This window comes from Saccopteryx bilineata, chromosome 7 (genome assembly GCF_036850765.1).
Source record: "Saccopteryx bilineata isolate mSacBil1 chromosome 7, mSacBil1_pri_phased_curated, whole genome shotgun sequence".
NCBI classification, from domain to species: domain Eukaryota; kingdom Metazoa; phylum Chordata; class Mammalia; order Chiroptera; family Emballonuridae; genus Saccopteryx; species Saccopteryx bilineata.
Genome location: NC_089496.1, coordinates 25,228,603 through 25,300,691, shown reverse-complemented (window position 1 = coordinate 25,300,691; position 72,089 = coordinate 25,228,603). Strand labels below are relative to the sequence as shown.

Below are 72,089 nucleotides of genomic sequence, written 5' to 3'. Positions count from 1 at the left end.
AAAACATTGTCAACTAATTTAGGGGAGAGGCTTTTTTCTTTTGGTGTATTTTCTCTTGGTGTTATGTGGTACTTTCCACATTTACCTCTCTCACTGTAGCTTCATGTGCTTAGAATGAAAAACACGGCACAATGGAAAATCTTAAGAAGCATATCTAAAAATCCATAAAACAGCTCCCAAAGCCCTGCAGCAAATACCCACAAGTATCTATTGCAGAACCTTGCACACAGTATATGTTCTGTCTTGCTTGTTATTTAACTGAATAAAATGTAAATAGTTCTGAATTATCTGTGTTACTATCCCCGAATCAGAAAAGGATCATAATGTCAACTTTTTCCCTACGTCTCCTGTTATGAGTTATTTTTACGTTTATGCTGCTCATTTTCATGGAGCCCTAACTTGCCAACGTGGGGAGGATCCTGATAAATGCAGTGGACTTAGATGTGACAAAGCTTCAGATTGTTTCATTATGGTCAGTTTGCCCGGTTTCACATAAAAAGGGGAGCCTAGAAATGTCAGTCCCTGAAGATTAGCAAGCAGCCACCATGAACAAAGCCAAATGAGACACCTCTGATTTTTCAGGCATGACTGAGAAACCGATGCTGCCATATCTACGTAGGGAGAACGCATAGAGGAATGGAGTCAGCCTGTCTAGATTCAAGAACCAGAGCTCTCCAGTTACGAATGTGTATGCTTTGGATAAGTTATTTAATATTTCTAAGCCTCAGTTTCCTCACTTGTAAAACGGAGATAATAATAGTATCTAACTCACAGGGTTGATGTGAGGATTAAATGAGATCATGCTACTACGGGAACATAAGACAGAGCCTGGCACCAAAGAAACTCTCAGTGAATGTTAGCTGTTAAGTCCTGTCTGCCATGACTACTCCTTGACTCTGAACTATTAAAGCTCTTGGAATCTGTAGTGCTCATTTTGGCACTTGGTCATGCACCAGTTCATCCATCACCATGTTTTGAGGTGATTTTAATCCCCTTCAGATTCCTGAATAGAGCTCCTCTAGTGTTTAAGATAGCAGATTGCTTATTTCAGTGCTGTTTACGTTAAACTGACCTCTGATAAATATTTATTCAAAGTGCTAGTTCAATACTAAAAAAGCTAAAGGACTATTGTATTCTGTTAATGGAGAAAAAGTGTCCAGTTTATAGAAACTGCTTATTCCTTACTGTTAGAATATTAGGCTTAACTATGTGAATCTCCACCCTGACAACGATACTGATAAGAAACAGGTGGAGGAAGGTCCAGAAACCTTGTATTATATGAGAAACGGTAGAAAGGTCTGAATGGTGCAGTCAATGTCTCTTCCTTTGGTGTTAGGTGCTGTTGGGGGGGGTTTGCAGTTTGTAGGTTTCTATTTAGAGCCCAGCTTTAACAGCAGTCCCTAAGGCTGGACTGGGGGTAGTTCCTGCCAAGAGTTACCACACTTTTGGGAGCCCTTACTCGTGGGGCTACTATGGCTTTGTTTCTAAGTAAACTTTATCATCTTTGCCCCACCACCAGTAATTCTCTTTATAGCCTCTTCAATCTTTATGAGCTTCTAGTGCTCTCCAGTTTCCCAGAGGCCCTCAGTATTGCTGAATCCTGAGTCAAACTCCCATTAAGCCCTGCTCCTGCAGGCTCCGTGGGTTCTAGATTAGCGGAATTGGAACAGGTCAGAAATTGGAACTGACAAACTGTGGAGAACCGAGGGTCTGGGACTCATGGTCAGTAAAAGAGAACGGGGCTGGAGAGAGTGCGTTCATAGCTCTCCGTCTCAGAATACGCACTGGGTTTGCAGATAAACTCAGCAACTTTGTTCTATATCCCCGTCCTCAGTTTTTGATGCCCTGTGCTCTGAGGCTTCTCTCTCTCTCTCTCTTTCAGGGACTTTGTTATTTAGTTTATTTTAAATTATCAGGGCAAAAAATGAGCATGATTTTTCTACAAAATAAAGAATATAGCCATAGTTACACTATTTTTGGTTTGGAAACCGAGTATATACATTTGTGGGTCCAAACTCTCCACGAAAGCGCCAAGAATCGCCATCTTTCATAATTTGAAGTTTGGCACGATTGACGTTTGGCACTTACAAAGCCAATTGCTTTGATTGTATATTCATTTTTGTTTCCAACATCGGAAGTAAGTGCGATTTCAGTCTGTTGTTTGCAAGTTCTCCACGTGGATTGCCCTGCCCTGCAAGGTTTCTACTACACTGACTGCCTTTGACTGTAATGGTGGCTCAGCTACGTGTTCTGGATGTTTTGCTAACCATTCAAATTCGCCATTCTCCCAGCACAATGATATTCTCCATTACTTTTTGTTTTGTCTTGTTTAGCAATAATTGTAATTCATGTAATTTTCAGACATTTGTTTGAGGTAAACTCCTAGTCCGATCTGGAAATATTCATAACACTGTGTTGTTCTTCAGGAGCACATGAGGAATGCTATTCTACCGCCCAGCTCTTATTTTCACCGAGGTCACGTTAAGCCAAGGTAATTTTGTTCCGCGTTATGAAATGCTCTCACTTGTGATTATTCCTGCAGGTTTAACATTTGCTTTTTTAAATCATAGCAACTAAAGAGCCACAAACAGCTGCTGGAGTTACTGTCATCGGACATTTTAGGGAGTTTTCCTCTTTGCATGAACCGGGTCTGGTGAAAATACCAGACTGTGTATATGTTGAGATTGCCACCCGCTGGTAAAATAGAGAATTTCCATTTTAATTAGTACTAGAAGAAAACATGCTTGTTTTCTGTTTCCAGAATGTGAATTAATACATTTAGTTTTCAAATATATATATTTTGAATTTCCTTAGACGAGTAAAGAATTTCATTAACATGAAAAATAAAAGCTATACTAAAAAAATTTTAAATCGTTGTTATGAAACCATTGAAAAAGCTTTATTTACATCTCTTGTTGCTTCTACAAAGGGAAGATGTGATAAAAAGGACTCTTGGAATTAAATATACCAAAGTGACTGCTACTGAGTACTGAGAGTAAGAGGGATTAAAATAATTTTTGTTGCTTTTTTACACTTTTTTATTTAGTTACATTTTTTTCTACAGGGAGAAAAAGAATTGTATTGCTTTAAAAGAAAATATAAGTCTGAAGAAAAAAATTAACTGTATGTGTATATATAAATTGAAATGTAAGTCTTCAATAACGGCATTTTATGGAGTGTTAAAAAGAAAGGCACCATCCCAAATCAATGCCATATTTAACTAAACAGATACAAAAGGAACAAAAGCCCGGAGATTGAACTGCCGCTTTCATCACTCCACTGGCACAAATTTTAAATTCAAATGCATACATAAGAATTTATTATGTGATAAAGATGCCATTTCAAATGCATGTGCAAAGATGCTTGGTTACCTCACATCATTTACCAAATAAATTCCAGATGTGAAAAATTAAAAATACAAAATAAAATAAATTGAAAATATATACACAAATATTTAGGCAAGGCAAAAATGCAAAGGAAAAAAATTATAAAAGGGCATATTGAAAACTTCTGTGTATAAATATTACCATAAAAGCAAGTGATAAAACTGGGGAAAAATATTTATAGCATGTAGAACTGACAAAATAAATAGGAGACTTCTTAAGAAGCCCATGAACAGTTAAAAAAAAAGATTTAACCTCAGTACTTATCAAAGGATTACACATTTTTAAAAAATAAAAAATTCAGCTATAAAATTGGCCAAGGTTTATAAAAATTTTATTATACTCTGTGTTGTCAAAAGTACTCCATATTATAGAACTGTTCTGTTATTTTAAGTTATTCCTTTAAAAGATAGTTAATATAATGGGAAAGTGCTCATATCAAAATTAGATAACAGATAGGGGATAAAAAATATTATTGTCTGTATGTCTCTCTCCAGAAGGCTATTTTCCCAAAGTTTTTAATAGTAATTATCTGTGTAATTACAATTACTGATGATAAATTTTCCTCCGTATTTATTTCTGTATTTTTTGGTTTTTGAAAGCAAAAACTTGCAAATATATAAAATGAACTAGGACATATAATAAAACATACAGATTTAAAGATTATTTTAATAAAAATAAAAGCACATGTGTGTATTTACTTATCTATATCTGTAATTCATATATGTAGATTAAAATCATTTTAGAATTTAAATAATGATTTTGCATGGTTATTTCTATGGTTACAGGTATTTATGTCCTTCAATACTCATTTAAAAATAATTTTACTACTGATAAGGAAAACTGTAAGTTATATATTAAAATAATCTTTACAAAGATATTTAATGGTGTGAAAAAATATTTATGAAACCCCATTAAAAAGAGGGAAAAGCACGTGCAGTACTATGCAGCGTGTTCACAATCTGATGAGTGAATGCATGGATCTATTTTATTCATACATTATTTTTAAAAACTTGGAAGGGCATATTCTAAAGTTTTCATTGTGACTATAGCACTATGGATATAGTTGATATTTTTCTTTTTTATTCATTTCTAACTTTAAAATTTTTAAAGAAACAGTGAAGTTCACACATGCCTGTCAGATATATACATCAATATGCTCTAAATACATGCAGCTTACTGTGTGTTGAATATTACCTCAATAAAGATGTTAAAATATATAGTATAAAAGTATGTTATCTAGTAAAATAAAAACAACTCTCATCTTTTCTTTCTAAAAAGAAAAATAAATATTTAAAAATGCAGTGTTAACTTTTTACTAGCTTATTGTTATTTCATTTCATTTGTAGGTATGTAGAATACCCAAAACATTTAAAAATGAAAATGGTGAAGGGATTAAGAAGTACAAATTGGTTGTTACAGAATTGTCATGGGGATGTAAAGTACAGCCTAGGAAATATAGTCAGTAACATTCAAATAGTATGATGTCCAGTGGGTAGGAGACTTATCAGGATATTATTTAGTAAGTTACATGATATCTAATCACTGGGTTTGACACCTGAAAGTAATATAATATTCTAGTCAACTGTAATTGAAAACTAAAAATATTTCTTCACTGGCATTTGGCACAATAATGAGTCAGCACTTTAAACCAGTTTACATGAGTTTGGATCTATGTGTTCTTTTCTGGAACAGGAGGGTGAAGGCAGTGGTGTAGACTATTTACACTTATCAAGATATATTAGTCCCTAAAAGGAAATTAACATCATGTGCAAGGAATCAACTACTTTGTGGAAACATTCAGCTATTTCTTCATCAAAAGAACGTGATTTCTTATGATAACAAACTTAAGCAAGCAAACATGGTCCAGCTTCTCAGAAGGAAACCACTTACTCAGATAGTAGAGTCCCTCAGTAACACATCGTTGGCTGCAGCTGTAATTTTTTGATTATGTGAACTGTTAAATAGTCCATCTGCAATGCAAATGCAACTTTTCAATGAAAAACCTGACATCAATTTATTTTTCCAAGCAACTTCAAAACTAAATGAAATAAAACCCTTGATTTGAGGCAGCCAGCCTTTTCTGATAAAGCTCTCAAATATCCAGCATGTTAAAAGTGTGTTGTTGGCTGTGTGTAAGGTGATAGTAGATAAAGAATGACATCGTCTTAATTATTTTTTAATCAAGAAAAATATATGGCTTTCCCATGTAGCTGCATATTGCCTGACTGGTGGGCAATACTAATATGTATCCAGAGATACGATGATGTCTCTGCTAGTGTCGCTGAGCTAGTTGTGTGGAGATTTTTTTGTACAGATGTTCCTGTGTGACAGCTGACTGTGTAGTCCATTCTGCCTCACTGACAAGAATCACACGCCAAAACCAGAGCAGCTAATTTAAAAGTAGTAATGCATGGCACAGGCCAAAAGAATGAATGGAAATACTCATCCCCAAGGCATGTCTTGAGTTGATTATGATAGAAATTGCTTAATTATTTATTAATAGTTGCTTTATAAATTACACTGGTTTCGCTGAAGGATATAAACTGTGAGATGGGAGTGCAGCGATAGGTGAAATTGTTAGGGAATATTGTGGTTAACAGTTTCATATACCACACAGATGCCATTCGACTTTATCCTGTAAGAGCAGGGGAAACAGAAATCTTTTCACAGGAGATTGAAATGTCAGATTTGTATTTTCTCTGTGTGATGGAAGATGGAGTTGAGGGGGATGGGAACGAGGCAGGTAGAAAAGGTGAAAGACTGAAAGCCTGAAGTGAGAAGTTGCTGTTCAGGTGAGAAAGAGAAGAGGAGGCACAAAAGTCTTTAAAAGTTAAAGCACGTAAGGAGTTGGTAGCTGAATGAATATGGGTGACAGAGGTAAAGCAGAGGAAAGAATTGAATTTTCTTCTTTATGTAACTGGGTAGATAGTAGCACTCAACTGATTCTGAAATTGCAGATGCTGATGGCCATTAGAAAGGAAACATAAAGAGGCTGGCTGACCTGCTTTCCTAATGGATACATACAGTCACTCGGAAAATTCTTTACAATTTTTACTGAATTTTTTGAGATGACATTGGTTAGTAAGAATATATATGTTTCAGGCGTACAGTTCTATAATACATTATCTGTCTATTGTGTTGTGTTCACCACCCAAGTCATTTATTCCCCCTTAACCCTCACCCTCTGGTAATCACCATACTGTTGTCTGTGTCTGTGAGTTCTGTTTTGTTTGTTTAATTCCTTCACCTTTTCCACCCAGTTCCCCAACCCCCCTCCTCTCTGACAGCTGTCAGTTCTGTTCTCGGTATCTATGAGCCTCTTTCGATTTTGTCACTCAGAAATTTTACAAGAGCAAATTGTATGGACAGTCATACAAGAAACAATGATGAAAATTACAAAGCCCTGCAACTGAATCACAGAAGGCCAGAAAAATATAAGAACCTTTTTACAATTAAAAGATGGGATAATTAGATTGCATTAATTGTATTTGTTAAGTTGCAATGGGAATGATTTTACTTCCTATAATAATGAGCTCTGTTATAATGGGCATTCACCTTGAAACACACCTATTCATTCATTAGAATGAGGGGTTTTTGGTGGTTTTTTTTCCTTCTTTTACAAAGTAAATACACAATAAGATCAAATAAATTTTGATGATTGCCAACAGATGGTGAGGGGCTCAACCTCAGACCATCTGATCTTTTGCTTTTTGGTTCTTTCCGGCTGTTCTTTCTACTTAATTACCTTCCCTTCACTTCCTAATCCCTTCCAAGTAATTCTACACCCAAGATTGGGTCTAGCACTCTTTATTAATTTTCCACAGCCTACACTGCTTTCTGATAAGATAGTCTTTCTTTGTAGCTGTGTTGTTAATGGATCTAAACAGTCTGGTTTTAGCAAAAACTTTCAATGTTACTTGAACCATATCTTTGCTCAATTTATTAATTCAGTTTAATGCTGAGAATTTAAAACCTACTCTGACAGTTTGATCTCATTTCACATCTGACATGATAGATCATATACAGTACTAGTAATTTTACATAATCAAAGAACTATTTTAACTGACCTGTCTTTTAAATTCTTCTCATACGAGACATTTATTTTTTTTCAGTCCCTAAAACAGACTTACTAGAGTGATATATGTGTTTCAGTAAGAAATTGCCTTTATTACATGAATTCATGTATGCATCTTTTATGAATGAAGCAAAGAAAGTATTGCTGTAGTAGGTATTTTAATGATATTAAAATATTTTAGGGAAGTACTTAAAGGGAAAGAATTCATGGAAGCTCAGAAGGTACCTTCTAAGGTAATTTGCTAGACTTTGCATGTATCTGTAATACACATCTAGATAGAATTTTTTTCTTTTGACAAGTACATTTTAAATGTTCATTTCAGTAGAATGAGACTGTGTCCATGTCCTGTTCAGTAGTTCCTAATAGCACTGCTTTAGCAAGATAGAACAATAGATTTCTGTTGATTGAAACTTTCTGCATTAGAGATGTATTCTCAAATGTCTGTCTTGTTTTCCAGTAGTTTAACCAAATGCTTCTTCTTTTGATACAGAAATTGTACACTAAGAACTGTATATTGTTAAGCATTTTTAATCAAATACGGCTTTGTTTCAAAGACATCTATGTTTTGTGAATGCCATTTTAAAATAATCACTATTTTTTTCTGACAATGAAGGTAATAAAAATCCATTTTAAAGTTTTGGAAAGTACAGAAAGATAAAATAAAAACTCGACGATACTCATACTCTCATCAGAAATGTGAAAATTTTCACATATATTCTTTCTGGAATTTTCATTTGTATAAAATGAAAAATTTTAAATGAACTTTGATTTACATGGCATATAATGATTTATACAGATAGTCACTACACACATTTAACCTATATGAATTTACTCTCTGTGTGTGAGAGAGACAACAATTTAAACAGATTTTAAAAATTTCCCCTTTGATTTGTTCATGATGGTATGCTCTGTAATAAGCACGAGATGGGGGATAAGAATTTTCTGTTTCCTCTATTAGTCTCAATTTTGCATGTCTCATAGAATATACATCTTGTTGCAGTGACTATGATTCTAATGATAAAAATGCATATTTTTCCTACAACATTATCAAAACTCAAACCAATGGCTTTCATACTTAATCACTGAAATAATTCTCTAGTCTAATACTAAAAGAAAACCTGTGTTGAAGTTATGGTATTTGGTGTCCAAACTGGAGATTTTCAAGGGTAATAATGTTAATTATATTTTTTCATTATGTACTGATTTTAAAACCTATCTCCTGCATGAGGTGCAACTTCACTGTCATTTACTTGTTTTGGTATATAGTTATTAATTTTTCCCATTTCAAATATTCTTTGAGAACATTTTAATCTTTTTTTTTCTCTATTTCTTTCTAGCTTTCTCACCAGGTGTTTTTTTTTTTGTTGTTTGTTTGTTTGGTTTTTTTTTTTTTACAGAGACAGAGAGAGAGTCAGAGAGAGGGATAGATAGGGACAGACAGGAACAGAGAGAGATGAGAAGCATCAATCATCAGTTTTTCATTGCAACACCTTAGTTGTTCATTGATTGATTTCTTATATGTGCCTTAACTGTGGGGCTACAGCAGACCAAGTAACCCCTTGCTCAAGCCAGTGACCTTGGGCCCAAGCTGGTGAGCTTTGCTCAAACCGGATGAGCCCACGCTCAAGCTGGTGACCTCGGGGTCTTGCACCTGGGTCCTCCATGTCCCAGTTCGATGCTGTATCCACTGCGCCACCGCCTGGTTAGGCTCTTTGAGAACATTTTTAATAAATTTATTGTAATTTATCACATGGATGTGTCATAGCTACTTTAACCATTCTACTATTTTTAGACACTTGGTCAATTTCCAATCCAATATTTTGCTATAAATACGGCTATGAACAACTGTTGCGCCCATGATATGATGTGATGGTCAGCCATTATTCTTGTGCGTGTACTTACTGCTGTCATAGTGTCTTTACAGCAGATGTTTTCTATTTTTGTTGTTTTTGTGTTTTAAACCTTTTTAAGGCTTTTGATACCTACTGATAAATTACTCTCCAGAAATTTTGTACCAATTTATACTCAATCCAAATGTACATGAGACCAATCGTCTGACTAACACACTATTCTTTTTAAAAGAAGCATAGCCATAGACCAGGTGAGGTTTTACTTTGTATTTCTTTAATTACTAGAGGAATTGAATAATTTTTGCAGGTTTAATTACTTTTTAAAAAATATTTTTATTCATGTTTTTTGTTCCCACCTCCCCCAAGTTTTGATGTAAGCATTTTTTGCTTTAATTAATGCCAAAAACTCTTTGTATTTTATGTTCTTCTCTAAAGACAAAATAATCAAACCATGTATAATAAGATACATATTTTTCAGGAGAAGATAGGAATAGGAAGAGTTTGAGGACAGATAGGCAGCAGACATAAAGAAGAGATATTACTCATGGCCTTTCACAACCTCTTCCCCTTTAAAAATTGCCCCACCCATGGCCTGTGGTGCCTAGGCGGCCACGTGTTAGACCACATGACTTTAATGATCATAGTTGATGGGATGTCTACTCAAAGGTCACCAGTTAATAGGCTGCCAAGGGATTTATGAACTACACCGGAATCTCTCCCTAAGGAATTAGAATAGCAAGTAGAAGAAAAAGATTGCCAATTAATAGCAGATCTGAAAGGACAAACATGCAGAATATGAATGAATCCGGTTTGTGATGGAGCTGTAGAGAAAAGAGTCACAAATCCCTGTTCCTCAAAACTCTAAAACCATCTTCAATAGAGAGCCACATTACAGCTCCATTTCAGCAAGTCTGTTTACCTTTCCTGTTCTCTATCTCAATGTATGTCCTGTTTCTTGAGTTTCCTTAAGTAGATCTCTATTATTTACATTTAAATGAACTTAAAGATTCAATACAATTTTGAGAAAAAGTACCTATGATACACATTTAAAACTATCTTAGGTATTATGACTCTATACACATCCCAACAGTCATTTTTATAGTTAATTCTTTCTTTTAGTAATTTCTTCAACACAAAATTATTGAGTGTACAATCTATATTATGTGGTAAAGGAAATACAGCGACAAATCAGACAATCTCTGTCATCTGGAAGCATATAGTTCAATCACACTTTTCTACATAGCATGGATTTTCATTATTGCAGATTGTCAGATCAACGGTGACCAACTAGTTGCTAGGCAACTTGAAAGACAGGAATACAGAACGGATGCAGCTTCATCTTGATATGAATTCTTTGAAATGTTTGTTAAGAACTAGGAAGGGTCTCTAGTTTTTCTAATTTTCTCTCTTTAAAGCTGTTAGCCTGTCATAACCTACAGATGCTGGCAGAAGACATGTGACTTCTGAATCAGAGACAAAGGACTTTATTACTCACAGCAAGGCAAACAACATAGGTTTTCTGTTTGCTCCTGGTCCTCTTGCTCATAGGGGCAGTGCAGAGCAACCCAGGTGGGTGTGTCACAGCTGGGGCACACCAAGCTAAAGGGGACCCAGGTCTTTTACAATGGGCCGCAGGAAAACCTGCTTGACATTTGCCCTGTAGGGAAACATCTTTTTATTATTATTATTTTATTGATTGATTTTAGAGAGAGAAGAGAAAGAGAGCGAGAAAGGCAAGGTAAGAGTGGGAAGCACGAACTCAAATTGCTTCTCGTATCTGCTTTGGCCAGGCAAGCCTGGGACCCCGAACCAGCATCTTTAGCATTCCAGGTCAACGCTCCATCCACTGTGCCACCATAGGTCAGGCAGGAAACACTATCTTGATTATACTGGGCAGTGACCTGCCCTCCACTCTGCAGGAAGATACACTCTCTCTTCCTCCCAAGGCTGTCGTTCACTATCCTCAAAAAGATAGTCCAAAATAAAGGTCTTTGTTGCCTTTGCTTGCAGGATATTTTGCAGAAATGCCAAAGACCCACAGACAATTGTATCCCAACAATGTACTTTCTATGGATACTTTTAAAAACCATTTCAACTTTTGGTTCTTATTTCTACTAACCCCAAGTATCTACTTACTCTAAGATTGTCCTATATTCCTTCGTTTTTGTCATCTCTTGTTTATGGATGTATTGTTAAAACCCTTTTTTTGTTTTATGTAACAGAAACCAACTTACTCTAACTTAAACAAACAAGAAAGTTAATGGAAGGATACTGGGTTATTTCATAAATTCAAAGAAAATCAAGAACACAGTACTGTTCTGAGACCATGTCGGAAGTTGAGAGCTGTCCCTGGAATGGCACAGTTAGCATACCTCAACTTCAGTGGCTCCTAATCTCCTAATTCTCAAAAGAAAGGAGTCCAGTGGCCCAGCTTGGCTGAGAATCTGCCTCTGTCTTTGTGATTTGCCCAACAAAGATGGGTCTTAAATATACAGACCTCATACATCTTGGCTGTTCCTAAATTAGCAGATTCTTGGGAGCTTTGGAAGTCTTCCCAATTGCTTTCTACTGTACAGAGAAAGGCAAAAGTAGGTTTACATACAGTTCATATGGAAAATAATACAATAATTAACAATACAAAAATAAATTCTGGGTTTTGTGTACTCACAACTGTAAACCTACTTTTGCCCAACCCTGTATCTGGATTTGTTTGATTGATATTCCATTAGTCATTAGAGACATTGTTATTTCTTTTTTTGAGCACAATTCCATTTCTTTTAAAGAATAAATTAAATTTGTTTTTGCTTTTGTATCATTTTCTTGGCCATTTTCTGCCATTTCCCTTTTATTTTTTTAAAGTCATTTTTGGTGAACTGATGTAAGACAATTTAGTGAGTCAAGCATTTTAGGTGAATATAACTAACTTCTGGCCGTTGAAAATAAATTGAACTATATATTTTTATTGTCAATTTTGCTATTAAGTGGGATGCTATGAGTAGAGCAAGATAGCCCAAATTTTGTTAATATTAAATATTTATTAGCTAGTCATATGTCTTCAAGATTATGATTTCAATAAGAAAACTTATTTTTTTAACATTTTTATGCCAATTAATATATCCTCTGGTATAGTTTCAATAAGGTTATTTGGAATACTAGAATAGCCACCTCTAAGGTGAAGATGTTCCTAATTAGGGTATTTTTAAAGTTACTTAATCAGTCCAAAAGTGTGAACTAATGTTTCCTTATTACCCACACAGACATACATACATGAGACTTCCTGTGGAAGTATTTTAAAGTAAATTACCAGAAAGATGATATAATAGGTCAGAATTTAGGCACTTAGTCATGTACTCATGTTAATTTTCATATTCCTTTGTAATTAACATTTCTCCTGTCTGGATTAATTAGGTTTGCAATAAGTAATCACATTTATAATACTGCAACTGTTCCCAAATTAATTGCTTATGTGTTCAATGAGCCATTACATGTTTTCATTTAAGCAGCTTAGAAAGCTCATGATTTTAGAGCTGTGGTCCTAAAGATTTTGGAGAGAAGGGCACAGAATCAATCATTCAAGAATATGTGAATAAGATGATTACAGCAATCAATTTATGAGTGGTTCCCAAACTTTGCGGGTACCTGAGAATCACCCAAGTGTATTATTCATTGGCTCCACCCCCAGCGATTTTGCCGAGGCAGATATTGTGCAGCATCCTGGAATACTTTGAGAAGTATGGCACTGTCTTCCTAGATAAAGGCACCTAAGCAAATGCATTCAGCTTTACCAGTGACTTTAAGGGAGGGTTTCAGAATCCTATGGCTCTAGCTCAGTAGAATTTTTCTCAAAATTTACTGCAGATTACAATCACCAAGGGAGTTTTAAAACAATATCTCAGACCAATTAAATCATAATATGAGTAGTAGAAGGTGATTAATCTGTCTGCATACTATTTTCCCCAACCCAGGATGGAGACTAGAGAATTTTCCCAATGTATCAATCCATTTTACTGAATTACACGGACTTGACAGAAACCTAGCAAAAGTGATAATAAAAAAGAAGCCCAGTTACCCTATAAATCTTATAAAATACACAGTTTAATTTGTGTATGGGTGAGAAGGCACATCATTTTTGGCATTGATTTGTCTTTCTTCAAAAGTTCAAAGGATTTAGTGGACTTTGTACTCTGTTTGATAGATAGCTCTCCCAAGCCTGAAAGAAGAAAAGCAACACTCATTTTTATAATTTAGTGTGGCAAGGTGATTGTTTATTGTAACACTTTAGTTGAAGAAAATCTAAAAAAAAAAAATCCATCTGGAACTTTAAATTGACTGTATTTTAATAGTATGCCTGACAATAACTAAAAGTAAATATTCATCATGAATAACCGAGAAAAATGGGCAATTTTATAGATGTTATCAGAGGAAGGTTTTTTTTTTTAAATTCTTTTGATTAGAAACATATCATGATGAGCAAACTAAAAGATGGAAATTTTAATTTAGTTATATCAATAAAAGTTTTTGAAATTACTTTAGACTTCTGTATTATAAGGAGAAGAAAGCCTGTAATTAGTGACAAAAAACCGTGTTGGAAATAACTATAATCAAAGCTTCTTCCATGTTTCTTTGAAGTGGATCCACTTATAATATTACTCATATAGACATTCAGAGCACTGGTAATAATAGGTGATTTAATGATATTTAAAGCCCTTGAGTAAATGTAATAGGCCAAGAAATTTCCCCGAGGACATGAATTTAATAATTATGATCATTTCTTGTGCTGATAACTCTCGAATTAGGATTTCCACTGCCAGAGACAAAGTTTTAAAAAATCAAACTGTGAAAATTAAGTTTCAGAAGTTTGGCTAATTTCACATTTATGGGTTGTGGTCGGTGTGTGTAGGACTGGCTTCCGAATAAGCACAGGACCGTTTCTAAGCTCAGAAAGCTTTCTCTAAAATTGGCTGTACCTGATGGCACGGGGCAGCAACCGGTTGAATGCAGATGTGTTCCTTCTGTAGAAACTTCTCTTTTTTTTTTTGTTTAGAACTGTTAAGGTGAAATTGTTTGGGGGTGTTTTTGTAAAAAAAAAAAAAAAAAAGAAGAAAGAAAAGGTTTTCAAGATTTTAATAAAATCTCAGTGCCTTTTTATTGGATTGTGGAGGACTCACCAAAATTGTGAGGGTTTGAAACTTTGCTGGAATCTATTTGTGGTAGGAGAAATTGAAGTGTAATTGAATTGTAGATGTGCTATCATCTCACACCACTGCTGCCACAGAAGACAGTACTTGTGGAAAGGTGATTACTTTTCTTAGCTGTGGAGTTCATGGCTTTTAGGGAAGAGCCAACCTAATAAGGATATTGAGAGCAATGGAACCGTGTACCTCCTAGCCACCAAATTTACAAGCTGTTATGCATTTCTGTTTCTAATCCTAAGACTCCTGTGGGTCATGTCATCATTGTCCCCATTTTATAGATGAGGAAATGGTGGAGACAGGATTCAAATCCAGATGGCTCTGCTTCCATAAACCTCTGTTCTTTTCTTCACCATCCTTTTGTCTCTGTTTCATATAATCCCTAAAACCCCTTGCTTAAATCCTGAAGGGTTCCTCACTGCACGCTGGGGCAGAATTTATAGCATTGGACAGTTCCGCTCACCCGAAGTCCATTCTCCTTTTGAACTTGTGTTTGCCTCCTTGTGACTTCTACTGACTGGAGGGATATTAAGGATAGATTAGAAAGGGTGAGGGAGAAAAAGGGAGCATTGACAACCTGAAGGTAGAGCACTATGAGAGCTGAAGGAAAGGCAGACAGGAAATAAGCACAGGAGGCTGTTCTTCTATTTTATCTTTCTAAAACTGAATTTTCATTCTCTGATGGTGGGAATGTGGCAGTGTTAAAAGACGGGGGTGTTCTATTATCCAGTCAGCAGGGGGAGCAGTGAATTTGAAGTGCCATCCAGTAGAGAGGGAAAGGCCAGCAGTCAGCACAGTGGCTGTGGAGTAGTAGCTGTGCTTATCCTGCCTGGCATTAAGAGAGTCTATTAAAAAATGTTTATGAGTTTCTTTCTTCCATACTCTCTATGGTTAATTAAGACATTGGACACCAAGAACAATGCCGCCCTAGGAAAAAATACTCACTTTAGTAGTGAAGTGTATTTTGTGTTTATGAATTTCTTTAAATATGTAGTGAATGGCAGTATTAAAGAATGCCTTTGTAGAATCCACTAGGACTGTTAATTCCGGCCATAATGACTCTTATTCCTTGAGCTCAGAATAATAGCTCTGTTTGGAAGCAGTCAGATGAGAAGGAGACATTTGGTTCAATGAGGTGACTTGAGGTTCCCTGAAAAGTATGTTCTGATTTTTGTCCTTAGAACTTTGTGTGGTACCAGGAATTGTGACCCTTTTAGTCTAAAGATTCTTTAAAAAAAAATGTGTGTGTATATATATAATATATAGATATCTATCTATATCTATCTATCTATCTATCTATCTATCTATCTATCTATCTATCTATCTATCTATCCATCCATCCATCCTGGTGGCACAATGGATAGAGCGTCGGACTGGGACACAGAGGACCCAGGTTCGAAACCCCGAGGTCGCTGACTCGAGCCTGGGCTCATCTGGTTTGAGCACAGCTCACCAGCTTGAACCCAAGGTTGCTGGCTTAAGCAAGGGGTCACATCACTGGCTCCACTAGAGCCCCCAGTCAAGGCATATATGAGAAAGCAATCAATGAACAACTAAGGTGCTGCAATGAAGAATTGATGCTTCTCATCTCTCTCCCTTCCTGTCTGTCTCTCTCTCAGTCTCTGTCACAAATATATATATATATATATATAAAATACCTTGGGGTTATATATATATATATATATATATATATATGTATGTATGTATGTATAACTGAAATATGCATATTTTACCTAAAGAGAGCAACTCATTAGTTGACCATCATTGCTAAGTTTTTTCTTATTTGGAAAGGTTTCGTTGACAGGTGCATTTTGAATCTTCATAGTACAAGGCTGGTTCATAAAGCATCTGCCGACCCTGTTAAAGGATAGGACAGAGGACCCACAGCAGGAAAGTGAAAGGATGAAAGACAGACCTCTGTTTGAAGCTGAGTCAGTGCTGGTTGGTTCTCTCCGGTCTTAGAATAGGAGAAACAGCATGTTTGGATGAAATATGAAAGTCATAGTTCAGAAAAGTCCAGAGTTTAATGAAGTTAGTAGTTCATACCATATTTTTTGGTTATGGATTCCTTGGAGTATCTGAAAAAAGTTGTGGGTATTTTTCCAAGAAAAATGCATGCATACACAAAATTTAGCACTCTATTGCAGAGCTTCGTTGATGTTCTGCCTTCCCCAGCAGTCCCTCCTGAATCCTTGTTTAAAACAATAGTCTCTAAGGTAAGGGTGGGAAGGTGCATGAACCCTGGGGTGTATGCAGAAATGATCCACTGGAATATGGAATTTTCTATTTGACACTACGTTCTGCCTTATAAAATTTTTATTCCATGTAGGTTTTATATCATACATAGTATATTAGTACCATAGTACACATATAACATTTATATATAAATAGATCAACAAAATTGGTTGGAAGAGCTCACATTTTTACTGATATGGTGATCCAACTCAAAGTTGATGGACTAACATTTTAGAGAGTGATACTAATTAAATTTAAATTACAGTATCTTCTTTTCCTAAATTGGAAGGCCAGGGATAGGAAAGTTATCAACAGGTGACTGCCAGTGACTGGGAATTTTTGACCTAATGATGACAGGTAACATTTGTCCACCCTTCACTAAGCACCATCACAGCTGCTCCACTTGCCCCTCCCACTGTGAGGTAGGTAGAGTAGGTATGCTAATGGAATCTCTGAGAGTAGGTATGCTAACCAAATTCTCAGAGAACTTAAGGCACTTTCCCAAGGGCCTTTGGCTAGCCAATGGTAGAGCTGGTGCTCATGACCTTGGCTACTGACCACCAATTATGTGCTTGTTTTACTGATGCACAGAGATAAGTGGATCATTATGGGCTGTCTATGGCTCCTTTGCTGCAGTTATGGGTGTTTCCTGAGGACAGTGAGTTGTTGAGTCCCTGGCTGATCCAGGCACAAGGATAGAAAACATGTTTTAGCTACTTGATCAGAAGGCCAGGAAGCAATGAGAACAACAATTTAGCATTAGCTCCCTCCTGTTGGTTTTTTAATACCAACATATTTCAAAACAGACAGAGCGCTCTGGAAGGCTTTAGATACATCTTATGTGCAGAAAAGATTTATAATGGGTTATTAAATGAGAGTTTTGAGGCTGGCTTCATTGGAAGTGCCAACCACTCTTTCTCCCAAATTTCCCCTGGTGCCACTGTCAAAAGCGAAGTACTCATCTAGGATGAATTGTTGTTCTGACCCAAAATGACATTTTCAACTTTTCTTATATAATCCAATTTCTGAACTTCCTTTTCAGTGATAAGTGGAATAGCATAAAAAGGACTTTTAGCATTAAAGATAATAAATGTGTTCAGCATTGCTCAGGTGTCTTTGCTCTTTGCCTGTGCACTAACTAGCTATATTGATTTAGAAATTTAAATGATCAGTGGTAGAGCGTCGGCCTGGCGTGCAGAAGTCCCGGGTTCGATTCCCGGCCAGGGCACATAGGAGAAGCGCCCATCTGCTTCTCCACCCCTCCCCCTCTCCTTCCTCTCTGTCTCTCTCTTCCCCTCCCGCAGCCAAGGCTCTATTGGAGCAAAGATGACCCGGGCGCTGGGGATGGCTCCTTGGCCTCTGCCCCAGGCGCTAGAGTGGCTCTGGTAGCAACAGAGCGACGCCCCGGAGGGGCAGAGCATCGCCCCCTGGTGGGCAGAGCGTCATCCCCTGGTGGGCGTGCTGGGTGGATCCTGGTTGGGTGCATGTGGGAGTCTCTGACTGTCTCTCTCCATCAGAAAAATACAAAAAAAAAAAAAACATTTTTCTAGCTTCAGAAAAATACAAAAAAAAAAAAAAAAGAAAGAAAGAAAGAAATTTAAATGACTCTTTTACCAGACCTGATTAATATCTTTTCCTTTCATTTTGTCTACCTTGAGCCTTCCTTCCCTCATGTGTGATCTTCTTCTATCTCCCACTGACACAAGTTGGGGAAGGCTGACCTTCACATGACCAAGGGTCAGGAGAAGTTGTGTGGAAGGTTTCTTGGGCCTGGTGATTAGTAGCTAAAGAGAGGGCTGGCCATGCTGGGGTCAAGCTATTAGTACATTGTCCAGGCCCTGGGAACACTCCCAGACTTGGTAAGCTAGACTTCTAATATGTGACTTTCAGAGAAAAAGCATTTAGCCAGACAGGGGGTTGGAAGTTGAAATGAGATCTCTGGCAAGAGCTGGCCAGCTCAATCCAAAGATCACTGTTTCCGCGTGAGGCTCAGGTTCGTTTCCTGAGATTCCTTCTCTTTAATTAACAGTGTCCTCTGCTATCCTCAGAGAACACTTTGCCTAAAATTGTGTTCACTCGTTATTTTATTCTGTCTCTGCAAAGGAACTGCGAGATCCCTGGGGATGCTGCTGCCCCTGAGGAGGCATGGCTTTGTGCTTCCCTCCCCAGGGTCCCCGGAGAGGTGGGACACGGTGAATGATGACTCTTAGGCTAGGGTTTTTCTTTTCTTTTAGAAAATAGGTGGGCGGGAGGTTGATGAGCCATTCCCTAGAGCTGCCACTCCTCAACTGGGACTGTTTTCACTTGTGTTTTTTTTAAGAGTAAACATGTTGTAAATGATAAAAGTAATATAACTACATTATAGCATATTTGGAAATTTTAGGCATAAAATTATTTTTATCATTATTAGATGAATGTACCTACTCTTTAGCATCTTTCTATGTATTTTAATATTTTTCAGAAAGTGTACTTGAATAATATATCTTAAAGATTGTAACATCCTATTAGAGGCATTTTTCTTTTTGTTTAATCATCCTCTTAAATGTTACTAGGATACCAAAATATATTTCATTATTTTCTCATTATTGTTTATTAAATTTATTATTATTTATTTCTTATTAGTACGTTTATTGGATATACTGTACCGTCACTTGTTTCCTCTTTGTTATCTATCAGATATACCATTTTTTATATAACTGTTTTCTTATGGTCTCACACTTATGATTAAATAAATTTTTAAAAATTTATTTTAGAGAGGAGAGTGAGAGAGAGAGAGAGAGAGAGAGAGAGAGAGAGAGAGAGAGAAAGGGGAGAGGAGCAGGAAGCATCAACTCCCATATGTGCCTTCGGCAATGTCAGCATTCCAGGTCCACGCTTAATCCGCTGTGCCACCACAGGTCAGGCGATTAAATAATTACTAAGTGGCTGTTGCCTTAAGAAATCTGTCTATTTGAATTCAGTTTGACAAATGTCATTATTATTATCATCTAGCATAGTGTTTGGCTCATAGTTGGCATTCAATAAATGTTGGTTTTCTTCCTTCTTTTTCTCTTTCTCCCACCTTTTTACTAACCTCATGGTTGTGTCTTTTACTGTGAGTCTGGGGGCACAGTATATATTTAATTCAGAGATTTCTAACTGGTTTTCATGTAAGTTTGCCTTGGCTATTTTCAATTACTAATTTGTGAAGTGTTATTAGTATTCTGATCCCAGAGATTTAGTTTTCTTTATATTATTTGGTCAGCTGTACTGATACATTGTAGCCGACTATTATAGCCCAATTAGTGCACATCAGAATTTTGCAAGGTGTTTTTAGAATACTGATTCCTGATAGGTCTGAGTTTGGTAGATGAGCACTGAAGATCTGTATTGTACTAAACATCCAGTATTTGATTTAGGTAGCAGAAGGACCATAATTTGAAGTTTTCAATTTGATTAACAGACCTTGCTAACTTTTTAGAATTAATGTTAGATTTTCATCAAATTCAGTCTTTAACTTTTAAAACTAATTGAATCTTGAGATGACTTATAACAGGCGGCAAATATTATAATCAGAATTATGTTCTGTAACAGGAAATAAGCTCTAAATGAATCTTAACATTTTACTCGACACATGACTGTGTTTAAGTGTATTAAAGATGTCATTGAAAGGTGCAGTGAAGGCAAGTGAACTTGATTTGGCAGGTAGGTGTTCATGGTATGATTATCTACAACTGTCTGTGCTGATTGACAGCATACACATTACCTCTAAACAGGCATTTGTACTCAGTTGCATCAGATTTAACTGTATGGCATTTTTTTACTGAATATTTGAAACTGTTTTAGTTAATAGTACTAACTGTGCATAGACCAACTCTCAGCCACTGTTTCAAAGTGCTTAATGGATAATAAAACAAAAGCTTCTAGGGTGCTCTGCTTAGGATAAACTTAGGTCAACAATGCCATGTTGCTTAGGTGTTACATATTTTGAGTAGGGCAAATGTTTAATAGTTCAGAGAAAGAATCTTCCTCATATTGCAGATATAGAAACTGAAACTCAAAAAGGTGACATGCTCAAGGTCAATCAGACAAAAGGGGCAGAGCCAGAATTGGTGCTCAGATCTCCTGGGTCCTTGTTCCCTGCTCTTTCTACCAGTCCAAACGGCCCTTTTTGCTTAGCTTCTATCTAATGAGAAACCCTCGGTCTAGTGGTTGGTAGAGATGCCACAAACCATCTTTATACTGCAAGGAGCATGGAAGCAAGGAATTTTACTCACTATTTTCTTTTGGAAAACCAAACATGCTTTATTTCATTTTTTTCACAATTTATTTAAACATCTCACATATACAAAATAGGTACAATTTAATTCTTCTGCTTGTCTGAGAAACAAGGCTTCTTTGGAACCATGGGAGCGAATGAAAGTGAGACTGGCAAAGAACAAATGCTGAGTTTAAAGAGGGGACGATGTTGGGCAAATGATCGGCATACTTTTATTCAGGGAGAAGATGTAAAATACTGATGCAAAATCAAATGAAAACAAAAAGCAATACAACTCAGTACAGAGGGATATCTCTTCTCAAATTCTTCTAGCACCATCAACATTCTTCAAGTATCTGAAATACTGTTAATTAGCACCTTTGTATTTTGAACAACACAAAACAAGTACCTCAGCTCATCTCTGTCTGGGTCAGCACCGAACGGTATGGATCACTCTCACAGCAAAATGTTTTTTGAGGTAGTTTAAACCATTGGAAGTTTGGGTTTTAAACTTCCCTCTGTGGAAGATATTCAAAAGCCACAAGTGGTGCAAATGTTCATGGTTTTTATTTTTCAATTTTTATTTTGGTTTTCTTACAAAGGTTGACATTTTCCATAACAGGTGTAAGAGTGTTGAAAAAAAAATTCCAAATCTTTTGGGGAAGGGGAGAGGGAGAGGGAATTAATTAAACCATATTGCACAATGCTCTGATCAATCCTTCTCCTCTTTTGCCCACAATTTAAGCAAAGGAGATGTGCGGAAGAAATGGAAGGATTCAGCTTTGAGTTAAAAAGAAGAAGAAGAAATGGCAAAGGGAGAGAGAAAGTGTGTTTCAGATATTCTTTCTTTTAATTTAGGTGGAGTTCATCTATTTGAAACAGACGGGGCCAATGTCCAAACTGAATTCTTGGTCAGCATCACCTATGTCCAAAAGGGCGATATCAAGGAAGGGCAGGCGAGACGGCTTGTTTGTTTTGTATTCAATGATTGTCTTTCCCCATTCATTTGTCTTTTTCTGTTTAAAAAAAAGAGAAGAAAAATATACATTAAGCCGCAATACTTTGGAATCTAGTATCATCTGAACCTTAGATATTATATGAACCACTTTTTGGCTTGTGTCATTCTGAAGACATGTGTCCCTTTGCCAACAAGTTCATCATTGAAACCGCAGCATCAGAAGTGTTTATAGGAGGGAGAAGAAGCTTTCTACCATTCTAGTTTTTTTTAAAAAAGAACAACATTGCAATATATATTCCAAGTGATTTATAGCTACATTATCATTTTCAAGAAGTGTGTGTGTCTGAGAGAGAGGAGGAGAGTTGGGGGATATGTAGTATTGCTATTACTGCATTTAAATTTTTCTTCCATGTATAGCATATTGTAGAGAAAGCATGAAGAAAAATTAAATGTAGGTCATACTATTAAGTCAAATAAAATACATGTTACTATAAATTATAGCTTGGGTCATTTTAACCTCAAGTAATTTTAAGTTATGGATATACATTATCATTTAAGCAAAGAAAAGAAGCTAATTCAAAAGAACAATTGTTAAGAAAAATAACTGTGTGGACATAGTATATATATATATATATATATTACAGTATTTCAGAGAATTTCGGAAGGCAAGATCTGATAAGAATACTCTCGGGATTTACCATCTGAATTTAAATAAATACATTCATGAAAAAAGATTGCATATGTTAAGTCACTCATTTATCTGTTCATTTACTGGTCTAAACTAGGACTCCGTACTGTCCCCACCACCCCCAAGTAAGTGATACTTGCTATATCCAAATTTCGTGATTACTTACAGAGCAGCCGTCTACAAGAACAGTGTAAGTGAACCTGCTGTTGCCCTCAGAAACAAGTTCAACGTCATTGGAACCTTGCAGAATGACAGACTTTTTCAGGTTGCCGGTTTCGTCCTCCATGTATGCAATGCTGTTCTTGCAGTGGTAGGTGATGTTTTGAGAGGCGTGGTTGGCCAGCAGGCGCATAAACGCGAGTTGGGTAGCCATTTCTTTGGTAGTTACTCCTTCAACATTATATTCAAACTATAGAGAATGCGATGGAAATACCAGTTAAGTGGAGAAGGACTGAAACACTAAGAATTAAATTTGAAAAGAATAGTCTAGTATAGGGAAAAATAATGGAGTCAGGTCAGGACCTTAAGAAGAAGGTACTTTTAAAGGAAACAAAATCCACTTGTCTTTGAAGAATTAGTTACCCAGAAGGGATATAGAAACAACCTAGCCGAGTCAAGGTCATCCCCAAAAAGATACTTCTTTTAGACAAGCTTTTTATGTCTGTTTCTTATTTAGAATAAAAAAGCAAGGAGATAGAAATTGGGACCATTTTCTTTTTCTGTAATTCCCACCAGTAGGCATTCAATAAAGTTGATAAAAAGGTTGATTAAAAATTTAGAAAAGCTCATGTTCTGAAAATACATTTGCATGGCCAATACTCCTTCATACTAAGTGATATTAGTTTCTCCAGTGATTATCAGTTAAGTCAAATTTTAATAATAACTTTGAACTGTATGGATAGGTCCAATCAATCCATCTTTAATGTGTAATAGAAGATAGGACTGGAGCCCCCCCCCCAAAAAAAGAGCAGGTTCTTTTAATAAGCCCATTTTGGTAAAGGATTAAAAAACAAACAAACCTAACAAAATATTGTTTAGTAAGGGAAAGAACATTTGTAGGATTCCTCACCTGGGTACCGCCATTGATAGTTTCTCCTAACCAGACATGCTTCTTGGCTTTGGAGTTTCTGTGCCAGTTCTTGGCAGGAATGTTTTCAGGTTGAGCCCGAATGCAAGTTTCACCAGTAGAGAAATCACAGTATACTTTGATAGCATCCATAGTGCATCCTTGGTTAGGGTCAATCCAATAGTGACCTTTCAAGAAAACAAGACCCAGACCATAAAATCTCTCATTGATTGCAGCATAAATTCTAATAATCACTAGTCAAAGATTCTGATTCTCATGAGTAACATTTTAAATTGTGTTGTTATATTATCTACTGCACATTTAACAGAAAGAAAGAAGCTCTTTTGAAGATTAGGTAGTTCCTCTTTCCCTCTCCTCCATGAAAAATCAAATTAGGGTACATATTAACATGAAAAAGGAAAAATATTTATGTATTAAGAGAAGCTTGAAAATGGGAGATGGCTGGGAGATGCGAACGCTTCATTAGCTGAATATGGCTTCCCATAATGCAATTGTTACCCAAATAGTTTTCATTCTAAGTGTCAGTGGGAAATGATTTTGAAAAGCCCAGCTTGTGGGAAGAGTCAGTCTGGCTTGGCCATCTCGACTTACCGCTGCTCCACTCTGGGTGGCTGAGTCTCAAGTCACGGCATGTGCGAGCTGGGTTCTTCCTAGAGCCTTCGGGAGTCAGAAGGGTCTCAATCTGGTTGTTGAGAGATTTCAGAGTAGCATCAACCTCATAATCCTTGGGTCTGAGAGAAGGTGGTGAGCGAGGCTGGTCAGCCCTGTAGAAGTCTCCATCAAAGCCGAAGTCATAACCACCACCACCTGCGCCAGGAGGTCCAGGAGGGCCAGGGGGACCAGGAGGGCCCTGCAAAGGGGAAAGTGAAAAAGAAGAGGCTTTGTATTTGGCTACACTGAGAGACATTAACGACAGCAGATTTTTCAGATGGGCATCACACAAAAGCATGTTTTAATAAGAAGAAAATAATTAAGTCTCTATAAATAGACAATTTGCTCCCAGGCATACTTGCAGGGATGGACCCATCATTACATACAGACTACCTCTGCATACTTTAGAAAACATATGGAAGAAGGGGGCTGCTTTCATGCATGGACATAATTGTCTTGGTTTAGTCTGAAGGAAACATTCCTTAGGTCAGTGATGCTCTTTCCTCTTACCCCAAATAATACTTACAGCAGGGCCTTGGCTACCCTGAGAGCCGCGAATGCCTGCAGGTCCGACTGTACCAGGATGTCCACTGCGACCATCTTTGCCAACAGGGCCAGAAGGACCAGCAGGGCCCTAGGGGAGGAGGAGCTGTGTGAGCCAGTGAAAACCCCATATGACAGCAGAGGCCTGGGGCTCACTGCCTGCCATAAGCTCTATTTTCGAAATACATGTCTCTTAGGTTGACTTACCCTAGGACCAGCGGGACCCACAGGACCAGCAGCACCTTGATCACCATGATGACCCTTTAAAGAGAGAATTGGAAAAAATCACATTTTCAGAACACGTGTCAATAAATGGATTTTTAAAACACTGAATGGAAAACTTTAGTTTCGATGAACTCTGGATTGAGAAAATTGAAAATGTAAAATGGGGCTCTTTTCTCCCATTATGTCTATTATAGTCAATTACTTTTTCCCTGTAAGCTATTTCAGCAGTGCAGTATTAGTCATTCCTCTAATTATATTTGTTTTAAGTGGGGTTGAAGGACCTTGTTGCCAGGAGATTTTAATATATGTATATTTTTATTTCTCTTAACCCTCACCTTTTCGTGTTGGAAAGAAACTGCATTATCTCCAAGAGATGAAGTTAGCCAGAGAATGGGAAATGCATTTGATGTAGGACATTTTAGAATAATAGCAATGAAAATCTGAGCATTAGTTTGAGTTGAAGGCCTTTAAGATCTGCATATATGCTAGATGTCCGCACTTTACTTACAGCAAGACCAGGAAGACCTTGCAGTCCATTGTGTCCCTTTAAGCCAGGAAGACCTCTGGGCCCCTTGTCACCAGGTTCTCCCTTGTCACCCCGAATACCTTGTGGGCCCTGTAAGAAAAAAGATGGATGGACATATAGGATGTTTACCTTTTTAGAAACATGACACTCACTTCTCAACAAATATTGTTTAATCTGTTCATAAATGTAATTCAAGACATGCAAAGGTCTAAAAGCCATGTGGAGGCTACTCCCATTTTAATCTGCTTCAGTTGAGTTGTCTGTAGTGTTGGCTAGATCTTTGTGACTACTTAATATAATCAAGCAGAAGAGATTCAACATAGAAGAGATTTAAAAGCTAGTTTTAGCAATTCTTAACATGGATTAAATAAAAAAAGATTGAAGTGTAGCCTATATATTATTTATTTTTCTAAGTGGACAATCTAAACTGCCTCTAAGTGTTAATTTGTAAAGAAATCTTCACCATGTACATACACTAGGACCTCTAGGACCCATGGAACCGGCAGGACCAACAGAACCAGCAGGACCCTGTGAATTAAAAAAGAAAAACATAAGTCATCAGCAAGCCCAAGATCTTCCTCCCAGCCCCTCACAAGTTCTCAAGTGTGGGGAGGTCAGGAGTGAAGCCTATGAGGAGGTCAGCATTAAGGGACTGGTATTTACAACTTACAGGTTCACCACGGTTTCCATGTTTGCCAGCAGGACCCACAGGGCCGTGAGCACCAGGTGCACCCAAAGCACCAGCTGGACCAGCGTTACCAGGGTAACCACGTTCTCCCTATGAAAGGCAAAGCGAAGCTTAGCATCAATCTGGCCTGTGGTTAGTCACTTTTAAATCAGAGGAAGATGAAGAGGTATACCAACCTTGTGTCCAGGCTGACCATCACGGCCTGGGGGACCATCATTGCCAGGGTTGCCCTGTGAAGACACCACACCAATAAAGGCACTTAGTGAGGCTGTCATCCACCAGCCCCTAAAATTCTGCCTTCACCACTCCCAGGGCTCAATAGTGAACTCCCTTTCAGACTTTTTAAACTAGGAACAAGAACTAGCCAACTTAGACTTGTTTAAGAGGTGTTTTTAATATTTTGGCCAACTTTAAAATATGCTAAAGACCTATCCCAAAGCCCAAGTAATTTTTCTTATTTTCAATACTGGGTTTGGTCAGTATACATAGATATTATGGAGAAACAGACACCATGTTTAGAAACTTGGAACACATAAACCTCAACTCAGGATATAAAGTTGCACATGATGAAATATTGCTGGGTTTTATTTTATAAACCAAGCATTGGACTCACATCACGACCAGCTTCACCAGGAGCACCGTTGACTCCAGGATTACCCACACCACCAGGGGGACCACGGGCCCCAGGGGGGCCTGAGATTCCAAGAGGACCAGGTTCACCCTAAAAAGGTAAAGAAGACAAAACAGCATTTCTCTCATTGAACTAAGCACCAATCTCCCCTTCCCAGAACAACCCTAACTGGGAGTTTTCTGTTTGAAAAAAGAATGAAAATGAATAGGCCACCAAATGGTAAGAACTATCATTAGTTGTCACCCTTTCCCTCCTCCTATACACCCAGGACGGTCAGCTTTATGTAGTTTTGAAATGTTCTCTGTATAAGGTGAGCCTAGTTACATCCGACAGCCCAACTGAAATGAATTCCTAAAGCTGAGCGAGTTGATGGAGACGAGATGGTTCCTAGTTGCTGTCACGTAAAAGGTTTAATGGGATGACTCAGAACTTCCAGAGTTTCATTCTTCCTACAGGATAAATGATGCCAGCACTTCATATTGCAGAGGAGTCAATGCAATTAGAGCTTATATCATTCTTGAGCATGTAAAAAGAACAAAAAATCATTCTGCATAATGTTAACTGGTGTCTTTATTGCGTGTGTCTAAGTAAGGTGGTATTACAGCTTCTTAGGTAAGTGACATGTGATCTGTATAAAGAAAATGCCATGAATAAAAAAAATCTTAAGTGGAGTTATTCAGTGATCAATCTGTCACATTTGAAGTGGCAGCTTTTAAAATCTTTTATTATGTTAAAGAGAATAAGAATGGCGTCAGACACTCACCAGAGCTCCAGCCACACCTGGTAGGCCACGTTCACCTCTAGAGCCAGGGAGACCCAGAATACCAGGAGCACCAAGAAGACCCTGAGGACCTGGAGTGCCAGGAGGTCCCTGAACAAGATGAAAAAACACCGAGTGTAGTATACTGGTTAACGTCATAGGTGATAACACAAGTTGGCTTGAAGATTGTGAGAATGAGGTATCCTCAGTTTAGATAAAGTCCTTCTATTAGCAGGACATATCCTTGGATGCCTTTTCTTCTGTGATGACTATGAGTTTCCATCTTGGTGTGTATATTTTCTTTTTATTTTTTTTACAGGGACAGAGAGAGAGAGTCAGAGAGAGGGATAGACAAGGACAGAAAGACAGGAATGGAGAGAGATGAGAAGCATCAATCATCAGTTTTTCGTTGTGAGACCTTAGTTGTTCATTGATTGCTTTCTCATATGTGCCTTGACCGTGGGCCTTCAGCAGACTGAGTAACCCCTTGCTTGAGCCAGCGACCTTGGGTCCAAGCTGGTGAGCTTTTGCTCAAACCAGATGAGCCCGCGCTCAAGCTGGCGACCTCGGGGTCTTGAACCTGGGTCCTCTTAATCCCAGCTTGACGCTCTATCCACTGTGCCACCGCCTGGTTAGGCTTGGCATGTATATTTTCATACATCATTCCTTCTGGAGACCAGTGGGAAAACATTAAAAAAAATATGTGGTTGAAATTAATGAAGCCATCTGGAGTTATGGAATAGAGTTTTTATAGAATCTATGCCAGGAAGCAAATTTGGACCTTGACTTCTAACTGAACCAGGTCCAATAAAGGCACATTTCAGAGGGCAATAATACTGGACAATGCAAGTTTAAAGAACTGGTAGCTTACTGAGATGGATTCATGTACAGTAGGTGGCCATGTACCACCAGTGGTCATTCTACTGTACATGAATCCATCTCAGTAAGCTATCAGTAATATCCCCAGGATCAGTAAGGTGCTCTCAACAGCCTAAAGGGCTGTTTTGGTAAGACAGTTTTCTCACTTATTGTTATCTCCACCGAGTGCCTTCTGAGCATCTGCGGAAGCTATGACACCTCAATTTCGGTTGGACAGATTTCCTGGCTCACTCGAGCTTTACTTGAAAGCCTGCAATACTCATCAACAAATATACCCCATTTGAAGATTTGTGTAAGGGCTTGACTTTAATTCAACACAAGGTCTTAAGAAAGAGGAGTTAAAAGTCACTTACAGCAGTACCAGCCTCTCCGGAAGGACCCTTCTCTCCAGTGAAGCCAGGTGGGCCAACTGCACCTGTTTCTCCAGTTCGGCCAACTGGACCTTGGTCACCACGAGGCCCACGAAGTCCTTCTTTACCCGCAGAACCAGGGGGACCAGGAGGCCCAGTGATTCCCTGTGGGCAAATGTACAAGGTCATGTACTTTCTGTTAATCACCACGGACCTGGAAGAGAGCTGCTGAGGTTCTCATCTTGATATTAAGATGCAAGGTGAAGCAACAAAATAATATCCTGGCCATTTGGGGCACATGTTTAGACTTTTAAACATTCTTTCTTGTCCAAAGAAGCAACTCCTATCTCTTTTTTCCTGAGGCTGAAATAAAGAGACTGAGGCAGAAGCTATAGCAAATGTCTGTGAAGGAAAGCAATGCTGTGGCCCGATTAACCTGCATATTGGAATGATGTAAAGTTATAGAAGGTAGTTGTAAATAAATGGGGCTCTGGGTTTTGGAGGATTCTAGTCTTTTTTTTTTTTCGGAGAAAGCCAATACTGGCGCTTTGTTCATAAATGAGGAATCACATATGCTCCCAACTAGCTTTAATTAAATGCCTACAGGGAATGAAGATTTTTCTGTTATGAACCTGTAAAAGGATTCCAAGAAATCAACATCTTTGCTATTTTTTTCCCCTTGAAATCTTAACTAGAAGACTTAATCCTGGGTAATTAATTAAATTCTCTTGAGTCCTGACAGAAGAGTCTGAATCAGAATTAAATTAGAGGCCAAACCACCTTTAAATTCGGGAACAATTATACCTTAACAACGGAGGCAGAATGTTGGCCATAAAGGCTAATTAGATATAGATATATCTTGATATGTGACTAAAACTATTCTGTTTTTTATTTCTTAAAAAAGACCATGCTCTTAACACGAGGCTTGCGTTGACATGAATAAAATTTTCTTAAACCGGTATTATAAAATATAATTTGTGATTATTTTTGCTTTAATGGTTCAGAAAAACTGATTTTAGGCTAGGAAAGTAATAGCTAAATATTAGCAGCATGTTTTTATACAGCATTTCCCACCCAAGGCCAGGCCTTTTGGCTAGAGTAAATGAAGACCTATTTTGAAGTGATTTACTTACAGAGGGTCCAGGAGGACCAGTGCGTCCAGCAGCACCAGGGAAGCCAGTCATGCCCTAAGAAACAAGCAAATTAAAATTCTACAGTCGACACCAACCTCAAAGATTTGGGTACAATGGAAATTTCTCCTCTGACATATCCTCAACACATGTGACAAGGGATGGACCAAGGAGTAGGTAGTGGCAGCCTCCTATAGGGTCTTATTTAATCAAGACCCCAAGGTCCTCCATCTCTACCATCTTCCTTACCAGCATGGCCCCAGTTACAACACCCATATTTTGCATTAAAGCCCTGATGGTTGTTTTGAAAAGTTAACATATTAGCTGATGGTTGTAAGAGCAAGAAGGCAAGACACTCTGTAGTTATTGCACATTGATGTGTATATATTAATAACTATATCTTAACTACCTGGGTGGGTGCTAAGGGAATGGCCACTGACTAAGTAATTTTGTTTATAGAGGAGGATACAACAAAAGATTGAGTATTAATTGCTGTCCAATAAAAGAAGGAAAAGGTCAATGGAGTTGATTCATGGGGAGCTCTGGGTCTCTAGTCGGCGTGACAGCACTGGCTCCCCAGGTGAAGGCCTTGGTCGGGCGGAAGAGCGGAAGCAACAACAAGAGGACAAACAGGACCAAGAAACGTTTTACTCATTTCATCATTATACTGCTAGGGGACAATTTTGGTTATTACCTCAAATGAAGTAGTAACAATGTATACGACACTGAGTTATACCTGGGATTAAGTTAATATCCTATGAACCTGACCTTAAATTCAATATCAGAATTTCTCTAAATAGAATTAACTTGAATCTCAAGCATCTCCTTATTTTAGTCCAAATTTACCAGAAATTTCCAAACTTTCAAGTTGTCCCTACTATATTATGAAGAAATAAAAGTTATCAGAGTCCATTTTAAATACTCACAGGAGGGCCACCATCACCACGACCTCCAGCAGGACCAGGGGGACCATTTGGACCCTAAATGGAAACAAGAACAACAAAAAAAGATGGGGTCAAATCACAAAACAATTCTTACAAATGTCATTCTTTTCTTCAAAGGAATCATTCCCATTTCTATTAGAAAAAAAATTCCAGAAATTAAAAATAATTATTTGTGTCATGTAAAATAAAATAAATGTTCTTACTTCAATATTATACCCCTATGGGATTATCAAAAAAGGTAATATAAATGAGACTTTTCCAAACTGTAAAGTAGTATGCAAATGTTAATGCCTATTTTAAAAATCATCTTTTATGTGGCATATTCCCTGGTGTGGATAGTAGGCACTTGATTGATGGATGTGAAACTCTAAGAGTTCATGGGCAATTACACAGGCTGTATTGATCACTACTGAATTCAACTTACAGATGGTCCAGCAGCTCCAACGGGGCCAGTGGGACCAACAGGACCATTTTCACCCTTGGGTCCTTTGGATCCTCTCTCTCCTTTAGCACCAGGTTGACCAGCAGCACCCTGTTGGAAAGGAACAGTTTTATAGTTCAGGTACTCCAACTCATTTACTTGCCAACTTTGGATGTTTTTCAGATTAGCCTGCATTATATGATACTCACAGCAGGGCCAGCAAATCCATTGGGACCAGCAGGACCAACTTCACCACGTTCACCCTAAGTAGGAGAAGGGATTTGAAAATGTCTTAGCCATCTTAGGTTCGTCAATGTCTAAAAGTGGTGAGTGTTCAAAATGATCCAGGTTTCTACTTACAGGGCTACCACGAGGACCAGCAGGACCAGCAGGACCAGCAGCACCAGCTTCACCCTGGGATGGGACCAAAGATGCATTTATTAATGTGCCTCACAAATGCTCACACCGGTGGAAGGAGAGGTGACTGCGGTGGACAGCTGTCCCTTGTTAGAATTTGCAGTGCATTGGGAAAGATAACTAACACACAATGAAGTGAATTCTTACTTGGCTTATTGTTTGTATTCATTTTGGGGGTTGAAGTGGGATTGGTCACACACTTGCAAAAACTCTCTAAATTAATGCCTACACTACCAGAAGGAGGACATTTTAATTTTTAGATGAACATAGGGCTGATCTACTTGCTGCAATCTGTGTAATACAATAAATAAGGTCTAGTTTAAGTGTGAAGTGAGCACACTATATATCTTATTGATTTTTTTAAATTACAATTGAAGGTTTTGAGAAGGCTGAGTGCATTAAGATATTTTTGATATCAAAAATGATAGGGATTAAAATGTAGATCAGATAGCTGGCATATTTATAGGAAGAGAAAGAGAACTCCAAACACACAGTGTATGTTTCCTGCTGCCCATTACAACACATAGCTTTTAAAGTGAGTTTAAAAGCAAGCCATAATAATGAATTGCTGGGGCTTTGGGGGAATAAGGCAGGCAGGAAATTTTAGATACTGCTGTTGGCTCAGAGTGGTGCAGCTCAGTGAAAACGCATGCTTACCCGGTCACCTGTGGCTCCGGAAGGACCAGGGGCACCCATGGCACCAGGAGCACCCTAGTACCAAAAATGAAACAAGTCTTACTAATAGCACTCCCATCCCATGCAAAGTGACCCTTGCTAGTCCCCTTTGCTGTGCTTATATGGTGATTGAACACTTTTACTGCACATTCTGGGTGGACATCAAGAAAGCCTTTGATGCATTTCAGTTCTAATTATCAAGACTATTAGAAGCCACTGCCAGGAGGAGAGTACTTCAGGGGTAATGATTATGGAAATGCATAAGGTAAGGGCAGGTTAAGAATTGAGAGCTGAACTCTCTGCTTTTGTCCAGTTCCTTGGAGGGCAACATATGAGTAGCCTTGCCTGGAACGGCAAGGACTGTGATTCAGAGAGAGGACTATTATGAACGTGTCACAGTCAGTTATCATCTCCGAGAGAGAGATAAGAAGGAGCCAAACTAGCCTATGGCCTGGAAGAGTCATTATGCCAACACCCTAGGTGTGGTTATTATACATTTATGGGGTTATCGTTGGCACCTCCACAGCATTGAATGCTAACCTTTGGAGCTGCTCTTTGAGTGATAAAACATATATTTAAGAAACAGGATCTTGTTAGAAGTTCTGGCTTCTTAAAAATGTAAGAGTAATTGTTTTTTTCTAAAGCCTATGATAACTTAATAATCCTTTAAAGTTCCATTAAGCTCAGAGTTTTGAAGGTTGTAGTTTTTACTTTGGTACAGTTAACAACGAGGAAGGTAGAAAATTCAGACTATCACTTTCAAAGGGGAAAGCCCTGTTGACTTTTTCTTTTGGAACATGTCAAGTGATATCATTAGTCATAGATCCAAGAAGGAATGGAATACTCTCTAACTGAACTTGAATCCTTCTTTTGTCAATTCTGTATTGAAAAACTTCTCAACTGAAATTGAGTGAGAGGTAAGGAAAAAAAAAAAAAAAGATAACCTCTAAGTACAAACAGAGCTTGACTCACCCGAGAACCATCTCTGCCTGTGGTACCAACTTCACCTCTGAGGCCAGTTTCACCCTGAAAATATAAAACAGGAGCAACTTTTTGTCTTCTGACCAAATTTTTGAATCAAAATTAATCTGAAGTGTTTTCACAGAAGATGCTCTAAGACCTCAGTCATTCAACACCTTCAGTCATGCCTTGATGCCTTATCATTCTATTGGAAGTTGAATGAGGACAATAGAAAAAAGAAAAAATAATCAAGGTCCTTTCCAGATTATCGTTAAATATCCTTTTCTAATTTTCATAACCCCCCCTGAAGCATAATCGAGCAAAGTACAAACTCATGTGGACAGAATTAAAAGACAACGTCACAATGGGCCCCGGTGCCCGACCACTCCTATGGCATAACTAATGAGGCAGCACGGTTGACAGCTGTTCAATATAGCTTCTTGCCATTAATTAGGGCGGGATGAGGCATTATTGTTAGTGGCATTAAAATGAGCCTCATGTATTACTCAACACCATCTGTTTGTGTGAAATTCCATGGTAGCAAGGAATTGTGCCAGATCAGTGAGTTTAGAAATGTGAAAGGGCTAGTGGCAAAGGGAAACATGCATACACAGATATCAAAACGCCCCCAGACCACCTGCCAAGAATGGTAAAAAACAACTGGGCAACCTGGTGCAGCCCCCTTGCTAGAGTGCATCAGCGATATGTATCAAAGCCCAGCGCTGAAAGAGGGCACTGACAGAGGTTACCTTTTCTCCCTTGCCTCCAGGGATGCCGGCAGCACCTCTCTCTCCTGGGAGTCCACCAGGACCAGAGGCACCAGCAGTGCCCGGAGTACCAACGGCACCAGGTTCACCCTTCAATCAAACACATGAAAATCAATGATTTCCGTGGCAAAGGAAGAAAATGAAAATTCAAACTCTTGAAGGATTCCAATTGAAACATTTAATAGATAGCATTATTGCCTACTTAGAGACACAAAGGAGGGCTAGGAAAGGAGGGAAAATATGACGGAGGAAGATGCTATTATGACACAGTGACCAAAGAGAAGAGAGTAGTAGGAGGGGGTGCTGTGACTTTTCTATAACCGGCTCCTAGTCCTCCCAAGGGAGGCAGGCAGGGAAAAGAAAGATAGGATAATGGGAGGTAGAGAGTGAAAAATACTTGCCCAACAACATTTTTAAAATTAAGTCTCTTAGCCCAGACAGAGATGGAAAGAGACCTTAACAATGGTGGAGATGTTTACATTTTACTCTTCTTAAAAGTGAGGACTACAGCTTCCATTTTTATATAAAGCTCCACAATTCTACTTACTTAAAAACCTGTTGACTAGCTGCTCTCTGAAAGTACCACCTCACAGAATCATATTTACTTTCTGATTTCCACTCTGTCTCTTACCTTGCTTTTTTCCCCTCAATATCCTACCACATACCAAAACAGCATTTTGTAGCTAATCATATATATAATATATATTATTTATATATATAATAATCATATATATATATAAATATATATTCATAAAGGTAAGAATCTAAATATCAGTTGCCTTCTCTTTATTGTGGTTAAAGTGATATGCTTTTCAGATTGTATAATTACACTTATTTTAAAATCTAAACCATAGATTCTGTTTTGAAACACAAAATTTCAAGCTTATGTTTTGGGCATGAATGTACTGTCTATTAAATTCTTCTTATTATAGACTATTTTATTAAAATTTAGACTACTTTTTGAAATTTTACTCTGATATAGGATAATGAGAAGGTAAAAGTTTGTTCCTCTAAAAATAGTGTCCAGATGTATTGGATGTTTCCCAACTAAAACAGAAGTATAAACAGTGTGATGAGAAAAGAGTGAGAAACCTATACTAATTCATTTATGTGTATAGATCAGTGGGAATTCCCTTTTTTGGAATAATTCAGGTCCACTGGAAACAGATTGTTATTTACTGGGATGGATATCAGCATAGAACTGGAAAAATAATCTGAAAAACAATTAATTTACTATTGCAAAGGATCTAGAACATAGTGGGCCAAACCAGCAATATATAATGTGAAAATTTACCTTGTTTCCATCAGGTCCTGGGGGTCCAGAAGGACCTCGGCTTCCAATGGGTCCAGAAGGACCAACAGCACCACTTTCACCTGGGGGACCACGCTCGCCCTGTAAAGAAGAGATTAGAGGAAGTGTTGCACTGTTCACGATTTTCAGAGCTACTGTTTTACATACCAACATTCACACCCGTTTAGCTTTTGAATCCTGGTCTTTCCACTGATTAGCAAGTCATAGTTATTGTTTCTTAATTTCTCTACTACTAAAATAAAGGGATGAGATGAGATGATCTTGAAAGCCTTATTCAGCTCTGATATTCTATGGCTACAACTCCAAAATTTGTTGCTCCTAGAGTATAATATTCAGCCTTTGGAATGACTTTCTTTTTTCTGTTTTTGCTTTCTTTAGTGATAGATTTATAGGTAAAAAGAGATGCTGGTTATTCAGAGGGAAATATTATGTCATTTTAAATGAATAGCAATACCAGGTGTAAATAAGATTAGATATTATCATACCTATGCTCCCTTTTTACAATTGCATGCAATAATGATGTAACGGTTATAGTATTTAACATAGGAGCTATATATGTGTGTGTGTGTGTGTATTTGTGTGTCTATCTAAATATCTCCCAATTTGCCTGTAAACATTATTATGACAACATTTTGTGGCCCAGAATATTTAACAAGTAAGTCTACATTGCAACTGTTTCAAAGTCCCTTGTTCTAACTTAGCCCTATGGTACTATGGTTCTATGACACTAAATCTGCTTGGCTATCCTAGATATATAGTAATTAGCCACCTAACAGGACACTTTAGGGGCAAGCTAATCATTCCAGTTATTCTAATGATCACAGACAAATTAAATGTATACATATATACATATATGCAAACGTGTACGTTAAAAATATAAATATATATATTTTGTAAGAGTAGACTCACAATTTTAGCTTTAGACTTTGAATATCAGCACACATTGCAAAACTTAACTTTAAATCTTAGTAAGATATTACTTTTTCTTGAGCAAGGTTGAGCCATTGTCATATATATATATCATGCTTGTCTATATAAATCACTGAATATAATACATATATTAGTTCATTTATATTTCTTATAATCATTTGGTTATATAGGCAATTAAAAAGTCTACTATCAATGCAGAAATCAAATCCTCTCTACAGAGTACACCTGGCTGGAGAAGAGTGTCAGGAACTTGTTGCAAGGTCATTGATAGTTTTTAGGAGAAAACAGTACTTGTTTTACAAACACATATCCCAAAGCTTATGAAAAGTTAGTTAAGTAACACTTACTCTTGGACCAGCGGGACCTGGGAGACCAAATTCACCAGGGAGACCCTAGGCAAAACACGAAAATTAATAATGCTTGAAATCTATGTATGTCCTCTAATTTACTTATGAATATGATATTTAGAAAAGTTTTAAAAGAGCAAAAAAATGCCAGATAAGCCCTACCTACATAAGTATCTAAGTACATGGGTTATTAGGAACAGGAGAACTTTTTATGGTGTGTGGAAAGATACAAAAAATGACAATCCCGTTGCTCAAAGCTTTATCTATTCTTGAACCTCGTATCAGGAAATTTAAATTTCCCATTATTTAGTTTATTGCTTTTAAAAGAGTGACCAAACAGACTATCTTCTTTGATAATATGAAAAATAATGATGAAGAATATCAGCCATTACCTATTTTTAGTTATATAACAGACTGCTGATTTTTTTAAAATAAAAATTATCATATTCACACTATCCAGTTAAATTGAATATCCAAGTGTATCTCTGTTATTACTGACCAGCTGTCTCTTTAATGTGCCCCACTGTTGACAGAGGAGACCAGGCCACATAATGTAACTGAATTGAGAAACATTCATCACAATTACCGAGAAAATGGCTCAGAAATCATGGTCAGTGGGTCGCAGCATAATGTATGAATGCCAAGAAAAACATTAAATGCGATTTTTCATGGTCTAGTTTGATGAAAAATCAGTACATTTACTTTTTAATTACAGAAAAGGACATAATTTGTATTTTCACATTACCAAGAAAGAGCAATACAAAATAAAAAGTGACTAAGTGGAATGTTCATTGATTTATTTTATTTCCATAGTGTGATGTTTCATCCAATCCTTAAAACAAAGTAATTTGAGCAAACCTGGGTAACTTGGTTCATTCTCTCCATCAGTACCAACATATCTAGAACACTATCATTCACATATAAAACATGAAGTTACCTTTTGCATATTACAATTACACCGCAGTGGGTAGTAAACAGGGGGAAAGTCCCAAGTGCAGGTTTATTTACTAAACTTGTTTTACTCACCCTTTCTCCTGGTTTGCCAAGTTCACCAGCTGTACCAGCGGGGCCAGGCAGTCCCTAGATGAAAGAAATATGAATCTCCATTTTATGGCTATATTCAGGGGATTTGCTGAATATAACAATTTGGTTTTGGAGGGAACTATTTACTATTAACGTGGCCACTAACTATTGTGTGTTATTAGAACATGTCTCAAAAATTTGCCTTGAAAAAATACGTTTTCTTTGCTTTAGTTCTGAAATCGTGTTCTCTGTGGTGGTGATGAGTGGTATGGTGACCCAGAGTTGGATTGTCTAGCCAAAGGCAGTACTCTGTATGTTTTAGATAACTTACCTGGAAGCCTGGAGGACCAGCGGGACCCTGTTCACCTTTTCCACCTTGGACACCCTGAAAGTGATAGGAAAGACGGCATAAATAATGGTATATGCCACCATGACTATGTAGCAACAGCACTTTTGGAGTGGAGAAAGGAGATGGTCATTTTGTGGGACTAGATGTATTTTAAGGCAGCAAAAAGAAAGAGTGGGAGAAGTACTCACCTGTAATCCAGGAGGTCCCTGAGCACCATTGTTTCCATCTGGACCTGGAGCACCCTAGAATGTTTAACAGAAAGGCTCAGCATTACCTGTGGGTCAGGCGGTTTAAGATGCCTCAAAGCCTCATGCATTGCTTGCTCGAAATAAAGCTTGTCATTTTAGCATGAATTAAACTCATTGTGGGTCTCCTGCCAAGGCCCCAAAATCAACTACTAACTTTTGATATGGTTCACTGGAAGTACACTGGTGAAGGGCAATTAACAAAGGCCAAAGAATGAATGAAATAAAATCCAAATGCATCTATAAACATATCTGACTTAATATGTATTCTGTTTTGTTATAGCTTGCTTCCTTTTAAGTGTGGTTTTCTTTTTAAAACAAACAAACACACAAACATTTTTTAATGAGCCCTAGGGAATGTCATCTTGGAAGAAAAGTGACGGAATGGTATCAGGTGGCCTCACAGGAAGTGTTTCCCAAGTGACTACTACGTGGATAGATCTGCAGAGAAGTTAGTACCTACCCGAGCACCAGCTAGCCCAGCATGACCTTTTTCACCACTTTTGCCAGGTTCACCCTATAATAAACATTAAAAAATTACACATTTATGTTAAATTAACCACGATAATTTTGAAATGTTAATTTCCTGCCCCCCTCCTTGTTTTTTACAATTTCTATCCTTGAATTCTGTTATCTGAGGTAGGAGCCATTGTCCTGCAGCGCCATATACAACAAGCTACCCCTGTGTTTGCTGATGCATGACTTGGAAGATGGCTTTCAGCAGGCGCACCATGATACACTGGAGTCCGAATTTTAATGTGTCTTGTAATTTTACCGTGTTGAAAGAAACCCCCTTGAGGTGGAGTGAGTTGAGGTTAGAGAGAAACACTAGAGTTTTGGTAAAATGTGGCAGAAAAAAAAAAAGCACCAAGGGAGACGAGGTTGTGATGGTTCTTACACTGGGGCCTTTGGGTCCAGGGAATCCGATGTTGCCGGGCTCTCCTCTGGCTCCAGCGGGGCCGATCGGTCCAGGCCTGCCGTCGATACCAGGGAGACCCTGAAACCAGAGTTCAGTTAAACTTTGCTCAGCATCAGCAGGTCTCACGACAAGCGTGTGACACTGCCACAGAATGAAGCGATCGTTCCGAATGCAGAGCTTCCTGTGTAAAGCATCGATGAATTATGAATCCGTTTTCCCTTTCTAAATAGGATGTCGATACACACATAGCCAGTCAATTTCAGATGTACACAATTCCCCCTCTCCCTCTTTCCCATATCCTTGTCACCCTCTTCAATTTTCCCTGCCCTGTTTATCTTTTCCCTGTTCTCCTTTCAGTCCTGCATTTGTTTGGACTCCGTAATTACAATCTATTACTTCGCATTCCCAGATGATATATGTGGCTGATATTTATTTTCAACATGTTCATGTATAAATAAGCAACAGAATAGACTTGATCAGAGTGCACTAAGTGTCCTTGAAAATATAATGGAAAATGAGCAATACTTACCACAGGACCTTCTTTACCAGCTGGGCCAACACTTCCAGGGGAACCAGGAAAACCCTATAAAGCAAATGAGGATGCATTGGCACCTTCATGCGTATACTCCAATTAGTATGTGCATGAGGCTCCAATTAATTGAAATCTTACAAAAGCACTTTCCCCCACTTCTTGTTTGTTGCCTAGGATAAATAATTAGGAGTATTAGTCACTAGCTGGGAAATATGAAAAGAACCCTAAAATCCTTTTCTTTCTATTCTATTTGTGCCTTCCCTTTTATTGAATTTTAATACAAATGATCTGTTTGTAGATATCTCAAGAAACTTAAGCAACATGCTATAGGAGCAAAATATGTTATTTACTCATAATAGGAAAATGAATACTTTTAGTAAGCAATTTTTAAAGTGGATTTTTTTTATTGCTATAGTTGGTGTCTTTATTACTTGTTTATGGTACAATTATAGTTGATATTCATCCATAAGAGATAATGGAGGAAAAAAATTAGTCTATTTCTATGGATTAGAGTGTCTAAGGATCTAAAGGTCATTTCTCCATAGCAAGTGTGATGCTGAATACATTATAGCACTTTGTGATTGCTAGAAAAATGATTTCACTCTAAATCTAATAAACTGATAATGTATAGTCTTAATACATTTCATGAACACCTTATATAAAACTCACAAATTGAGATAAAGGATTCATGCTGATAGGAGAACCAACCTAATTTGGATATATTAAAATACATCTATTTTTCCCCAAACTTCATAGCCATTGTACTACATAATAAATAGGAAACTGATGAACTAACCAAATTCATAAAACTATCTACTAGTACTAATCTTTGATGAAGATAAATTTAAAAAGCAACCATCAGCAAGCCTACTAACATATTAACTTTTAATTTTTTTATTATTGGTTTCAAATATTATTCATCTCTTTTAAAAAAGAAACAATGTTATGTGTGACTTGCTCAGAATCAATCTGAAACTTACTCGGGGTCCCATGAGGCCGGGCTCTCCAGGGCGACCAGCGTCTCCATTGGGACCTCGAACACCAGCAGGACCAGTTGCACCACGACTACCAGCAGGGCCCTATTTAAACAAGGGAGGGAGGGGCAGGGCTAAAGTGAATGACACACCCACCACTAGAACGTCAATTTCTTCCCAGGAAATGGATCACAGACAACCTACCATGACACCAGCTCTGCCATCGGCTCCAGGAAGACCACGAGAGCCAGGATTTCCCTGTAAGAAAGTACATGAAACAGAAGAGAATTGTAGACAATCCCTGAATCAGAGAGGGCAGAGTTTATTGAAACATGGCATGATGCAAGAAATCTTGATTTCCTCAATGGGGAGATATGAACACAAACCAAGTTAAAAACCTTCACACAATACCACAAAGGAATGTGTAGAGGAAGCATTTTGCACAAGTAGGTCAACATTGTTTCCAGACTAATTTTATAACATTCCAAAAGGAGAGTCACTGATTTAATAAACCAGATGAAAAGCAGATGCCTTCTTTGTCTAGAAAATGCATTCAATAATCCTGACTCATTCCCAACAAAAGCGTGTCATCATCTATGTCTGGTGTGTCTGGGTGTCAAGAGCATTTGAACCTACTCTCAGTCCAGCAGGTCCTGGGGGCCCAGCGGGGCCAGCTTCACCGTTGGAACCTCTCTTTCCTTCTTCACCACTGGGACCAGGAGGACCCTGGGCTCCAGCAGAGCCCTGATTAATGAAAAAAACAAAAGAAGGCAGAATAAAAAAAGTAACTTTTGTTATATCCAGGTAGAAAAAAAGTGATAATTTTGTAAAAAAATTAAAGTATTACTTTTTGGATTAAAAAAGTAATAACTTCATAAAATTGTGATTCTAGAACTACTTACAGGCTCACCCTTGTTACCGCTCTCTCCTTTGGAACCAGCTGGACCAGGCTCCCCCTAGGATTAAATACAAAAGAGATTTGTCACAACTCTCTTATGGACAGATAGCTTGGAATGTTTATGAATCAAGGTAAAGGTAACTCAAGTTCTCTAAGGAATGTGTCCAGTTCATATTTAAATGGCTTACAGGGAAATAGTCTTAGTCAAAAGGACAACATGGACAGTAGAGCACTGTGCCTCACTGACCTTTGGGTAATAATCTGGGATAGCAGGAGGGGTGTGTCAGTACATGTTTGTGTGAGGGAGGGAGAGACTGTACATATATGTACATGCACGTATAGAAGACATACAGTGTAAAGATGCTAAGAAAGGAAAAAGAATCATAAGAAACTACAAGAGGAAGTCTAGGTGGTGATGAAATGATGGTAGAGGTGGTAGTTCTGGTTCGTGGGAGCCGCAGCCCTGACCACTTACAACAAGTCCTCTAGCACCAGTAGCACCGACAGCACCAGGAGGGCCAGGAATCCCACGGGGTCCAGGGAGGCCAGGAGCTCCAGCAACACCGGGCAGGCCCTGTGAAGGAAAACACAGAGTGGTCAATCAGGAGGCCGTCGACGGGAGAGGCAGCACTCATTAAAATGCCTTTAGAACCATAGCAACAAGTTTTAGCCCTTCTACCTCCCCCCTTTATTCCCACTGTATACTCACAGCAGCACCCTTAGCACCCGTAAGGCCATTGGCTCCAGGGTTTCCCTACAGGGAAAAGGAAGGGAGAAAGATATCAGTTAGTATTCTTCTTTGATCTCCACCTTCACTCTTGTTCTTTTCCTTCCATTCAATGAGGTTAATGGCAGTGGCCACTTACAGGAGGTCCAACAGGGCCAGAGAGACCTGGAAGACCCACTTCACCACGGGGACCCGCGGGGCCAGAAGGACCAGGGTTACCAACAGCTCCAAGTTCACCCTAAATGAAGGAAGACATGGATATTAGCCAGAAAGTAATGAAACAGCATATCTCCATTTTTTTTTGCAAATTATTTTATAAAATTTCCTCAGAATTATTTTTCTTATCTGGTCTGGTACCATGAGATTTGGTTTGGGGTTCTTATTTCCCTGGCCTGGTTCTGCCATCCTTGCTACCATTTCTCCCTTCACCTACCTACTTCTGTCTCCCTCTGGTAGATGCTGTGGTTCTTAGCCAGTCAATCCTGGCTAGTTTGGGAATATATTCCAGAGGAGCCCCATAGAATCAATTTTGATGTTGCCATGTGTGCCTACATTCATAGTGGTCAAGTGTAGAGAGATGATATATTTCAAAGTTGGAATGAAAAAAAACTGGTCATTCTGAACCCATTAAGGTACCTGTTCTGTAATTATCTCTCCTCAAACAAAGTCTCTCTCTCTCTCATCACAATAAGAATTTATCAAAGTATGACAGTAGTCACCCAGTTCTTACCTTGGGGCCAGGGGCACCGGGGAATCCTGGAGGGCCAGCAGACCCAATGGGACCCTGAAGTCAAAGTAGAAGCTGGTAAGAAATTTCCTCCCAGTAAATGAGCAATACAACAACAACGGAATATTGAGGAGCTTAGAGGGGCTTGATCTTATTTAATATCGACAAAGAAGAAACTGAAAGCTAATCTGTTGTCATTAGTATCATAGCAAAGAGAAGATATGCAAGGTATCCAAGGTAAAGTAGATTTTACTTTATCTTATCATTCAAAAGCCCCAGGGAGAGTATGTATAATGAGAACCTTCCAAAGAGCCCATTGAACACCTGGTAAGACATCTAAAATGCTGTATTTCATAGGAAATTAATGAAGAAGATAGCTCCCATCACACACTCTTCAGTGTCAAGACTTACAGCAGGACCCACAGGACCCACACTTCCATCACTTCCACGGGCACCCTACGAAGAAAATAAAGAGACAAAGTCAAGTGGAAAGTTAAATAGCAGTTATCAGAAGATCTTTTAAAAGGATGAAAATGAAAAACAAAAAACAAAAACCAGAAGCACTCACAGCTGGGCCAGGGGCACCGACTCGTCCTCGCTCACCAGGCAGCCCACGGGCTCCCTAAAAGCAAAAGTCTTTTCAGTGAAATCCAGAATGCTAATTAAAAAGAACTCACAGGCATCATTTGTTTTGTCCAATTTCCAACATGTGCAAAAATCCACCGGAAATAAATAGGTCTTATTCTAATTCCAACTAAAAGGTAATAGATTTCAATTGAGTATGCAGAAGCCTATTGAAGCTATTAGAGAACATCACAGAATACAATGCTGAGGGAAATACTAATTAGCAAAAGGGTTGAAGAAGTTCCAGCTTGCAAAAAGCGTACATATTTAGGTTCACAATAAAGTAATTACTACTTACTGTTTGACCTGGAGTTCCATTTTCACCAGCAGCACCAGGCTCGCCCTACATGAAAAACAATTGAGCTTTTGTTCATTATATATATATGTCCATTTTTTTCTAATTGAGTAATTTTTACTCTATTGAACTATTTTACTCCATTTAAACTATTCATATATTTTGTAACACTTCTTACGCATTTAGATTGTTTTTTAATCATGACAAACATAAATTAAATTTTTTTTTTAAAATATGGGTTTTTATTTGGATAATACCAGATATGACAGTACCAGGGAGATGTGGTTGAGTGTTACTCCCTCCTCAATTTTTCCTTTAGATTTTTGGATATCGTTCAGACTAGACTTATATATTAAGAACGATATCATAAAAAGATGGTAGAAGATAAATTTGTTCTCAATGTTACCATATTTACCCTCTTTCAAGTTATTTTAACACTCAATATTTTTATTTTTGTAATATGTACAATGAAAACTTGAACTTCATAATATATTTTTTGGACCTATCTTTTTTATTTCCAATCTAAAACCATGGTGGTGATGGTAGTGGTTTAATTTAATACCATGGCACATGTAGAAAGAACTTTCCTTCACGATAATCTGACTTAGATACAGAAGAAACAGGGTTTGAGCAGTCAGGTAAGGACGCTTCATTTCTAGGATTCTGTGTGATGTGTATTCTGTAGGAACAGGCACGAGTGTGGGAGTCAGGAGGTCTAGCCTATGGGCTTCTAACCACTGGATGTGATTTCAAGCAAGTCACTCATTCCCTTTAAGCCTCAGTTTCTCTCATCTGCAAAATAAGGAAGTCCCCAGAGCTCCTCGCTCGCTCTAACGTTTTATGATGCTGTGATTAGTAGTCTGCACTATTATATTAGGCTCCAGAGAGAATGAGTTTGACCTTATCCATTTGTGTGGCAGCTGGAAAGTTAGAACAGATTCTCCATATTCATGTTCATTTCTGGTCCCGCTAGTATTCGTTACTCATTAATTTGTAATTACGTTGGTATTCACTTTAATATCCCATTATCTCCTTAATAGGAAAGAGAACATTTTATAGTTGAAAACGCTGTCAGAGAAGAGCCAGGCCAAGAGATAACACACTTCTGAGACTTTAATTACCTAATTAAAAAATTTTTGAGTGTGCAGAGATAAATCACAGGAAAGCGGTTGAAAAGTATATTGTGACATGAATGTACCTATCTAATTAGTGTACGGCAAAGGAGAATTTACAGTTTAAAATAGCGTATAGTGTCCTAATATCTGCCTGTATGTTTATTTACTTTTATTTTGGCTGCAGAGATCGACTAAAACTATAGGAGGAAAGAAAATGGAGAGAGAAATTATTGATACTTTTATCTCAATTATGTAATCAATAGTGAATTAACTAAATATTATTAATGTTTGGCCTTTTGTCACAGAATCCCTTAGTCCCTACCATTGAAGGATTTGAAGTATAAAAGAAGGAATAAGATACTGTTTAAACTGTTAGTAGCCTTCAGTTAAAAGACACTTTCTGGTGGTGATGGGAAGTTACAATCCATTGCTTTATTTCTTTTTATTTTATTTTAATTTTTTTATTTTAGTGAGAGGAGAGGAAGCAGAGAAACAGACTCCCGCATGCATCCTGACAGGGATCCACCTGGCAAGCCCACTAGGGGACAATGCTCTGCCCATCTGGGACTGTTGCTCCATTGCAACTGGAGCCAATTTTAGTGCCTGAGGTGAAGGCCACGGCATTCTTAGCACCCGGGGTCAACTCGCTCAAGCCAATCGAGCCATGGCTGCAAGATAGGAAGAGAGTGGGGGAGAGAGACAGAAGGGAGAGGGGTGGAGAAGTAGATGGTCACTTCTCCTATGTGCCCTGACCGGGAATCGAACCTGGGACATCTACATACCAGGTCGACTCTCTACCACTGAGCAAATGGGTCAGGGCCACAATCCATTGTTTTAAAACAACATTTCTGACTTAGTATTTACCTTAATACCTGGAGCACCGGGCTGTCCCTTTAATCCATCCAGACCATTGTGTCCCTGAAAGACAAATCCTTACTATTAAAATTCTGTTCCATTATAGTGCTTGATCAAATCAAGTATCTTCTCTTTGCAGTTACTATCTCCATGGTGTGATTGCTTCTCGGCCTTTTGGCTAAGATCAAGTGTAGTATCTCCATGGTGAATCTTGTGACCACTTCGGCAGAATGCAGTCCCAGGGCTCCAGGTCCCCATCAAACCTCCTCTATTGCCATAGCAGAGCTCCCTGCTTCGGAAAGGGAAGGACATGGGAACAGATGCTCTCTTTTGTCCTTTCCATCTTTAATAATTTTACTATCTTCAGATGGTTCTAAATACCTCTTAAGCCATTTTATGCAATTTTCTCTGTAGGGATCCTTGTTTCTTGGAAGCTATAAACAGAAGGGGGGGGGGAACTACACACTACCCTACTTTCTAGTGATCCTTAACTCTTTGACTCTCTCTTTATTCTAGCAAACTCCAGGGCTTTGGATGCAAATATGTGTCATCCAGGAGTTAAACAGAGTTGAGGTTTTCCCTAAAAATATTCAACATTACCTCCCATGGGGAAAATAATGTACTCACCCTAATGCCCTTGAAGCCAGGAAGTCCAGGAGTTCCAGGGAAACCACGAGCACCCTTAAAAACACACACACACACAGAAGAAGATAAATAACATTTTTGTTCCAAATAAAAAGACAATTTCTTCCCTCCAAAACTAGTTCTTCTTACCAAAATTCAAGCTACAAATAAAAGACATACATTTTTAAGCACAGAGCACTAAATTAACTTGCTCTATTTGAGTAGCTAATACTGTGGTGTTTGTAGCAAATATCATTTAGTTGTTTATGGTATGTTTCCTACCACATGATCTACATTAGTAAAAACTGTACACATTCTTTACTAGGCATTGTTATTTGTCAGATGCCTTTAATAAGTGTTATAAGTATGCAGACATCTGTGTTGTTATTTAGACTGAGTTCTGTTTTAGCAACTATCTTGTATGTGAGATGGACTATGTGCTGTTGTAAAATGCCTTACCTGTGGTCCAACAACTCCTCTTTCGCCAGGCCGTCCAGGTTTTCCAGGGTGACCCTAAAACACGCAAACACCATAAGGTTAACCCTCCTTGGTAAACCGTCAGATAAAAACAGCCATCTTGGTTTTTATAATAAGGGAAAATGGCATCACATAAAAGTATGGGTCCAAATATATATTTAATTAATAATTATATTTTCTTAAATACAATCCAATTAATTAATATTTCACAAAAGTACTGTTTTCCATATGGGGACAGTTATGTCAGCCATATTCGGCTCTTGGCAGAATACTTCATTTGAACTAGAAATTCCCTCTGATGTGCGAGTGTTTAAGAGTCAATACTTACATCCTCACCAGCCTTTCCGGGAGGGCCAGTTGGACCACGACCACCTGCAGGACCCTAGAGAAGGAGAGACCCATAATTTAGTTAAGGATATATTAACACATTTCTTGAAAAAAAAAATTTATCACAAAGGGGGAAAATGTACTCACAGTTTGACCAGGTTCACCAGGCTCACCAGCAGGTCCTTGGAAACCTTGAGGGCCCTAAGAGAAAACAATATGTCACACCCCAAGCCTTTATTTGATTCTGTCTTTTTACATAAGAGTCATTACAAGCTTTTGATACTTACAGGGGCTCCAGGTGCACCAGGAGGGCCTCTGGGTCCCATCAGACCCTATAAACAGGACAGATATAGTTAGCTGTGAGAAGTTGTCATGGACTTGGTTAGGGTTAGAGAGAACCAGCTTAGCAGTGCCATAGACATTGTAGTGATGCTCAGCTGCACAGAACTGTCCTGGCTTTATTTCTTAGTTTTTGTCCTTCCCAAAGGAAACATTTTTTTTTTTTTGTATTTTTCTGAAGCTGGAAACGGGGAGAGACAGTCAGACAGACTCCCACATGCGCCCGACCGGGATCCACCTGGCACGCCCACCAGGGGCGACGCTCTGCCCACCAGGGGGCGATGCTCTGCCCATCCTGGGCGTCGCCATGTTGCGACCAGAGCCACTCTAGCGCCTGGGGCAGAGGCCAAGGAGCCATCCCCAGCGCCCGGGCCATCTTTGCTCCAATGGAGCCTTGGCTGCAGGAGGGGAAGAGAGAGACAGAGAGGAAGGAGGGGGGTGGGTGGAGAAGCAAATGGGCGCCTCTTCTGTGTGCCCCGGCTGGGAATTGAACCCAGGTCCCCTGCACGCCAGGCTGACGCTCTACCGCTGAGCCATCCGGCCAGGGCCAGGAAACATTTAAGGACCCAAGTTTCCTCAACTATTACTCTGCCTTTGCCTTTCCTTTTCTACTAACCCAAATTAGTAGAACTTAATGCAAATTGGATGGGGTGACCACAGGGTCACACTTAAAGCTGTGCACAGTGGGCATACTGAGATTTTTCGAATACAATGAAGCGAATCCGTCTCTTCACAGTACAGAACACACAACTGCCTTCTATGCAGCTGACGAGACCTTTCCATTTGGATTTCCTTCATCAGAAGTCATCTCCCCATATCATCCTTAGCTAAGAAGTTGGTATTTTTATTGCCACTGGGGCATAAATTAAAAAGTATTAAAAAATCCTTCGTGATGATTAGAGGGAAGTTTGTTACAACCTTATAGCTCTTTGAAGGGCTGTTGGTGACCGATGGAAATGTCAGACAAAAGTGGATGTAATGAGGAGTAAAAGGAAAGCAAATTATTATTGAAACATCTTCCTGGAAGAACCTATTGTATAATATAATGATTGGAAATAGGGCCCAAATGGCAGCCGATGGTTCTCCCTTTTGTTCTTGAACTCTGTAGCACGTAAGTAGAGTAAAACAGAGTGTTACTAGTTTGCAAGCTAACTATCCATTCTTGATTCCCCCTTGCAGAGATCAGGGCCTGTGCAAGTTCTTCGGTGGGGGCCCGTTCCTCTAATACTGAAACGATCACACAGACAAGTCTCAGATAATTTGTTCGTAACACATGGAGACTTTGCGGTCAAGTCTGTCCCCCTATATCAATGCCTACAGTAAAATAATATGAATTTTATTAAAGAGCACATCATCTTAATGATAAGAATTATTTACTGGGTTTTGACATGAAAGAAACTGTCACTTTTCAATCCAAATAATTTTTTGGGTATAAATTACAAAATAATTTTCTATGAGGCATAAATTTTTAATTATATTTATTCATTTTTCCATGTATTTGCAACAATTTCATTTACATAAGAAGTAGTTTATTTTGTGAAGGCTGTGAGACAAAGATTACTCATTAATTCAGAGAAGAACCCTGTGGGGTTTTACAGTTATTGATTTTCTAACAAGGAAAATTATTTTAATACTTTATTGCTGCCTATATTTCCTATTTGTGAAACATATCTGTTGATTACATATGTCTGTGAATGTGGGTGGATGTACGAGCTTAAATGATATTTTATTGATATTTAAAAGTAAAACACTCTGCCTTATGCCCCCCCAGAGATGTGTTCCAAAGTCAGGGGAATCTGAAATCCATATTCATTTTCTGGGCTTATGTAGGCTTTTTTTATTAGTGCTTTATTTTTATCCCTTTGGCTTCTTCTTGAAATAGAGGTACTGCTTTAAAGCTGACTAATGTCCAGCATTAGCTTAGATGGCGAATTTCAAATATCCAATATAAACAAAGCCAAAAGAAAATCTCTAATTCTTCATTTCTTATACAAATGTTTTAAATTACCAAGAAAAGTCAGGAAATTGCAAATCATCAATTAAAGGCACATTACTTTCAAGTGAGAGTTTTAATTTACAGAAAATATTATCTTGCCCTTATACTGTATTAGTTTATTGAGGATCATTAACTCCAGCAAAACATCTTCTTTTGACGATAGAGTACTGAATACATTGCCCAGGTAAGAATTATTTTTCAAAAACCATGTTAACTTTGGGCAGATAAATACCTTTGCTTGAAAACAATTCATTAAAATCACTAAATTGTATGTGTGTATTAAACTGTGGTGTTTAATCAACTTAATGTTTTTACTTCCAACGTATTGTCCCTCTATTGTATATATATTTTGCCTGCCCATATCAATTTTTTTCTTAACATCTCTCACTAATGCTTGTTGAAAAGTTCATGTGTTAAAGATAGAATATCATTGTCAAAATCATATAGCATTTTCTAAATGCTACTCAAATTGTAGGATATTTGAACATTTGTGTTGAGTGATGTAAGTGCTAAATTTTACTCACATTCTCTCCTATATTGATTTGTAATTAATAGACTAAAAATAAATTTTTATCAAAAAGAAAAAAAAAAGAAATATTTTCTACATTTTCAACTTTTTTTAGGGAGGGTGAGAATCCATTATATTCACTGTTATATCCCCAATGCATAATATAGTTTGGGGTTCATCACAGGCACCTGATAAATATTTTTTGAATAAATTAATATTTTATTCAAGTACTAGATACATGATGCCATCCAATATTAGACATCTCACTTAGAAGTTAATTCTAGCCTGTCATTAACCACCTGCATGACCTTGGGAAAGAGCTCAAACTCTCTAGTTATAAAAGGAATGGTCTACACTAGACTTTGATCCTTTCCAACAAATTAATAAGACTTAATATTTCTGGGTCTCTAAGGATTGCTTAAAATTTTAAGCAATGTTAAAGGATGTTAAAACAAAAAGTAATCAGAGTGATCACTCTTTTGAATTAAATCGATTTACCTAAGTTATGATTGCTATGTCCAGAGATTACTTCTTGGTTATAAATATCTGGACTATTCTAAGGAAGCATGTTTGTAAAGAACATTGAACCCCCTTAAACTAAGCTTAAATTTTTATAGATTTAAATACAAAAAACGTTGCTACTTTTATCTGATCTAAGTAGTGAGTGCTAACCAAAATAGTTAAATAAATGGTAATGTGAAATTTAACATCAAAGAAATTCTCTATTCAGCAACTTTCTGCTAAGATAAAAAGAGATAAGCATACCATTGGTCCAGGGCCACCTCCCTTTCCATCAAACTGGGCAGCAAAGTTCTAGAAGGAAAAATATATATATTTATTAAACATAAGCATATATATATATATATATATTATAATTGCCAGCCATGTATTTCATTATTTTATTCTATTTGTAAAGATTTGTTCTGTTATTGTTTAAAAGGAAGCAATATTTTTGATATAATTATTAGTTTATAATTCCATATTAAGCTAACCCTTAAAAAACTGAAGAAAATACAAGTTTAAATTTTAGTCCACACTTAGTTTGAAGTGTGTGTGTGTGGAGGGCTTCCCTACTTTATTTTTCAAGCTCTTTCCTGTCCCGTTACTCCTCTCTTTCCACCACCCTCCCTCAACTGTACACTGAGAAAGGGGGACTTTCTGAACTGTAAACGTCACAAAGGCCCCTGACAAATGAAGCAGAGACCAACTCTGCATATCCACCTGTTGCCCCACTCCTCCAGAATGACACAGAATGACTAAGACACCTTTTTCTTGCTGGAGTTTCAAAGAAAAGATATAAGGAGTTTTCAAGTTGAGAGGAAAATTAAATTAAAATGACCCTCAGAAGATTAAACTTTTAAAAAATAATTCACAGTAATAACTTTCCTGTTCAAAGATCTCTCTTATAGTGGTAGATCTATTAAAGAAGGTACTTTTTAATGCACTCAGCAGATAAGCAATCATAATAAGATCTTTGGGGGAGAAAGGTCTCATTTTCAGGCATACAGTTGGGTATTGGAATCAGGCTTCTGATTCATAGTACTAACCAATTAAGCAAATATGTTTTCCTTCCTGCAGCGAGGCCATTTGGCACTCATACCATTGTTAAAGACATAAAGCTAAAAGAAGATATTAATGAAAAAGGGAAATGTACTTTTCTCAAATTAGTTTCAAGCAAATTAAACCTAAAACTACTTGAATGTTGGTTCAGCAGGCTTCAAGCCAAGGAGAATAAAAAAGAGTAGGATGTTTGCGAAATTGCTTAAGAGCAAGGATTTCAGTTATAATTCAATCTAATCAACTCTTTAATAATGCAACACCTCTTATTTGTGCCCTACTGATAAAAGATATTAAATTCTCAAATTAAATAATGGTGGTGAGAGCTGCAACTACCTTCAGTAAACACAAAGACCGGTCCTGTAATTGGCAAAAGCTCATAAGAGAATGGGCAAAGCAGACTCTTGAATGGAGAAACCAAAGAAATGAAATAAAATTTACTAATATCCACACAGCAAACTTAACTGCTAAAAATAAATTACACAATGAGCCTTCTTCCAACAGAGGTACAAAAAACTGAAGTTAACTAAAAGTTAGTAATACTTGAAACCTTACCCCACCAAGGCCAGGGGGGCCAGGAGGACCAGGTGGACCAGGAGGGCCTGGGATACCATCATCACCATCTTTGCCTGGTGGACCTGGTGGACCCTGTTATGTAAAAAGTAAATTAGCTTAGAATTAGGCAGATGCCATAGGAATGTATACATGAAATATGATACATAAGAATACACGTGGTAATATCAGTTGTTCAGACCTTTCAATGTGCAAGTGGTGTAGAAATTTAATATGCCATATTTGTCACTGATTGAAATTGACTTATGACATGAGTTTATTTTAGAAGGAGGTTTAGTAACTGATATATGAAGAAGACACAAGATAGGGTAGTTCTGCCATGAAGAGAAATAACTCAGTCATTGACTGTTAATTAATAACGGAGCTCCAGTATTCAAATAAAGATAGAAATTATAGCTAAAATTTATGGTCCTATAAACTTCATATGAGTAACAATGCACAGTGATGAGCCATGTATATTGATTTCCAGTTTCTGACTGTAATGAACTTATTCAATTGTTTTGGTATGTTATGTGTAAATGATAGATTAATTAATATGATAATTAATAAAATTATTTTATTACAGGTTAGAAAAATCCTGAAGATTTCCTACTATTAACACTGTTTATGTTATTAAAGTAATTTACTGGCATGATGGTATCTCTGATAGATTGTTTGACAGGAATACATTTAAGTCTTCATTTCCTGATTGATATAAGATAAAGGTATTTATACACTGGCAAAACATTATCTAATGCAAAATCATATATACCAAATAAGCATAGCAGGGAGATCTCAGCATACCATAAATAGAATGTAAGCCTAATTTGTACATTTATGACAGGTTGATTGCTAGTTCACTGTTATTTTCAGGCTATATAAGTTATCTTATTTGAAAAGCAAACAAATGCATTAAAAAGATAAAAACTATGTGGTGGTAGGTAGATATATATCCATTATGTATGTGTTGGACAGGTCAACTAAAAACAAAGAAAGATAGACCATGTAAAGAATATGGCTGTCTGTAATAGCTTTGCTTTTTTGAAGAATTATCTTGGCCTGAAAAGAATATTGATCATATATAATAATGTTCATTTGTTTCTTTTGCAAGGTATTATCTGCTTAAAAAGTGGTACAATTATTGGATACATACTATTCTTATAAACTGTCAGTCTTCAGTAGTTTCTAATATGTAATTATTCAATTATGGGCCAAAGCCCTTTAATAGTTCAAAAGTTACATACCCTTTCTCCGCGTGGTCCTCTATCTCCTGTTGGGCCCTACAAGGAAGATACAAATAGCACAATTCTAAATGTCTAAGCAATTTCCATTGAACAAGCAAAGCATTTTTGATAAAAATCAGTTAGTAACTCATCTAACAATACTGTTATTAGATAATAGCTATAAAAATTGCACAATACAATAGATAAGAGTATATTGTCTTCATTATAATTACATGTAATTTTTTTAAACTGGGAGATTGGAGGCAGAGTCTCCAGTCATTAAGACCCAGTATTATAACTACTATTTTTTAAAGATGGTGTCTGTGGATAAAGTGACCCTTTGTTTGTTGTTAACACCATATTCATAAAGTCAAAGTCCTTTAAAATACTTTCAGCTATCATCTATAATTAACATAATAGTCATTTCATCTCCAGAATAATAACAAGTTTTAATTTCTTTAGTATGTATATCATCAGTTTGTATAATATAAGTGTAATTAGAGATGATTTGAAAGATAAAACTTTATCTTAAACATCAAAGCTACTTTATTTTATGGTTTAGCTAATGCATATTTATAAAGGTAAACCTTGATAAAGTATTTTTCTTTTATAGTCTACTATAAATTTAGTAAAATTGAAAGTTATCATGAATCATTTCAGATATTATGGAGAAGTATTGGACTCTTACCTTTCTTGCAGTTGCCTAGAAATAAATAAGTAAAACATTATTATGAGAAAAATCATATACATGTATTTTAAAATGGATCTCATTTTCACATAGTAAACAAATATAGTTATGGAGTATATACATTGTGCATTACTATTATCTTAACATTTCAAAGTATAATCTTTAAAATTTATAAGTAAATTAAACATGTACAGAACTGAAATAGATACTTATCTGTAATTATGCCTCAATGCACAAGCTAAGAATTTGTTCATAATACTCTTCCAAATGATTCCAGGGGGATGACAAAATTCTCTAGCTGTGAAATCTTCTCTTTGTAGTAGCTGATGCTAAAACCCAAACTTCCACTGGGTTATTTACTCTCTATTTCTTATGGGTGATCTTATGAGACTGGTCTTATTCAGTAGCCCTGCCCATTTTAGAAATTGGGGTGGGTATTTTCTAAGGGAGCCAGAGAGGTTTGACTACGTAACTCTTGATGATTTTCTTGGGAATCCAGATTGGTCAATACCAAGGTAGCTTCCCCTTCCTTGCCCAAAGAGGACATTACTTTGGCCAAGGCAACCAAAGTATAAAAAAACAAATTCTCAAAATAATTTTCCTTACCTCTTGTAAAGCTGTAGAAGAAAGGAAAAAATGGGAAATAATTATTAGTATTATTTCATTGATCAAGAGCAGTGATTACTAAATAAATATATTAGTCTATAAAATTAACTTAATTAAAGAATCAACTGTATTTTTTATTAAGGATATTTTAATGACTTAGAAATTATGCAGGTCAAAAGAATGGCAGGGATCAGCAGGTTGATTTGCATGCAATATTGACATGTAACTATTTTCAATTAAATAGTTAATTATTTACTATTTTACAAACCTGTGAAATATTAATGTATTTGAAGGATATTTCTAATATTTAATACTCAAACTGGTAAATTGCATAGGTAGTAAGACCAATAGGTTGATAAGAAAATAATTTATGGTTAGATAATTTTTGATATATAAAAATACAAAAAAGAAAAAAATTTGGAAAGTATGTTACTTGAAGTCGACTTTGGTTTTTATAAAACATTAAAGTTACTTAGTACTTCACTGAGTTCATATCATTCTTAATGGCCTTTTCAAAATATCTAATTGGCAAATACTAATTATGAAAATGAATTCATATAGATATCTGAAATTTTGCTTTAAATTAATTCACTTAAATTAGATAAGTTCATTTTACCAATACATACTTTTTTCCCTTAGAAAGTATTGCTTCTATAAATAAAAAAAACTGTGGATTAAAAATCTTGAAAAATAATGGGCAAAATACACTAAAGTAATATTCCCTCCTTTGCCATAATTGCTGTAAATCCTTAAGACTGAATTCCTCTCCTGTGGTATAAAAATTATAGGTTAACACAGGATATAAGTGTGGGCAAGCTGGCAATAAGATGAATCACCTCTAAAAATTGCTTTAATTAGGTGGCCAAGAAGTTTGTCATTTGTAGTGAGAACAGCTATTGCAATAGTCACACTTCAGGAGGGTGGACTACATCCAGGACTGACCTTTAAGGGTAATTCATGAAAATTACTTTTAAATTAGAAAAATAATGTTTACTTCATTGTACCCATCAGCAGGAAGAATAATTATGCCCGGACTTGATTAACAAAAGTCCTTATGATTTTGAAAATTTGACTTTTGATTACTCAGACTGAGCTGTTTTAAAGAATGTGTGTTTGGTACATTTATTCCAGACCGTGGTCTGCTGTGGATCAGAAGGCAAGTTGCCTTTTGTACTTTCAGATATCCTTAGGTTGGTTTTCACCTTTTCTCTAGGAGCCAACTCTTTCCCCTCAGCCTCAGATCTCATTAAAAAAAAAGAAATAAAGAACTTGGTAATGTGAATTTGCTCAATGCCATGACTCTTAAAGGTGGGTGAAGGGAGAAAACACACACACACACACACACACACACACACACACACACACACAAATGCATCAGCCATGATGCAATTGTAGACATGATGGCAGGTGGGTGGAGCTAACATTTTGGACTGTTGGGTGTGGCCAGACACCCCTCAAGCTCTATCCAGTTAGTACCTTTGTCTAGTAATTAGGCAGCCAGTTTCAAGACAAAAACGTACTGCTTTTCTTCAGTCTTTCTTGACATGGAAGACTGGTCATAAGACTGGCAGCTGGAAAGCAGCCTTGGGGTTCATCTAGTCTTATCTTGCATTTTAAGAAAGGTCTAGTTTGATTTGACCAAGGTCACTTGGTAAGTCCGTGGCAAAGTCATGGGAAAAACCCATCTCTTGAGTCTCAGATCAGTGATGGTGTTTCCCAACTAGCTGTGTCCAAACTGTCTGCTTGCCATTGGAAACACGTTGAAGAGGTAACTCTCTGTCTCAACAAAAGGCAGAGCCTATTTGGTTAAATAATATAACCATTTTAATGGCCAGATAATGAATTGAGAAACTAATCTTACTTTTCAGAATGTATCCATTCCAAGTAACATCCATGTTATTTCCCAGAATACACTGATTAGCTTATTGGAAATGGCTTCTGTCAGAAAGGAAAAGAACCTCTCTGTCTGAACCTGTGTCTTCCATTAGCTTAAGGCTTGGTCCCTAGCACTTTCATGGTCCTCCCTCCAGAGGGCGCCCCATTATCATCATCATCATCATCATCATCGTCGTCGTCGTCTTCGTCTTCGTCGTCGTCATTGTCATCCTCATTGACATCATCATCACCTTAACCATCATCCGACCAAGTCTTAAAACACCCAGTAGAGAAGAGAGCTTAGGGGATCAGTTTTATATTACTAAATCAGAGGGCTTTCTAAAGCAGGCCTCGAGTGTTAGAGGGTGGGGTATCAGTGCAGTCATGGGGCCTGCTAGGGTCTTGCTTCATCAAGTCAGTTGTTAATATCCCAACCTGGGAAAAGACCTTCTTCCTTTGAACGTCACTAACCCCAGGATCCAGATTAAGTCAACAGTCTCACTGAGTTCAGAGAAAAGTTCCCTAACTTTCGGGAGTCGGGAACTTTCTGTTTCCATTCCTAATATAAGTCATGTGTTTCTTATCAATGCCAGCGTTTCTCCACATGCCAGAGAGCCTTCCCTCCAAGCTGCACCTCGGCCTTACTTTGGATTTTCCTTCTTGCCCAATCGGCTAACCTCTCCTCACCCCCGACCCCGTCCCGAACAAGCTGAAGGCACTTACATTGGCATGATGCTAGGCACGAAGTTACTGCAAGCAGCAACAAAGTCCGCGTATCCACAAAGCTGAGCATGTCTACCACTTAGACATGCAGACTCCTTGTGTCGCAGAGCCCCTGGGTCACCGGCGGAGGTTTCACCTGGCGGGCGCAGGCATGCAGTCTTAGCCAGTACCTCCAACTTAGCCGAAACCTCCTGCCGCCTTGGTGCTAAAATAATAAAGCCCGGATCTGCCCTATTTATACGGCCAAAGTTTCTCTGGCCCGAGGGTGCCTCCAAAAGCGCTTCCACCAATGGGAAGGCTGGGGCTGGGGGCCCGGGCAGCCACAGCTGGGAGGAGACTGCGGGGGCGCGGAGGAGGGAGCGCAGGGGGGAAGGGACGTGGCCACGGGGCTGGCTTCTTAAATTGGTTCCATTCTTTTTGAGGACGTGGACACTTTTGAGGCTTTCGAGGGGAAACTCTGACTCGCTGTCTCCATACCTCCGCCCTCCCCATCCCCCTCCCTCCCCCGCCCTTTCCAAGTTTGGAAACACTTTTGGACACGTCGGAGCGCTCAGCGGACACCGATGTGGGCCGAGTTTGCAGACTTGGGGCAGCGGGGCTGCTGTAGACGGGACAGGAGCCGGGATATCAAAGCAGGAGCTGTCCAGCCCGGCCTCACCTTGTGCCCTGCGGGCCACCTGCAGGGTGGCAGGGGCCTGGCGGGCGCGAAGGGGGCAGGGGAGGCAGGGAACAGGACCCGACGACGTGGCGTAGCTGGGGCCGCCCCCTGCCCCCCTCCAGCCCGCCCCCTGCCCCTCCCCAGCCCCCGCCCAGCTTTTCTCCCGCGTTGGGAGTGTGCGCGCCCACTTTTCCAGCCTTAACGCTCTCTCTTCTGGCTCCAGGAGAGGGAGAGAGGGGGGTTTTGCGTGTGGAGGGTTGGGCTGGAGTCCGAGGCCGCTTACTGTCGGGAGGTGGGATGGGGAGCAGACGAAGGGCGGCGTGGCACCCAGCACCGGGCGGGATATGCTTCGTGCACATGCCTTTCGCACATTAGAGGAGACCGAGCCATCGGGGAGCCCCTCTGCTGAGGCTAATTTAACACCGAGGTTTTGGGGATTATCTGGCCCTGCGAAATGACTGCAGTGGACCTGCCGGGACACCTCTCTTAGGCAGTCGCCTTTCTGAGGTTGCGGTGGAGAGTCCATGCCCTCCCTTCAAGTTTCCAGTCTCCCTACTCTTCTTCACAGACTCCTTGTGTCTGCATTTACTAGCTCCATCCTGAGCCAGGACTCAGGTAAATCTCTAGGGAACCCCCCCCCCCATCCCTCTTGGCCTCCCTGCCCGTTCATTAACCCGACGCTTACAGGCGATCAGGGCCCGAGCACCTCCCTGCCTTGGTCCCAGCTCCTTCCACAGCTTGGGGAAACCGCTTACTCCATCTTGAGGGGCTTCTAATTCCAGTTTGGGATAAGGACAGTCTTCTCTGGTAACATCCCAAGCAGTGCCGGGTCAACAATCAAGGAGAACCTCCTTCTCCCCCTGTGGCCCCATCCCACTCCACGACGTTCCCCACCCGAGAGAGGAGGAGCTGGGACCTTGACCTCGAGACACTCACTGGGGGTGGGAGGCCAGAGCTCCTGAGGATTGTGAAATACTGAGTGCAGTCAGTGGAGGGCCTTTCCCCAACCCCCTTCAGATGTCATCAGCGCCCCGAGGGAAAGCCATGGGTCTCCCCTTCCCTCTGCTTGCCCTGCACCCCTAATGATTCAGCCGTGGATTAAAGTGGCATCCTCTCCCAGAAGTCAATGCAAAAGGGACATTTTTAGGTCAATTCCATCTCCACGAAAGCAAACTTAAGTGGGCTATAGTTTCTTACTAATCTTTTTTCCTTTCTTCCTCCCATCCCTTCCCTCTCTCCTCCCTTTTTTTTGGGGGGGGAGTTGTGCTTTAAGAAAGAATTTCTTTCTACCTCACTCATCAGCAGCCTCCATAAACCAAGAGATTGAATACCCTTAAACTGTTTGCTTCCTCTATACTTAAAAACAAACAAACAAACAAACAAAAAGGCAATGGAAATAAAGAGAACAGCCAAAAACTATAACAAACTCTTCTTTTGCACTAAATAAGGGGACCTACTTGGGAGATAACTTTGGAAGACTTTTTTTAAAATTTTTTTTAAAATTTTTATTTATTTATTCATTTTAGAGAGGAGAGAGAGAGAGAGAGAGAGAGGAGAGAGAGACAGGGGGGAGGAGCTGGAAGCATCAACTCCCATATGTGCCTTGACCAGGTAAGCCCAGGGTTTCGAACCGTGGAAGACTTTTTGAAATAACTTGAAGTGAAGGAATTTGAAAGGGTGTCAGTACAGTCTAGGAAGATGTTTACAAAGAAGAATGAATTCTCCATCTGATCATTTAAACTGTAGAACAGTTTTTGGAAGTGCAATTATAATTTTCCTTTTAGCATAAAAATGCTCAGCTAGTTTTTGAGAATTAGAGAGGTACGTGTCCAAGCACACATTTAGAAACTTAACGGAAAAACATCTCTGCACAGCAAACGGGTGAACTTGCAAAGCATTCCTGAAAACTGATGCAAATACCAAACGCGGCTGGGTTCCCTCCCTGCTGATGTGGCAGCGGATAGGAGCAGGCAGTCCTCCGCGACTGGTGGGAGGCCCTGGCTCCAGATAGAACAATGAAATGGAGAAAAGTAAAGGGGAATTTTTCTTTTTAAAGTGAGAGACAGATTCCAGTTCTAGTAGTTTTTATGCATTATTTTGACCCTCTTTTTCCCTCACCACTTAATGGGAAAACTAGTTAATCAAATCAAGTGTTTGTGCTACAGAGGAATTCTTTAATGCTTACATTAATATCTCTTTAATATTTTGTGTCTCCAAACAGCGAGAGAGACTTTTTGTGTGAACAGGGGTGGGGCAAGGGAGAGGACTGACCTGCAACTTAAAGTGAGTGTGGTGATGATGGCTGTGATGGTGTGTGTGGATTTAGGGGAAGCCTGGTGACTAGGGGCAGAGGCTGGGGTGTTGGGGGTGGGGAGTTTGGAGACTGAGTGGGAGGAGCAAGCAGTAAGGGAAGAGCACCGAGGTTGGGAGTAGGGAATAGAAGGCAAGCAGAGAGCCAAGACTTCCACATTTTGCTGCTAGACAGTTAACATCTGGGTTCTTGTTCCTAAAACACTCTCTGTTGAAAAACAAACAAACAACAGATGATGTCTACAGATCCCTGTGACCTGCAGATGACAAGTTGGGGCACCCTTTAAAGTATGGGAAGAGTTCGATTCCCGGCCAGGGCACACAGGAGAAGCGCCCATTTGCTTCTCCACCCCCTACCCCTCCTTCCTCTCTGTCTCTCTCTTCCCCTCCCGCAGCCAAGGCTCCATTGGAGCAAAGATGGCCCGGGCGCTGGGCATGGCTCTGTGGTCTCTGCCCCAGGCGCTAGAGTGGCTCTGGTCGCAACATGGCGACGCCCAGGATGGGCAGAGCATCGCCCCCTGGTGGGCAGAGCGTCGCCCCTGGTGGGCGTGCCGGGTGGATCCCGGTCGGGCGCATGCGGGAGTCTGTCTGACTGTCTCTCCCTGTTTCTAGCTTCAGAAAAATGCAAAAAAAAAAATAAAAAATAAAAAAAATAAAGTATGGGAAGAGAGTGGCCCATAATCCTGACTGCTGAAGGAACACAGAACAGCCTGAAAAGAGCAGATTGTCTTACACCTTTATTCTTTCTTTGATCAAAGTAAACATCTGACTGACATCTCCTTTTGAACACTTATTAAGGATCCACTCTGTGGAAAGCATTAATACTACACTATCTCATTGTAGTTCTAGCTCTAGCTGAGTTCGTTGTCAAACAATTGCTAAGTAGGTATTAGCTGACAATTAAGATGGCAGCTGAAAAGTTTTGAGGGCTGACTGTCTGTGTGATATTTCTTTGCAAAAAATGGAGATTCCTGCCCTACATTATATCAGTTAGGTTATTCAGTTCTTGCTGATTATTTAAATGAGACCATATATATATATATATATATATATTCATGTAAGATTTATTGTTGTGCCAATTACTGTATTAAATGGTGGGTGTCTGACTGTGAAACAAAATGACATGGTCATTGCCTTCAGGAGGCTTATAGTCTGTGGGAGGATAGAAAAGAATGTAGAGAGAGTACTGTGAGGGGAAGTACAGGGAATTTATGTGTTTATGGGAGGATTTAAGATGAATAAGTAATGTAGATTTAGGTGGGTGGAATCAGGGAGGGTTTCCTGGAGCCTGCAACAAGCTCAAGCCTTACATGTGAAGAGGATTCAGAAGAGACGGGGACAGACCCAAGCACAGAGGCATGAGAAAATCGAGCAGTTCTGAGGAGTGGAAGTGTTTCAGCCTGCAGGATTGTGGAGGGGAAGGGGAGAATAGAGGGAGGAACTAGACATCAGACTGGTGGATTTAGCTGAGATCAGATCAGACATCCCCTTTTACTGTATTCTCGTGCTTGTGTTTTCTTAACTCTGCTATGGGAGTGTTCGGAGGGTTTAAACACAGAAATGATGTAATGAGAAAGTGCTTTCAAAAAAACGACTGCAGCTTCAATGATTAGAAGGAGAACAGAGCAGAGACAGAAACTGGTTAAGAGGCTGCAGCAGTAATTCTGAAGGAGAATGACCGTGGTGGGTGGTCTGAACTAGGGGAATGCTAGTGGATTTGGAGAGAAGTTGCTGGGCTTTAGATATATTTTAGAAGTAGAAGAAAAAAACTCTGACATTTGGTTGTGACAATTAAGGGAAAAGGACTAGAGGAGCATCACCAGGCTCCTGGCTACCTGCAGGTATTATTGTCCACCCAGGAGGGAAACATTCTAGGAGGAGAAGGCTTGGGGCATGAAAGGGGAGGAAAAAGAGGTCCAATCTGAGTATGTTCAGTTTGGGGTGACTGTAGACCATTAAGTAAATAGATGTCATAGATTATTAGGTATTTAAGCTTTAAGCCCTAAATTTATACTTGGCCTAATGGATAAGAAGTCATCAGATTACTGAAGTCATTTGCATGGAGGAAATCTTCCAGGTTGTATGTGTGTATGGAAATAGACAATAATAAAGCCCAGGACAGAACCCTGAGTAGCTCCATCATGTCAGCAGTGAATAGAAGAAAATCCATAAAGGCGACTAAGAAGCAGCCTCATTGGGTGGAAGGAAACCACAGCGTCTCCATCACAGAGGGCAAGGAACAGGTGGTTTGGAAGAGAAGAGCTTAGTTTTCTGGGTGCTGAAATTTTCTGTTTCCGAGAGGTCAAGTAAAGGCTAAAGAGGTTACATGAGTTAACAGCTTAAAGGTCACTGGTGACCTGGATGACAGTGGTTTCAGTGGAATGGAATCCAGTTGAGAGAAGGTGGAAGAGGGAGGTAATAAACACACTTGAAAAATGTGTTACGCAATTTTGTCTGTGTGTGAACATCATAGAGTGCACTTATGTCAACCTGGGTGGTATAGCTTACTGCTGGAATTGTGTGTGCTATACTTTCATACACATGGCAGCCCACTAGGTGTGTTTACAACAGCATCACCACAAACACGTTGAGTAATGCATTGCTCTACAATGTTGCAACAGTTACATTATTAGGTGATAGGAATTTTTTTGAGCTCCATTATCATCTTTTTAAAAATTAAATCTATTCAGGTAACATTGATTAATAATATATGAATTTCAAATATATAACAATATAATCAGATATCTGGATATTCTGTTGTGTGCTTACCACCCAAAATCTAGTTTCCATTATAATCTTATGGGACCACTATTGTGCAAACTGTCAGTCATAGACCAAAATGTTGTTATTTGGCACATGACTATATAACAGAAATTAAGAGACAGCTGGGGTGCAGTTTAAGGATGATGGTAGGATTAATATGGGAGAGAAATTTGCATGTTAGAATGAGACCCTCCAAAGCAGATGTTTAATCTCACCCTATTTTAAAGACTTCCATTGGAACATTCTCCTTTTTGAGGTTTTCTTGATTCTACCCCCCTCATTTGCTTTTAAGTATTAAAACAAGGAACACATAAGTGCTTGCAACTATTTTTTTTTTAACTTGTAGTGAAGGATCAATATTTTTGGAGGTCTTTTAAAATGTGTAGACAGAGTTGATTTATCTCATAGTTTATGAAGCCTAGTTTAATCTGGGGAATTAATCTGGGATTTAGTGCCCCATTTTTCAATTTTAGAAATATGAAATAACCACTTGAGTATTCTTGTATTCATACTGATTGTGTGGATATGATTGTTTTGTAGGATCTTGTTATTGACTATTCCATAGTCAATAGTCCATATTTCAGAGGGATCTATTAGGGCACACAAATTCCAGCTTTAAATTAAGTCTACTTTTCCTTTGAGAAGATGCTGATTACATTTCTTCAGCTAGTTTCAAATTCATCCTTAAATTGTAGAGCACCAGAATGCTGAAGCATTCCAAAAGTTCACTCTAGCTAATTAGAAGTTTTGTTGGCTTGGTTTCCAGGCTCATATTTCTCAATTTTTTTTTCAAGTGGCTGGAATAAATAAGGAGACTTTATTTCAGTTGCAAAAACAGTTCTGTGTGTTGTTAATTGATTGATTCACCCATTAAGTTGAATCGAAATACATTCTCTTTGGTTCCTACACTACCAGAGCAAACAAATTAGAAAGACTTAATTGTATATTTAAAATTTATATATTTTCTACGATTGGTATTTTATCTTAAAAAGAAACTAGCAAATTAAGTTAATGGTATTACTGACAAACTCTTTAGAATTTAAAATTTGATTTTTTTGACCTTTGAAATTTTCTCCTTGCATGAACAATCTTTCAGTTAGTTAATATGACACTATTACTACCTTTCATATAGTCTGCTAAGCACTGTGCCAGGAATTTTACATAAATTATTTCAAACCTTTAACAATCATCTAGACCTTAGTGGAGTGTGTTTTATTATTTTCAATGTTTCAAGCAAAAGCCTGAGGTCTCAAGAGATGAAGTGACTTGTCTAAGGTTTCCTAGATATTCTACAATGGATCAAGTCCACTTGCACATCTTTAGAATGCCTATACTCCTAATATCTAGTATGTGTCACAATGATAACTGATTAATTAATTTGATTATTTAATAAAAGGAGCTAATTGGTCACTGACTGACTTCATTTGAATGTGAAGTCTTTAATAGCAGAGATGATACCCATTTTATTCACACTTCCAACCTAGATATGGGCATAGTGCCTACTGGAAAATAGATACTTAACAAGTATTCGCTCAATAAATGTAGACTGACTTGGCATGACATAACCAAAAACTATAGAACCAAAATGTAAATTTTGGTTGTTTTTTTATTGATGGTTTACCATTTATTTAACTCACAGATTTAAAATTTCCTTTTTATTGATAGGTAAGAGTGGCAATTAACACAAACAATTTACTTGAATAATATGCAAATGTTAGCCAACTCATCCAAAAGTAGCATAGTTATGATATCTCATAAACATTTTGCTTAATTAAGTTAGATTTATGAATAACAAAGTGATTGAAGAATAGGGAAAAGCTAATTTTATTAATTATAACATCACAAAATTTTAGAGTTAGAAGACAATTTACATGTCATCTAAATCGTAATTATAAATGTATAGAATCAGAATTCGTTTTTCTAACATATTTCTAATGTCTAGCCAATGTCAGGTACACAGCAGATATTCCATACATTTTAGTTGCATAAATTAATTTTTTTTTTTTAGTGAGAGAGACAGAGACAGACAGGCAGGAAGGGAGAGATGAGAAGCATCAATTCTTCATTGTGGCACCTTAGTTGTTGTTCATTGATTGCTTTCTCATATGTGCCTTCATCTGGGTGGGGGGGGGCGGCTCCAGCCAAGCCAATGACCCCTTGCTCAAGCCAGCAACCTTGGGCTTAAGCCAGGGATCATAGGATCATGTCTATGATTCTACGCTCAAGCCAGTGACTCCATATTCAAGCCGGCAATCTTGGGATTTCAAACCTGGGTCCTCTATGTCCCAGGCCAATGCTCTATCTACTGTGCTACTTCTTGGTCAGGCATAAATTGATACATTTTATAAAGGAGTAAACATTCCTAGAGAGTTGTGTAATGAACTAGCTCATGGCTAGCCTGTAACCAGGGCATCTCCTGATTCCCAGTCTCTTGCTCTTTCCTTTAAATTAAGATAATATCTATAATTTTTCAGGAATATTTTGCAATATTTAACCTTTATAACAGCTGGAAAATTAGTTATTATTTTATGGAGGAGAAAATTGAGGCTCAGAAAAGTTAAAAGTTTTCTTTGGATCAGTGGTTTTCAAACTGTGGTCCCTGGATAAGTAATACTAGCATCGCCTTCAGACTTGTCAAAAATACAAATCACATGCCTCCTCTCAGAACTACTGACTCAGAAACTCTGTGGGTTAGCAGCTATCTGTGTTTTAATAGCGCTCCAGGTGATTGAGTATTGAAGAATGATTAACCTTGAGATAGATCTAAATTTAACATCGTGGAGGATAAATGTGACCAAAATGAAAAAGTAGGAGAATTCACTACTGTGAACTATAAGATATTCACTCCTGTTTTTTCTCTTCACTCCAAAAAGCTTCCTTCAACCCATTTTTGCTCTCTCTCTCTCTCATATATATATGTTGCCTGACTGCTTTTTTCTTGATTCTCCTTGGTTCAAGGGGATAGGTAACCAAACATTCTGAAAGACTATTAATTGCTCTTTATTTACAGTATTTGTAACAGCAAAGGTAGGCTGTAATAAGTCCTTTTTTGTTGTTGATACAAACTCTATTTAAGTTTATTTGGGTAACTTAACATTTAATGGAAAAATGTGTTCCGAAAGATATATATTAACTCTTCAAGAAAGCTGTGTGGTTGAACCAATGGGTAGAATTCAGTGCTAATGAATTCTGGGTGTTGCCTCAGTTCTTCTATGGACCAATTACCTTCTCCTTGTTACAGTATTTTGAAATTTAGCACTCTAGAGACCTGGTATGTAATACCCTAGGTAATTAAACAATTCTTAGGTGAGACAAGAAAGATTATGGTTTACTACAAATCCATTTACTACTCATTCTAGAAAATACCCCTACTGCCAAGGCTCAGAAGATGTTTTGAAACATTTTATCTATTGACATCACAGACATATGCTTCTATTTCCTATAGTTCCCATGTCACAGACATATGCTTCTATTTCCTATAGTTCCCATGTCACGTTGTGATGCTGGAATAAAATGAAACTCGGGAGCCTTAAAAAACAGACTTTCCTTGTGAAGCACCCAGAGGCTAAGTAAGAGAATAGCTGTTCCTATATCAGGATGTGCAAGATGCTGGACTAAAACAATCAGAGAAATGATTGTTTTTGCCCGAGTCCCTGCTGGGTTTTCTGACAGCGTCCTTATTTTACAACTGTGGCCTCATATGCACACCTGCAGACCCAGTCCTGCACAGACTTGAAAACAGGTTCTGTCCTTATATAAGATGAATTTAAGAAGCTCCAGAGGTCATGTTTTCTAACTGCCATTCATTGGATTTCATTCTGTAGCACTGTTCTTTTTCTGGACTTCATATATCTAAAACCCAATCTAAATTTCATGCCCCTTCTTATAGCATACTTTCCATATTCTTGCACCTGAGTTCCTCTTTTGATAATAGGCCGGTTTCCTCTATAGTTAGCTTTATTCATTTTATTCACTTATTCATTTATTTGTTCATTTCACTCAACAAGTCTACTACTGTCTAAGCAAGATGCAATGCTGAAATGAAACTAAGCCTGAAGTGTGATCTTGACAACCTTCCTGACACCCCGGAGACCAGAGTCCTACCCCTAAACTTTAGCATCATGTGTCTGTGTTCATGTCTTTACTATTGCAGACCGGGCTGCTTGGATCTGCAGTGATGCTTCCCTGGGGCTCTATATCCCAGCACCTGCTGCAACACCTGCAGTCCTTCTTGCAGGACCTCACCGATGGCGATCCTGGCTTGACCCAACACATACTGGTATCTCCATGCTGTCTCTGCTTCTGAATTCCAGCTATTGCCTGCAGCTGAGTCTGTTTCTGTGGCACCTGCTCTCAGTCTTTACTTTTTTCTCAGACTTTCCATCTGAGAGAAGAGGATGGGTTTTTGCCAGTTCCTCTAGTCATGTCCTGTTTTGGATTGTATGCTCAATGAACAATGATGGTGTTCCAATTATGTGCCTGGTGCAAATGTGGAGATAGATAGAAGGATGAGATATAGATTCCAAGCTCAGAAGATGTCACAGAGATAGTAGATTCTTCCTAATTGTGAGGATAAGGAGATATTTCAGTTTGAGATACTTCAGAATTTAGGTGGGGGGGAAATAAGGTTAGAGAGGGACCAAATGCAAACCTTTATAAATCTCTGTATAATCTCTAAAGTAGAACCATCAAGACAGCATGCTAAATAAGCACAGCATCAGTGACATTTTTTCACGTCTCAAATTGCTGATAATGGTTACAGTACAGTTACTTTCATTTACCATTTTTTGCTCAACAGAAATTTCTCATAGTCTTTCCCCCCTGCTATTTCAATGAAATGCCCATAAATTTGCTTTGCTTTGTTTTGTTGAAGGTAATATACATATGAAAGGATCTCCTCCCTCTGTATTTGGTTCTCCATCCAAATTCACAATGTCTTTCTGATTTCATGATTTGGAATTGTTGACTCCAGACCCTTAGTCCAAGACATAACTCCCCAGAGCACATGCCACCAGTCCCCTAATACACAAAGGCCACTTCCCTCCTTACTTGCAGCTGCAGGAGTGCCATCTTAAGGCCCTGGTTTATGTCTTCTCAAATTCCCTTATTTCCTAAAGCCTCAAGGCAAAAAATAAACTCTATTACTGCCATGCCTTCTGCTTTACTTTACTTGTTTTATCCCTAACATCCAATTTTTCCCCCTAATTATTTCCAATAGGAGTGACTTATAATTCTTATATACTGAAATTAAGATTCTTGCAGTTGGAAAAAGGTAGACAAAGCTAAATCTGTATTTACTAGTACCTCTTGTTTTCTAAAAGCTGAAATAGGGGAAATTCACTAATGGGGAAGGGTTACTTTACCTGACAGAAGAAAATAGTGCATTAGCTCATTAAAACAAAGACATTTTGATCTCTGTTACTATGAGTCTGCTTTTGTTTTATTTGTCTGTGGGTATATTTTTAAGATTCTACATATAGCTGAAACCCAGAGGGAAAGGATGGGGAGATGTGTGAAAAAGGGGAGGGGAATATAATCAATAATTTTTTGATAAGTTTACACGGTGACAGATGACCTCTAGACTTTGTGAGGTGATCACATAGTAAGGTAGAAAAATGTCAGATCACTATATTGTACACAGGATATTAATATAATCAATATGATTCTATACCAACTACACTTAAATTTAAAAAGGTAATAAAATATTAATATAAGAACATGTAATACTTATAAGATTATAGAGGTAATTCCCCAGGGCTTTTGGGATGAGTATTTAAAACATACCATGGGTCTTGGATTGATGGACAAGAAACAGAATAAAAGTATTTGATCTCCAAATAAAATAAGACAAAAGGAACATTCAAAAATATCTGCTATTTATTCAGTGAACAATGTATTGAGAAGGTCTAAGGGAGTCCACAAGGAAACTCCAAGAGCAAGAAGGACTCGACTCTACTCTCGAAGGTTGGGCCGGGGAAGGAAACATTGAGACTGAATCTCGGAGGAATTCACCAACCTGAAAGGAAAAGAGAAGCCCTTTCCATGGAGATGGTGTACCATGTGAAGAGACAAGTGACATTTTATCATAATTTCTAACTTAAACATAAATTTCCCTCTAAAATCGTGGTTCTCAACCTAGAGTGATTTTGCCTTCATGAGACATTTGGCAATATCTGGAGACAGTTTTTGCTGTCACAATTGGAGGAGAGGGTAGTGTGCTACTGGACAGGTAAAAGTCAGGGATGCTACTGAATATCCCCCCCACACGGACAAACTCCATAATGTATAATTATCCACCTCAAATGTCAATATTGTCACTGCTTTATATGTTATGTCCCATGAGGGCTAGGACCTCCTCTGTCTTATTCATCTCTGTGTCAATAAGACCGACTGTGGTAGGAGGCAGCGCTGCTACTCATTTAATGTTTGGTGAGTGAATAGAAGCAGGAAAAAAAAAGGGAAATGTTTGATAAGGGGAAAGACAGCAGGTCCTCGAATATCATCTTTTCATTCATTGTCATTTTATCATAATGTTACTGAGAAAATAAAATTGATTCCTGGCCATTGCAGCTGTCTGTATGGAGTTTGCTCTTCTCCCCATGGTACATAGGTTTTCTCCAGATGCTCTTGTTTCCTCCCACATCCCAAAGATGTGCATGTGAGATGAACCGGTGTGTCTCAATTGTCCCAATTTGAGTGAGTGTGTGTGCGTGTATGTGTGTGTGATGTGCCCTGTGATCAAGGGCATCTTGTCCAAAGTGGGTTCTGAGCTGCTGAGATAGGGTCTGGCCATCTGTGACCTTGAACTGGAATAAGCAGGTTGGAAAAAATTCACTTCATTGCTTTTTATTCATCTTCCTTAAATGTATATATAGCCCACATTTATTTCAATGTTTAACATTAGAGTGTTTTGGAACTTTATTTAGAAGTTTGGTGATGTTTTTGGACCAGAACTATGCCCTAAGAACTTAACTCTTATTTATATAAATTAGCTTATGGTAACACTGGTTTTGTTTCACATCCTTTTACTTAGTGTCACAATTTCTAAGAACCTATCGATGACTTTAAGTGAGGCTCTATTTAGAGTTAAAAGTTAGGGTACAATTAAAGAGCAATAGGAAAATAAGGCTATCAATAAGATAAAGAGAAATTATGAATGGCATCTTGTGCTATATTAAGGAGTGTTTCTTTACTATATAGTCCATAGATAGAACTACTGGATGGTTTTAAGCAGGAGAATGACACCACCTAATATGTGGTTTAGTAGGATAACCAATCAGCAATGCCAAGAGTCTGGAGGTTGGGCAGTCACTTAGAAAATATTATAATAGTACAAGGATGATGAGGGTCTAACATACAGCTAAAGTAGTAAATAGAGAGAAGAGAGCTGATCTAAGAGATATTTAGGACTTAGAATTGATAGAACTTGATCAATTAAATATGGGAAATGGAGAAGTTCCTGGTTTGAGCTACTAAATGGATGTTGATGTCATTATTTAAGATGAGGAAGAGAGGAAGAAAAGCAGGATGTGTGTGCATGTATGTGTGTAAACTTGTCTTTGTATATTCATTACATATATCATTTTATTCAACAGATATTTGATTGACCAATTACCCAGGCACTGAGGATATCAAGATATATAACTCTAGTCCTTAAGAAAGCTGACATATTTAAAGGAGCACTATTCAATAGTCAAAAGGTGGAAATAATTCAAATGTCCATCAATGAGTGACTGGATAAACAAAATGTAATATATGCTTACAACAAACTTTTATTCAGCCATAAAAAGAAATTAAAGTGATACATGCTCAACATGGATGAACCTCAACAGTATTATGTTAAGTGAAGGAAGCCAGACACAGAAGGTCACATAATGTATCATTCCATTTATTTGAAATACTCAGAATAGATCAATCCACGGAGACAGAGCTGTGGCCACAGGGCTGGGGGGAAGGGGCATTGGAGAATGACTGTTTAATGGGTGTGGGATCTCTTTTGATGATGATGAAAATGTTTTCAATTCTACAGTAGTTAATGGTTGTATTTCACCTTGGATGTACTAAATGGCATTGAGTTTTACACTTTAAGATGGTTATTTTTATATTAGGGGAATTTACCTCAATCATTAAAAAAAAAAAAAAAAAAAGAAGAAGCTCACAGTCACCCTGTCCGGCTGGCTTAGTGGTAGAGCATTGGCCTGGCATGTGAAAGTCCTGGGTTCACTGGGTTCAATTCCTGGCTAGGGCACACAGGAGAAGTGCCTATCTCCTTCTCCACCCTTCCCCTCTCCTTTCCCTCTATCTCTCTCTTCTCCTCCTGCAGCCAAAGCTCCATTGGAGCAAAGATGGCCCGGGAGCTGAGGACAGCTCCTTGGCCTCTGCCTCAGGCAGTAGAATGGCTCTGGTTGCAACAGAGCAACGCCCCAGAAGGGCAGAACATCACCCCTTGGTGGGCATGCCAGGTGGATCCTGGTCGGGTGCATGCGGGAGTCTGTCTGATTGCCTCCCTGCTTCTAACTTCAGCAAAATTAAAAAAAAATAAAATAAAACATAAAAAAAATAAAAGGAAGCTCACAGTCTTATGAGAAAGACTAGTAAAAATATGAAAAATCAGTGTGAATCATCTATAATTGTCCCAAATAATACAAAATGTTCTTTAAGCTGAAGAAACTGTCTGAACCTTAGCATCTATGAAAGTTCATAGCAGGAGTGGGGA

At 38.3% G+C, this 72,089-nt stretch overlaps 1 protein-coding gene and 1 pseudogene across 1 annotated transcript; one reads left to right on the top strand and one right to left on the bottom strand.

Moving 5' to 3' along the window:
* Positions 1–21,523: 21,523 nt before the first annotated feature.
* Positions 21,524–58,055, bottom strand: COL1A2 (collagen type I alpha 2 chain). Its single transcript, XM_066238608.1, has 52 exons — positions 57,643–58,055; positions 55,045–55,055; positions 54,439–54,453; positions 53,772–53,807; positions 52,531–52,623; positions 51,184–51,231; positions 47,863–47,907; positions 47,723–47,776; positions 47,577–47,630; positions 47,231–47,284; positions 46,775–46,828; positions 46,157–46,210; positions 44,181–44,225; positions 43,827–43,880; positions 43,670–43,714; positions 43,262–43,315; positions 42,671–42,769; positions 42,514–42,558; positions 42,280–42,378; positions 41,809–41,862; positions 41,543–41,650; positions 41,111–41,164; positions 40,913–41,011; positions 39,930–39,983; positions 39,380–39,478; positions 38,945–38,998; positions 38,425–38,478; positions 38,219–38,272; positions 37,891–37,944; positions 36,865–36,909; positions 35,570–35,668; positions 34,258–34,365; positions 33,521–33,574; positions 32,531–32,584; positions 31,817–31,870; positions 31,666–31,719; positions 31,460–31,567; positions 31,018–31,071; positions 30,095–30,148; positions 28,965–29,126; positions 27,736–27,843; positions 26,955–27,062; positions 26,518–26,571; positions 26,324–26,431; positions 26,128–26,181; positions 25,636–25,743; positions 25,110–25,163; positions 24,886–24,993; positions 24,300–24,558; positions 23,691–23,875; positions 22,788–23,030; positions 21,524–21,991 (listed from the first exon to the last, which is right to left on the bottom strand). The coding sequence occupies exons 1-52, from the start codon at positions 57,710–57,712 to the stop codon at positions 21,845–21,847; spliced, it is 4,095 nt and encodes a 1,364-aa protein (XP_066094705.1). The 5' UTR covers positions 57,713–58,055; the 3' UTR covers positions 21,524–21,844.
* Positions 46,306–46,370, top strand: LOC136311291 (U2 spliceosomal RNA; annotated as a pseudogene).
* Positions 58,056–72,089: the final 14,034 nt, after the last annotated feature.

Excerpts from the sequence above, each read along its gene's own strand:
- COL1A2 (XM_066238608.1), bottom strand. The coding sequence starts at position 57,712 with ATGCTCAGCTTTGTGGATACGCGGACTTTGTTGCTGCTTGCAGTAACT. Across the intron at positions 26,432-26,517 it reads ATGGTCAGCCTGGACACAAG|GGAGAACGTGGTTACCCTGG; the intron begins GTTGGTATACCT and ends TGCCTTTCATAG. Across the intron at positions 26,182-26,323 it reads ATGGAAACCGTGGTGAACCT|GGTCCTGCTGGTTCTGTTGG; the intron begins GTAAGTTGTAAA and ends TTTAATTCACAG.